Genomic DNA, 72089 nt, shown 5'->3' with positions numbered 1-72089 from the left:
GAGTGACCACCATCAAACGTTCATTTCTGAGGAAGAGGATGTGGAACAAAAATGGAAAAAATTCAGAAACATCGTCCAGTACGCCTTAGATAAGTTCGTACCGACTGAGGTCCAAAGCGAGGGGAAAGATCCACCGTGGTATAACAATCATGTACGAAAGGTACTACGGAAACAAAGAAAGCTTCATCATAGGTTTAAGAGTAGTCGAATCATAGCTGATAAGGAAAAGCTGAACGAAGCGAAAAAGAGCGTAAAGAGAGCAATGAGAGAAGCATTCAACGAATTCGAACATAAAACATTGGCAAACAATCTAAACAAGAACCCTAAAAAGTTTTGGTCATTTGTAAAATCGGTAAGCGGATCTAAATTCCCTATTCAGTCACTCGTTGACCACGATGGCACCGAAACAGAGGACGACCGAAGAAAGGCAGAAATACTGAATTCAGTGTTCCGAAACTGTTTCACTGCGGAAAATCGTAACGGTCCCTGACTTCAGCCGTCGCACGGACGCCAAAATGGAAAATATTGAAATAAACGATATCGGAATTGAAAAACAACTGCTTTCACTTAGTAGCGGAAAAGCATACGGACCAGACGAGATACCCTTAAGATTCTACAGTGATTATGCTAAAGAACTTGCCCCCTTTCTATCAGCAATTTATCACAGATCGCTGGAAGGACGTAAAGTACCTAGCGACTGGAAGAAAGCGCAGGTCGTTCCCATTTTCAAGAAGGGTCATAAATCAGATGCGAATAATTATAGGCCTATTTCGCTTACGTCAATCTGTTGTAGAATAATGGAACATGTTTTGTGTTCTCGTATTATGACGTTCTTAGATAATACAAATCTCCTTCATCATAACCAACATGGATTCCGCAAACAGAGATCATGTGAAACTCAGCTCGCCCTATTTGCCCAAGAAATTCACAGTGCCGTAGACACTGGCGAGCAGATTGATGCCGTATTCCTGGACTTCAGGAAGGCATTTGATACGGTTCCGCACTTACGTTTAGTGAAAAAAATACGAGCTTACGGAATATCGGACCAGGTTTGTGATTGGATTCAGGATTTCCTAGAAGAAAGAACACAACATGTCATTCTTAACGGTTCAAAATCTGCAGATGTAGAGGTAATTTCGGGAGTACCGCAGGGAAGCGTGATAGGACCTTTATTGTTTACAATATACATAAATGACTTAGTTGACAACATCGGTAGCTCCGTGAGGCTATTTGCAGATGACACGGTTGTCTACAAGAAAGTAGCAACATCAGAAGACTCGTACGTACTCCAGGAGGACCTGCAGAGGATTAATGCATGGTGCGACAGCTGGCAGCTTTCCCTAAACGTAGATAAATGTAATATAATGCGCATACATAGGGACAGAAATCCATTCCAGTACGATTATGCCATAGGTGGTAAATCACTGGAAGCGGTAACGACCGTAAAATACTTAGGAGTTACTATCCGGAGCGATCTGAAGTGGAATGATCACATAAAACAAATAGTGGGAAAAGCAGGCGCCAGGTTGAGATTCATAGGAAGAATTCTAAGAAAATGTGACTCATCGACGAAAGAAGTAGCTTACAAAACGCTTGTTCGTCCGATTCTTGAGTATTGCTCATCAGTATGGGACCCTTACCAGGTTGGATTAATAGAAGAGATAGACATGATCCAGCGAAAAGCAGCGCGATTCGTCATGGGGACATTTAGTCAGCGCGAGAGCGTTACGGAGATGCTGAACAAGCTCCAGTGGCGGACACTTCAAGAAAGGCGTTACGCAATACGGAGAGGTTTATTATCGAAATTACGAGAGAGCACATTCCGGGAAGAGATGGGCAACATATTACTACCGCCCACATATATCTCGCGTAATGATCACAACGAAAAGATCCGAGAAATTAGAGCAAATACGGAGACTTACAAGCAGTCGTTCTTCCCACGCACCATTCGTGAATGGAACAGGGAAGGGGGGATCAGATAGTGGTACAATAAGTACCCTCCGCCACACACCGTAAGGTGGCTCGCGGAGTATAGATGTAGATGTAGATAATCGAGAACGATGTCACTTAAGTGGGCTCATTTCTTTATCACAAGACAAAGCATCCATTCTAACCAGATATCCGCGTTCTCACAGCAACAAGTGGAAGAACCAGAGTGTATCGCTTTGCTCACTTATCATTTAGGGAGAGACGGGTAATATACAATATGTACATGGGCCAAGAGAGAATAATAAGAGTTGACGACCAAAATCAAATTGCTCGGATTGAACAGGGTGTAATACAGGGATGTAGTGTTTCCCCCTACTGTTCAATCTGTACATCGAAGAAGCAATTATGGAAATAAAGAAAGGTTCAGTAGTGGAATTAAAATTCAAGGTGAAAGGATATCAATGATACGATTCGCGGATGAGATTGCTATCCTAAGTGAAAGTGAAGAAAAATTACATGATATGCTGAATGGAATGAACAAGAGTGTATAATACGGGTTGAGAGTAAATCGAAGAAAGACGAAAGTAATGAGAAATAACAGAAATGAGAACAGCGAGAAACTTGATACCAAGACTGATGGTCACGAAATAGATGAAGTTGAAGAATTCTATCTATGCAGCAAAATAATCAATGACGGACGGAGAGAGAAGGACATCAGAAGTGGACTAGCACTGGCAAAAAGGGCGTTCCTGGCCAAGAGAAGTTCACTGATATCAAACATAGCCCTTAATTTGAGGAAGACATTTCTGAGAATGTACGTCTGGAGCACAGCATTGTATGGTAACGAAACATGGACTGTGCGAAAATCGGAACAGAAGAGAATCAAAGCATTTGAGATGTGATGCTAGAGGCAAATGTTGAAAATTAGGTGGACTGATAAGGTAGAGAAAGGGACGGTTCTACGCAGAATCTGAGAGGAAAGGGACAGGATGATCGGACATCTGTCAAGACATGACGATATGACTTCCATGGTACCAGCGGGACCTGTAGTGGGCAGAAACTGTAAAGGAAGACACAGACTGGAATACATAAAGCAAATAATTGAGGGAGTAGGCTGCAAGTGCTACTCCAAGACGAGGAGGTTGGCGCAGGAGAGGATTTCGTGGCGGGCCGCATCAAACCAGTCAGAAGACTGCTGACCTAAAAAAAAACGAGTCTGCCTGCCAAACCTATTGGCTGGCTCACCTCATGGTTTAGGCTACTTGCGTAAGTCTTGATTCACCCACTTCTCACCCAAAGATAAATTACTCTAGCAGAAGGCTAAGTAATATGGTTCTTTGAGACAAACAAGTACTTATCAATACGTGCATGAATACTTGGCATGAAAGGTGCCTAATAGGAGACGACCCTAGTGGTTATTCATAACAATGTCATTATTAACTATTATTTCACACACGTTGTAAGTTCTGCTGCATTCACCAGTTAGTCAACACCTTTATCAATACAATGAATACTGTACCTTCGCTAAAGACTAATGAACGATTAGTGTGTGAGCTTTTAACCACACATTTTATTGTAATGTCTTTGTGTAGAAGGTTTCACAGCCAAACTTTGTTGTCTTCATATACAGTTCTCCTCGGTATTTGTGTCTGGCACACTCGCTTTCCCACAAATCGACTTTCTGATTGGACTTGACCATCAGTTCAAGTAGCGTACTTGATGGAAAACGTTACTACATGAGTCTCAAAATTGAGCCCATTGAAAGTTGTAACCTACTGCGACGAGCAAGTTTAGGCATAAAGATGGGGTGGTCAATTTAGTTCACAGTAGCTAAGGCTGTTGAATAAGAAATGGAAAAGTATTCTTTTTCAGAATGATCAGCTATTTCGTGGACTAATCGGTTCAATAGTAAAAAATGGTGAGTAGACAAGGACTAAAATATAAAATAAGCCTCACAATTAGTGAGAAAAATGTCAAGATGGGAGAATGAAGTATTCGGGCTTTATATGGCACAGAGAATTTATTTCGCACAGACGGCTCAAAGCGCCTCCATTATGAAGGACAGTAATCTCAAAAATATTTTTGGTACTTGCATTTAGTCTTAAAGACGATCTGTGAAGCTCCATCGCCATTATGGTGGTTTACCCGAATGCAGAGATGTAGTTCTGTGCAGATATAATTAGCGATCTGTTTCTTTCTCCAGTATATTTATAAATTCAACAGAATGTTTGAAAACTTGATATAATGAAATAATTGGAAATAATCATCAGAAACTTAAATCCTCTATTATTAAATAGGAGTCTGGGCTAAGGAACTTGGTGAGCCGGCCGTTGTGGCCGAGCGGTTCTAGGCGCTCCAGTCCGGAACCGCACTGCTGCTACGATCGCAGGTTCGAATCCTGCCTGGATGTGTTAGTTAGGTTTAAGTAGTTCTAAGGCTAGGGTACTGATGACCTCAGATGTTAAGTCCCATAGTGCATAGAACCATTTGAATCATTTGAACTTGGTGAAAACGAAATACCATGAACTTAGAACTTGTGAAAGGATGACAGTTGGTACATGCAAAATACTTTGGTAGCGCGAAAATGAAGTAATTACCTAAAATTCCCTTTGCCAAGGCTTGAATGCAAGATCCTTGGAGTACATTCAGTATTTAAGAAACTGAATACATCATATCTGGTACAACCCTGTACCTCTGGGTGTAAACACGTGTGGGGAATATTCTGGAGAAGAAAAGAGAGAAATAATTGCTGAGGCTCGGACCCAAGACTGTGGACTAATAAGAACCTGTTTTTGTCAGGTATTGAACCAACTGTTATCTTATGAATATTTGAGAAAATAATGCTTCTTGTACTTGGTTCATGGTTTCTGATATGGAAACACATGTGGAGGAATTGCGATAGAAAATTTTTAAACACATGCAATCTCTGGGAAATGCTGCTTTTAGTTGCTTGTGGATGTATTTTGGTATCAGGGAGCAAACCTACATCACAGCGTTTTGTACCCTTAGGCAACAACGTTTTCATTTTCAAATTGTACAAGAGCACTAATACATTCAGTGAAGTCACACAAAATTTTCAGTGCTTCAGACGCAAACTTCTGCTCGAATACCTTTATCTACTGTAGTCATCTTAGAAAAACAGCATATATGTGCAGCTGAAACGCCAAATTATTTTTCTTGAAATTGCTTTTAAATTTCTGTTTTCCTCCATGAAATATAATACAGTCATGAACTTTTCAGACCACACTCTTTAATATAATTACTTTTAGTGATAATGTTGTTGTTGTTGTTGTGGTCTTCAGTCCTGAGACTGGTTTGATGCAGCTCTCCATGCTACTCTATCCTGTGCAAGCTTTTTCATCTCCCAGTACCTACTGCAACCTACATCCTTCCGAATCTGCTTAGTGTATTCATCTCTTGGTCTCCCTCTACGATTTTTACCCTCCACGCTGCCCTCCAATACTAAATTGGTGATCCCTTGATGCCTCAGAACATGTCCTACCAACCGATCCCTTCTTCTGGTCAAGTTGTGCCACAAACTTCTCTTCTCCCCAATCCTATTCAAAACTTCCTCATTAGTTATGTGATCTACCCATCTAATCTTCAGCATTCTTCTGTAGCACCACATTTCAAAAGCTTCTATTCTCTTCTTGTCCAAACTAGTTATCGTCCATGTTTCACTTCCATACATGGCTACACTCCATACGAATACTTTCAGAAATGACTTCCTGACACTTAAATCAATACTGGATGTTAACAAATTTCTCTTCTTCAGAAACGCTTTCCTTGCCATTGCCAGCCTACATTTTATATCCTCTCTACTTCGACCATCATCAATTATTTTGCTCCCCAAATAGCAAAACTCCTTCACTACTTTAAGTGCCTCATTTCCTAATCTAATTCCCTCAGCATCACCCGACTTAATTAGACTACATTCCATTATCCTTGTTTTGCTTTTGTTGATGTTCATCTTATATCCTCCTTTCAAGACACTGTCCATTCCATTCAACTGCTCTTCCAAGTCCTTTGCTGTCTCTGACAGAATTACAATGTCATCGGCGAACCTCAAAGTTTTTATTTCTTCTCCATGAATTTTAATACCTACTCCGAATTTTTCTTTTGTTTCCTTTACTGCTTGCTCAATATACAGATTGAACAACATCGGGGAGAGGCTACAACCCTGTCTTACTCCCTTCCCAACCACTGCTTCCCTTTCATGTCCCTCGACTCTTATAACTGCCATCTGGTTTCTGTACAAATTGTAAATAGCCTTTCGCTCCCTGTATTTTACCCCTGTCACCTTTAGAATTTGAAAGAGAGTATTCCAGTCAACGTTGTCAAAAGCTTTCTCTAAGTCTACAAATGCTAGAAACGTAGGTTTGCCTTTCCTTAATCTTTCTTCTAAGATAAGTCGTAAGGTCAGTATTGCCTCACGTATTCCAGTGTTTCTACGGAATCCAAACTGATCTTCCCCGAGGTTGGCTTCTACTAGTTTTTCCATTCGTCTGTAAAGAATTCGTGTTAGTATTTTGCAGCTGTGACTTATTAAGCTGATAGTTCGGTAATTTTCACATCTGTCAACACCTGCTTTCTTTGGGATTGGAATTATTATATTCTTCTTGAAGTCTGAGGGTATTTCGCCTGTTTCATACATCTTGCTCACCAGATGGTAGAGTTTTGTCCACTGGCTCTCCCACGGCCGCCAGTAGTTCCAATGGAATATTGTCTACTCCGGCGGCCTTGTTTCGACTCAGGTCTTTCAGTGCTCTGTCAAACTCTACACGCAGTATCATATCTCCCATTTCATCTTCATCTACATCCTCTTCCATTTCCATAATATTGTCGTCAAGTACATCGCCCTTACATAATAACAAATATAAAACACACTGATAAACCAAAGCATCATGACCAACTGAATAATAGTGCTTATCCAGGTGTGGAACGTAATGCAGCAGCTGCTCTGCGTGGCATGAATTCAACAACTACGTGGTCGATTACGTATATACGTGGTACCAAGTATGAATGGACAGGCAACGAAGTTCCCGTAATTATGGGTCGGTGGCTTATGGGGATGGAGCCGGCACCCGATAGCGTCACAGATATGATCCGTCGGGTTCTGATCAGCCGAAGTTGGTAACGAAGACATCAACGTGAATTCATTTTCGTGCTTCTCTAACCACTGTAGCACGATTTTGGGCTTATGGTACAGACAGTTATCCTGTTGGAAGACACTATCGCCGTGGGGAAGAAATGAAGCTCGGAGGGACGCACGTGGCGCACCCAAATGTTCACGTAACAGACCGGTCATTGTGCCTTCTATTACTACCAGATCCCATGAAACCTAAGTGAATGTCCCTCCACAGCATAAAACTGTCCCCAACGGCCTGCCTCCATGGTGCGGTGCATGTCTCGAGGAGCCGTTTGGCTGTCGATTTGTAGTAAGAAAGGTGATCCTGGCAAGGTGACACGTTCCATTTCCACGGTCGAGTCTCGACCGTCCCTGGACACTGCTATCTTAATTGATGATGTCAACGATTCAGTATGGGAACATGTAGGTGTCTGCTGGAGAGCCCCACATTCGTCAACGTGCTCTGAACAGTGTGCTCCGAAATACAACTTTTCCGTCAGTCCTGCCACAGATCGTCCCCTCTCCTGCTATACAGAGTGGGAGATGGTTCAAATGGCTCTGAGCGCTATACGACTTAACTTCTGAGGTCATCAGTCGCCAAGAACGTAGAACTAATGAAACATAACTAACCTAAGGACATCACACACATCCATGCCCGAGGCAGGATCCGAACCTGCCTCGGGCATGGATGTTTGTGATGTCCTTAGGTTAGTTAGGTTTAAGTAGTTCTAAGTTCTAGGGGACTGATGACCTCAGAAGTTAAGTCCCACAGTGCTCAGAGCCATTTGAACCATTTTTTTTGTAGCGCCTACAACAGCACGGCCACTCCGGCCGGCAGATTGGGAGACCCTTCGATGAAGCGTGGACGTCCGACATCTTGTCTACCAGTTGTTTCACTATTCAACTGCTTTCCATAAATGCTCTTTTCCAGGCGCCTCCCCATAATAATCTGCGTCGGTTGTATAAGAGAGATTTCCCATTTTCGGACGGTATTGTCGTTACAGAGGCTCCTTATTCGACTCTGCTGCCTCATATACTATGTTTACAGCGTCACGTGTCCACAGTCGCGCCATGAGCACTGATAATGTTTTGGCTCTTACGTACAGGGTGTCCCAAAAAAAAAAGAACCGACAGGCTTTAGGGACTACACAAAAAGGAAAAAAAGTCTAGTAAAGATGGACTCTAAAATGCATACCTTAAGAGCTGCGAGAACTTGTTCATCTTCAGTACATTCACCTCTAAGCATTATCATGTATGTCACATTATAGCTGTAGCACAGTTCACGCCGGCCGGTGTGGCCGTGCGGTTAAAGGCGCTTCAGTCTGGAACCGCGTGACCGCTACGGTCGCAGGTTCGAATCCTGCTTCGGGCATGGATGTGATGTCCTTAGGTTAGTTAGGTTTAAGTAGTTCTAAGTTCTAGGGGACTGATGACCACAGAAGTTAAGTCCCATAGTGCTCAGAGCCAATTGAACCACAGTTCACAATAAACGTTCGAATGAGCCACCGTCAACTTCACCGCATTTGTGCATCCTTGGGAGAACATGTGTTGTTTGTGAGACCGCCTCTTCACGTGTCCTAATGACAGTAGCTGCGTCCATGTTGCGACCAAGCCGTTCACCTCACGTATTCATCTTTCGTTTGTATACCTCAGACTTCAAACAATGTTCACATATGTGTGAAATCTTATGGGACGTAACTGCTAAGGTCATGAGTCCCTAAGCTTACACACTACTTAACCTAAATTATCCTAACAACAAACACACACACACACACACACACCCATGCCCGAAGGAGGACTCGAACCTCCACCGGGACCAGCAGCACAGACCATGACTGCAGCGCTCGGCTAATCCCACGAGGCCCTCAGACTTCGTCCAACCCCATAAACAAAACTCTAATGGTGTAAAGTTTGGCGATTTTGGTGGCCAGTTAATTTTACTGCCACGACTAAACCAGTGATATGAGTAAGTGCGGTCACATGTCTGGTAAAATGTGGAGGGACTCTGTCATGATGGAAATACAGTGCAATCCACGTGGCCAAAGGAACGTTCTCAAGGTGTTCAACAAACGAACTGTCGGAAAAAGCAAGTAATTCTAACGTCATTCTCTCTTTTGAAATGACTAGACCTATCAACACATTCTGATCATGCTGCACTAGCGAATGGTAGAAAAATGAACTTGGACGGTGGTCCCTACTCTAGCATAGGGCTATTTCTGCGACCATCGACGATTATTACATGTATTTTTGTCTTTAATTCCGCGTAAATGTGGTTTCATCAGTGAACATTAACTTTCTGTCTCTTTTTTCTTTTTTTGCTCGTCAGTCTTCTGACTGGTTTGATGCAGCCCTCCACGAATTTCTCCTCTGTGCCGACCCCTTCATCTCAGAATAGCATTTTCAACCTACATGCTCCATTATTTGCTGGATGAATTCCCATCTCTGTCTTCCTCTACAGTTTTTACTCTCTACAGCTTCCTCTAGCACCATGGAAGTCATTCCCTGCTGTCTTAACAGTTGTCCTACCATCATATCCCTTCTTCTTGTCAGTTTTTTCCATATATTCCTTTCCTCGTCGATTTTCCGAAGGAACACTCCACTCTTTACTTATCAATCCATCTATTTTCAACATTCTTCTGTGGCACTACATCTCAAATGCTTCGATTATCCTCTGTTCCGGTTCTCCCACAGTCCACGTTTCTCTAGCATACAATGCTGTGCACCTAATGTGCAGTCTGAGAAATTTCTTCCTCAAATTAAGGTCTACTTAGGTCTAATTAGACTTCTCTTGGCTAGAAATGCCGTTTTTCCCGGAGCTAATCTGCTTTTTGTGTCCTCCTTTCTCCGTCCGTCATAAGTTATTTTGCTGCCTATGTAGCAGAATTCCTTAACTCCAGATGAAGTGATCACTAATCCTGATATTAAGTTTCTCGTTGCTCTCTGTTCTGCTACTTATCATTATTTTCGTCTTTCTTCGATTTACTCTCAGTCGGTATCCTGTACTCATTACACTGTCAATTCCATTCAGTAATCCTGTAATTTCTTCTTCACTTTCACTGAGGATAGCAATATCATCAGCGAATCTTATCATTGATATCCTTTAACCTTCGATTTCAATCCCACCCTTGAACCTTTCTTCCATTTCCATCATTGCTTTTTCGATGTATAGACTGAACAATAGGGGCGAAAGACCCTTTTCAGTCCGAGTAATTCGTTCTTGGTCTTCCATTCATATTATTACCTTTTGGCTCTTAAACGTATTCTACATTACCCGCCTTTCCTTGCATCTTAAGCTAATTGTCTTAGAATTTAGAAATTTTTGGACCATTTGACATCTTCTAACACTTTTTCTAGTCGACAAATCCTATGAACGTGTCTGCATTTTTCCTTAGTCTTGTTTCCATTATCAATTGCAGTCTCAGAACTGCCTCTCTGGTGCCTTTATCTTCTGGTCATCTAACACATCCTCAATTTTCTATTCCAATATTCTATATATTATTCTTGTCAGCAACTTGGATGCATGAGATTTTAAACTGACTGTGCGATAATTCTCGCTTTTGTCGACTCTTGCAATCTTCTGAATTGTGTGGATATGTTTCCGAAAATCAGATGGCACGTCGCCAGACTCATACATTCTACACACCACACTCTTCTGATTCTAATGTTGCATGCCCTATCTCTTCTGAATCGACTTTGTTTCTTTTTCTATCACATTCCCACTCATAGAGGCTTCAATGACTCTTTCCACATATCCGCTCTCTCCTCTGCAATTAACAGTAGAATTCCAGTTTCACTGTTTATGTTACCACCCTTGCATTTAATTTCACCGAAGGCTGTTTTGATTTTTCTATATGCTTAGTCATTCCATCTGACAATCATTTCTTTTTCGATTTCTTTACATTTTTCAAGTAGCCATTCTCCTTAGCTTCCCTGAACTACCTCTTTATGTCGTTCCTAAGTGACTTGTATTTCTATGTTTCTGAATTTCCCTAAACATTTTTGTAATTCCTTCTTTCATCGATCAGCTGAAGCATTTCTTCTATAACCTACTGTTTGTTCGCAGCTACTTTCTGTGGACCTGTATTTTTCTTTCTTATGATCTGAGTCTATATCTGCATCTGGGTACGCGTTATAATCCAATATCTGATTTCGGAATCTCTGCCTGATCGTCATATAATCAAACTCAAATATTCCCGTAATTCCCGGCCTTTTCCTCATCTTGTGATTCTCGACAAGTGTATTTGATATTATTAGATGAAACTTATTTCAGAACTAAATTTGTCGCTCTCCTCTCTCATTCCTAGTACCAAGCCCATAATCTCCCGTAACGTTTTCTTCTACTTCTTCCCGTACAACCGCATACTAGTCCCCCATGACTTTTATCTCCCTTTACGAACTGAATAACCCGTTCAATATCCTCATATACTCGTACTTTCCCTATCACTTCATCTTCGTCTTGCGACGTCGGCGTGTATACCTGAACTATCGTTCGTTTGCTGTCGATTCTGATGAGAACAACCCTTTCACTGAAGTGTTCAGAGCAACTCACTCTCTACCCTACCTTCCCATTCGTAACGAATCCTACTCCCGTTATGCCATTTTCTGCTGCTGTTGATATTACCCTACACTCTTATGATGAATATAAGACATTGTCTTGTTTCTATTCCACTTCAGTGACCCCCTGTACCTAGATTGAGCCTTTGCGTTTGCCTTTTCAGAATTTCAAGCTTCTCTAAGACGTTCAACATTCTGACATTCTACGCTACGACTCTTACAACGTTATCCTTTCGTTGATTATTCAATCTTTTTCTGATGGTCACTTCCTTCTTGACAGTCCCCTCCTGGATGTCCGAATGGAGGACTATTCCGGAATCTTTTGCCAATGGGAGAGATCATCATGACACATTTTTCAACTACAGGCCGCATGCCTTGTCGGTACACATTATGTGTCTTTAATGCCGTGGTTTCCATTGCCTTCTTCCGTCTTTAGGGACAGATCCCCACCTCAAGGGGAAGAAAGAGCCCTGTACCTCTGTCCTCTCCTCCGTACTCTTAGACAGGCTGTTGGTTGAATGAAGGTGACTTCTTATGCAGGAAGTCCTTGACCACCTTTGCTGACGATTTATATTCCAAATTTAAGCAGTGGCGGAGTCTGAACGCGGCACCGTAAGGGCTTTCATTACTAATCAGCGATGCTAACCCCTTTTTTATGGAACATGACAGAGAAAGATAAACTTTATTTAAATAAGTAAAATACGAACACAAATGGGGTAAACTGACCGTTCCTTGTAAGCAGATTGGCGGTAGGTATGATGGGATATGACTATGTGTAAGTTAACCCAGCTCGATGGCAAGACGGATGCGTGCGGGCATTGATCAAGGACACGAGACCTCGCCACAATGTCTCCAACGCGACCAACCAATCGGAAGTCGACAAGAAGAGACAGTCGCGGAAGCAGATAATTTTAACCATGAAATATCATGGTGTGACACAGTAGTGGTAGGTAGGGGAAACAGGAATGGAAAACCAGGTCAGTGCGGTATCAGGTGCTGCAACCTCCGGGAGCTTGAAATAATGTGAGGGGATGTTAGTAGTGCACCTCGACAACAGTTGAGCAAACAACATCAGGTATATTCGAACTGAGTGGGGGACCTGCAACAGCCCATGGAGCTAACTGGCTAAACAGGCGTTTTAGCGTGAACTTGGTTTAACTACCGCATGCTAATTCTTTAGGGTAGTCCAAAGATTTATCCCAGTCTCCATAAATGTAGGCGACGGCCCAACCTTTGAGGCAGACTATTGCATTTTCCGTCTCAGCGTCCAGATTTCAGGAATACCGGCGCAGGCCATGCGAGGGACATCATCGTATCTTCGTCCGCCGAGTGACAGTTGGACCCTAAAGGAGTGTCCATTAAACCGATCGCACGTAAACGCTGTTTAGTGGTGAATTTCGCAGGCGACGTAATACCAATCACTCGGACTGATGTAGGAGGTACGGCTGACGAAGGCTGCACCAAACCGCTATCGACCTCGCTAATGGATACTTGATCTTAACGTTGTTGCAAGGTATGCCACGCATTAATTGAATGTAGAAGCCCTTTGGAGTTTGAGGGAGCGTACATGGGGGTCCAGCACGAAAAAGACAGACTGATAAACAAATAGAGGCGGCGTACACGGGCGTCCAGCACGAAAAAGACAGACTGATAAACAAATAGAGGCGGAACATGTACCGACACCGGTGGGGAGATGGAGGCCAGCGTCTGAATGTCCACGAGTTGTCACGTAAGTCCCCTGCGCTCGACCACAGTTTGAATACGATGTGCACATATAAGGTCACCGCATAATATGGGGCGCTGGTGAGTCCAAGTCCCCCAGCTGAGTGTGTATTTAACCTATAAGGAAGTAACACAACGTGGCCTGCAGAATACGACCTACCACCAGTGACGTCGGAAGGATCTGAGATAAGTGCTCCAGCTTGGAAACTACGTGTACATTAGATAGAGCAATCACATCTCGGCATTCACCATTGGCGTCTGGGCATCGATGGATCCACATGGCTTCGTTCGTTCTATGGATCTTTACTCGGAAGGAGCCGACGGCATCGGATCGCCAAAATACGTGCAAGTATCTTGTAGCTGGCATTGGGTAAGGTTAAGTGGAAGTAATGGGCAACTGTATTCGCTTGCGATGCCGCAGGAACTGGGACTACAGTGTATTCGACAAATGGCGGCGGAACCATTGCGGCAGTCGTCAACAGGTTATGATACATCGCAGTCAATCTTGGCGCCACAAATTCCTGGAAGGATAAGTAAAATTCCATATTGAGACCTCCAAACCAAGCGACATGTTTGGAGCATCCTTCGCTGTCGCATCCTTGACGTCACTCACCAAAATGGTTCAAATGGCTCTGAGCAGACAGGATTCGAACCTGTGACCGTAGGGGTCGCGCGGTTCCAGACTGAAGCGCCTAGAACCGCTCAGCCACACCGGCCGGCCACTCACCACAGATAGTGCGAGTGATGTGGAGCAAAACTGTCTCCGAATCATGAACTTCATGTTGCTTGTACTGGTAGATGTAGCGAAAGTGTTCCACAAAGTCAATCACGATACCATATCACAGGACTGGCGCACTCCACCCACCACGCCATCGTCGCCGTATATGCCAGACGTTGGCATTCGCAGCTCTCCAAAACTCCGCTACACTCCGCTGACAGTTAGGATTTGTAAAGTATGGTGTTTAATTTCCACCGCTCACGACGGCACCACACCAGCTGCCTTGAGAGGAGGATTGTGCTGACGTATGCACAGTGATGCGAGACCGTCAGGGACCAGTATTCTGCAACTTGGATAGAACTGACGAGACCAGGCGATTCGTAGAATGGCCTGTTTGATATGTGTAGCCGTGTAGATCGCCATGTTCAATCTCCTGTGTGTCTCAGAGGGAAATATCGCGGATGATAACGCACAGTTCCTGGCAGGGGCTGCAAAACGCAACTGTAGTCGCCTTCAAGTAGACACTGTTCGTAGGGCCAAGAAAGAGAGGAGTCCTTTCTATGGCCACAACCGCACAGGTTCTGACCTTCAAGTAGACACTGTTCGTAGGGCCAAGAAAGAGAGAAGTCCTTTCTATGGCCAGAACCAGATTTGCAATGTGGGTGTCCATCACGGTAAGTACCATACCCGTCACGGATGGTAGGCACATGACGTCCTCAGCTGACAAGCCGTCACGAACATATGCGGCTACTCTGCTTCAGAGATCGTCGTCGGGAGAGGCGTAACAGGAGTAACCAGCCACAACCGGCCGGGCGGCCAAATGCACCTTCTGAAGCAGCACGATGCCAGTATCGGAAGCCCAAATCATTCCCCGCAGAAGTTCGAGCTTCATCCGTGTACAAATTTTGTTGATGTTAAAATTGTAGCCACTCGGTAAGTCTAAAAGCTGTGGCCCGCACCGTGGGGGAGTCCCTCCGTAGGCAACAGAAGGGGGCCAGCGCCGCTCGTCGGGTATCCCTGGAATCCACTGCTGCTCCCAAGCATTTATTGCTCCATCGCGTGTGCCGGAGACAGAACAGCCGAGCCGCCAGTGGGGCGAAGCTTTTCCGGATCGTCCGTCTCCGCTGGCATCGCACTTGTGAGAGCTAGTCCGTCAGCCAAAGTAACATCATAGCCTTCTTCAGCTTGAGAAATCACCAAAGTGTCACAAGGGCAGTCGGTCACTGAATCACAGATGGGGGGGGGGGGGGGGCAGGCATCCCCGTCAGAGGTCCTGCGCCGCCGCTGCATACGCTTCTTTGGTGACCGTTGCTTGAGCACGTGACCTACAGTGTCGGAAGACGGGAGGGATACCTGACGTTCCGGCACAAAAGCGTCGTAGAAATGGTGAGTGTTGAAAGCGCGATCGAAGCGTCCTGTACGGCGTCGGCAGGCGTCGATGTGGTACGTTGAGGGAGCGACGCAAGCGCCTCCGTTCCGTGCGAGGCCACAGATGGGCGTGTCACTTCCGACAGTGGCTCTGTTGGTCGCCGACCGGTGGGCGACGAAGTGGGGGCCGCCGCGTAGGTGACAGGCGGTACCGTTGGTGTAGTCTCTCTCAGCGCCTGAGCGGGCGGCAGTTGAATAACGCGCCGCTGCAGGTATTCCGAACGGAGAGAACTCCCCTTGCCACACCCAGAGCAGGTCTTGAGTTGATCGTCGTATGTAACGATCGCGCGACGCCCTCTGATGTTCAAATAGGACGACACTTGACAACGTAGATCAATCGTGATCTGACGCACCCCGTTTAAAACGGCGTACGTACTGAACTGAACGGCGTACGTACTGAACTGCACCCAACGTTCTGCCACGCCGTAGGGCCGGAATCCCGCCATGACTTCCTCCGCCAGCAGCTCGAAAGGCAGCTCAAACACGGGTATGTTACGAACGCCCAAGCTCGCAATCGCCACCGTGCCCGCGCCGACGTTCCCGATGGTGTGACAAAATGTGAGGCCATGTTAAGCAGATTTCGAGGTCTTGTCATAGGCCGCATTGTCAATGAGTTTGACATACGCGACCTACTAAGAATGGAAAGATGTATTCCCAGTATTTCGATGGTGGTTACTTTGCCTCATCACGGAGGAAGCGTTCCACTTCCAGCGCTTTTGTTCGTGTATATTCACTGTCAAAGGTAAGTCGAAGTTTTGCTATCCTGAAGCGGTTGTCCATGTTCTTGCTCACAAGCAAGTGGAGTCGAAGTTCGCAAAGTAAACAAGGCAGACTGCACGCGTCGCAGCAGAGAACGCAACAACCATCCGCTCTGTTCGGCTTCTAAGGCGAGACTGACCCTGGAACCACGGGTGCATGTATTAATAGAAGCAAAAGACCATTGGCAGTTAACCAGTGACAAAATTCGTGAGGCATTGTCGTCAATTGAGGTAACTGCGGACACACTGTATGTGAAACGGCTACAAGCATTCCCCATGCACTATTACGTATACTCGTGTTCGTTGGACACTGATAGGCCCACGTGTAGAAAATCACCATATGGTGGAAGTAGGGCTGCGCTGCACCATTTCAACAATGTGCTGCTGTTCCTGCACAGATTGTTGACCTACACGCTCAGAAGTAAAAACAGGAACTTGGAAGAATATCTGTTTTTCCACGCAATTTTCTGAAAACACTCGTAATCATTCTATGATCAGGACTTCGACTGTCGAAAAGTGTCAATGACAATTTTCATCTGCAGCAGGGGCACTACCGTCGCAGAAGTCGAACATACACCATTCCTGCATATTTTAATAATAATTAACTGATCATGTCAACCGTTAAGGCAATAACGAACAGAGATGTATATAACCAGACCAAGTAACAGCTTACATTGCCCACACTGAAATTTACATAAAAAAACATATTGCGATTCCTTCAACTCAAATTTCCCAGAGCAGCCCCTGCATCACACACAAAAACACACGCGCACACATACCGAACAAATGAATATAAAACTGCAAACATATGGCGCTGCAGTCCGGAACCGCGGGCCCGCTACGGTCGCAGGTTCGAATCCTGCCTCGGGCGTGGGTGTGTGTGATGTCCTTAGGTTAGTTAGGTTTAAGTAGTTCTAAGTTCTAGGGGAATTATGACCTAAGATGTTGAGTCCCATAGTGCTCAGAGCCATTTTGAACCATATATCAAAATGCAAACAAAAGACGAACGAAAAACACACAACGACAATTGGCCACACTGTATACAATAAACATACAAAAACAACGCACAGCGGAAGTAAGAGGTGTTCATTTCAGATCAAAACACCAAAATTCGGACATTCTGGTGTACGCAGGCCGATACATATGGAATAACAAGATCAGAAACTGTAAGCAGAACCGATTATCTATTTAACTGCACAAAATCTTGTTTGTTACCTAACAGAGGGAGAACGACAAAAAACTGTAATGTACTAACATATCTGTAATCATTGTCTAGCGCAATTATTACATACAAAAATATTTGTAAAACAGGCGAGTGAAGATGCTTCGTAAATAAAAAGATGCATTTAATCACACAGACGGACTACATATCCAAGAATATTAAGCAACTAGGGAACGACGGAAAACATAAAAAATGGCAGAACTTTATTTGTTTACGTTTTGCGCTATGAACGAAACTTTAATATTGCTCTAGGGTCTATTTACAGTTTTACGCTTGTTTATCAATAGCGTCAGTGGTGAATTATTGATGCTGTGTGAATGCAGATCGAAGTTCTTGGAAGAGGAAAATTAACTTTTAATATATAAATACCAAATAATGACGACATTTTTTTTTTTTTGAGTCATCAGTCTTCTGACTGGTTTGATGCGGCCCGCCACGAACTTCTCTCGTGTGCCAACCCTCATCTCAGAGTAGCACTTGAAGCCTACGTCCTTAATTATTTGCTGGACGTATTCCAAATTCTGTCTTCATCACAGTTTTTGCCCTCTATAGCTCCATCTAGTACCATGGAAGCCATTCCTTGATGTCTTAAAGGATGTCCTGTAATCCTGTCCCTTCTGCTTGTCAGTATTTTCCACATATTCATTTCCTCTCCGATTCTGTACGGAACGTCCTCATTCCTTGCCTTATCAGTCCACCTAACTTTCAACATTCGTCTGCAGCACCACATCTCAAATGCTTCGCTTCTCTTCTGTTCCGGTTTTCCCACAGTCCATGTTTCGCTACCATACAATTCTGAGCTCCAAACGTACATTCTCAGTTATTTCTTCCTCAGATTATGGCCTATTTTTGATACTAGTAGACTTCTACTAGCCATGAATGCCCTTCTTGCCAGTGCTAGTATGCTTTAGTTGTCCTCCTTGCTCCGTCCGTCATTGGTTATTTTGCTGCCTAAGTAGTAGAATCCCGTAACTCCATCTATTTTGTGACCATCAGTCCTGGTGTTAAGTTCCTCGCTGTTCTCGTTTCTGCTGCTTCTCATTACTTTCATCTTTCTTCGATTTACTCTAAATCTATATTGTATACTCATTGGACCGTTTATTCCATTCAGCAGATCATGTAGTTGTTCTTCACTGGACAATATGGCCATATATTTACAAGTGTTAGATAATTTCAGTAGCGTGAGAGTGCCCCACTCAGGCAGTCCGTTGAATGTAAATGCATTATGCAGATGATATTTTTATACGCTAGTTTTAATTAGTACCTCCGGATTGTACTGCTCTCCAAATTATTATGGATATCTAGCAGAAATCACAAAATGAAACTGAAGTACTGGCACCTATGACGTGGGGAATGGGTATTTCTGATTTATATATATTTTAGTTATTCTTAAAATGAACGAAGATTATATACATAGTACCAGGAAGCAAAAATAGAAAAATTTAGCCTTTTAAAATGTTTCAGAGTAAGTTAAATCGCTAATTTTCTGCAACTCATAGTCAAAATTCAGTATTTTTTGTGACACATTTATTTTGTCTTTCTAGGAAGTCATTTTGCAATGCGACCGCGCTATATTTAATATAATAAAGAGACTCTGGAGGACGATGAAACGTACTACTCGTCCTGAATAGTACCTGTAGTTATACCAACATTTGACCTGACTCCTGTCTCAAACTATCGAAAGGCCCTTGAATTTATCGCTTCAAAGCTTTAAACCAAGCTCATTAGAGTTATTGTTTGCCAATTATTAAGATGCCCACGAAGAAGCCCTCAGAATTTTTGGACGGGGTCTATCTGTACTAGCGACATAATGAGATTTAAAATATGCAGAGCGCATATGAGTGAACCGTATGTCATAGCTGCAAGTACTCGATACTCCTAGTCATGCACCATTCTCGCTATCTAGCGCTGCTGGATTATCGACATCTCGTATTCCCCGTGGATTCTTGCACTTCGAGTTCTCTGAGGAACAAATTGGAATTCACAGTTCTGTTTATCGTACATTTTTGCAATGGAATGCCAATTGCTGGCACGTGTAATTGTAGGAGTGCTGTTACTTTCACTTGCACTGCTAACTTTAATCAGAGGAATGTCCTGACTTACCTTTCGGAACGCCTGAGATAGCGCAACGTTTATTTCTACAGCAGCCGAGCCTAATTAACTATCACTGCTGACGTTTTTTGACTAAATATCTCTTACATCCTTTCATTACCTTCTATTGTCATTTATACTGCCAAGAAACGGTCACACTATTGTTGCTTTTCTTGTAATCATACACATATACTTTTTTCTTTGCATAAAGTTTCATCTTCCAGTGTTGGAGACAACATCAGAGTCGTTGCGTAATTGTAAGTGGCAGTCAGGCCTATTAAACAAAATAAACCTACTCATCGTAGGCGCCGAACTGAATACAATATCTATGCACTGAGCAGAGAATTCTAGCACAAATGTTGAAATGAAACGTTGTAACGAAATAACATTTTCACACACGCCGCTTGTCAACATGAGAAAGTGGCAATGGGAAGAAAAAAACTCGGATTTTGTGAAAATCATATAGTGAAATTTGAGAGCTGGTAGAACATATACCATGTTTAAAGCTGTAATATTGGTAATTTTCGCCTCACAAACCTTAGTATACGCTCAATAGTAAACGCATGATGACCTGAAGGTATCAAACAGTTGTAATGTAAAAGAAATGAACCGTCGCCTATCAGTGGCAGAATCTATTATTCTTTATCTTTGCCGCTCCTGCGTGGCGGCGGCTCTATGTACACGTATCGATTGATGATATAAAAAGAGTTCTCTTGTTTCAAGACAAGTGAGGCCTTGAGCGCTTCACGTTTTACTGCTTCTATTCCAAGAAAGGCGGAAGCGGACTTGCTGCGTTCCGCAATCTTTTTTTCAAAATTTGTGGGAAATATTCTGTAAATGTGCTAATTGTCTTCTCAATCAGAGAACATATATGTTTGTGTAATTAATTACGAGCAGGCACCATCAAGGGGACATTAATCTCAAGTATTACCTGTTATGTGCAAGGCTTTTGTTAATACGCACCAGCTATTGTAACTGTAATAAAAAAGGCACGTAGCATTAAAAACGTGTTATAAAGTGTGCTTACTTAGACAAATTATCCTTAAGTATCTCCATTTCCTCATTACTTGAATGTCAATCATTTTGTATCAGTTTTTCTACAAAACTTACGATCACGCTGATGGACCGAACGCAACACTGAGGCAGGAGGAGCATTATCATTTTCCTATCATTTCTGGCTCACTCCTTTTTAATTGCGTAGTGTTGTTTTTCTTTTAACGTCAGTAAATCGTTTGGTCCCTTAGTGTCGATCTGGGTATGACTGCATCGCGGTCATGAAAATGCGCGAAAATGATAATGTTGCTTCCTACCAGTCTCAAATAAATTAATCTACTGCTCTATGTCCATAGAATGTCAGGTACTTAAAAAAATATTTATCAGGTGAAATAATAATTACAGTGACTTTTACGATAAGACAATACAATCAGTCTCTGATTCCGTTGCCAAGTCACACACAAAATTTCATTATATCTTCAACACTACATTTTCATGACACTGCAAAGCAGGTACACTTCACTGAAATAGGTTAGGATCATATCACATAACTGTATTGCAATGTTCTGCCCACTGAACGGCCGGCCGGAGTGGCCGTGCGGTTCTAGGCGCTACAGTCTGGAACCGAGCGGCCGCTACGGTCGCAGGTTCGAATCCAGCCTCGGGCATGGATGTGTGTGATGTCCTTAGGATAGTTAGGTTTAATTACTTCTAAGTTCTAGGCGACTGATGACCTCAGAAGTTAAGTCGCATAGTGCTCAGAGCCATTTGAACCATTTTTTTGAACCCACTGAACGAGCGATATCCTTTCCTGCAGTAGTAGCAGTAGTAGTATTGGTAGGAGAACAAGATGTGAACTATCAATGGAAGAACAGACGTCGATTGTACAACATAACATACGGGTAATGTACATTTCGTGTATCTATTAACATTGTTACCACAATACTTAGTTTGTTACAAAATGGATTACTATGGCTCTTTAACGTAGGATATGCGGGAGCGTTTAATAGGCCTATATTGTTTTGCTTGTCCCTTCTTGTTGCACGTTTCTACCAATTAGTTCCTAAACAACCAAGAAACGTCGAAGATTATATGAGAAACTTAGGTTCTTATTTCAGTAGAAGTTTCGGCAGGAGAGAGTCATTTAAAGAATTTCATACGGTTTTTCGTACTGAAATACACAGTATTTATGACCTTGTGCAACTCGATGGTTGTCTCTCAAGTCATGTGTGGATGAGGTACTGGAACAGCATAACGAACTTAATGCCCACCTGAGAAATTTTGTCGTGGAAAATCCATCTTCATCCACATAACATATGCTTTCAGTTATGGATAACTCATTTACAGTGACACCTTTGGAATCCATGTCGTACGTTTCCGACACACTTACAGATTTCAATTATTTTTTTCCAGAGTGAAGTCCCTTTCCTTCGTAACGTCAGGAGTAGAAAAAATGCTTAGCGATCTGTGTTCTAATTTTATCAATTCTGATGTTATTAAGACAACTATAATTTTGCTGTTAGATCATACAAATCCAAGGTATTTCGTTGGATTAGTTACGATGTACTTGGGTATCGCTGCACGGGAAACATTTGATGGACTCAAAGCCAGACTGAAGCAGAGCTATAAGACAAATTGTTTACAAAAAAGTTGCTTGAATTTCTGCGTAGAGCTTGTATCACAGATCAAAATACGATCTGTCTTCTCAGATCCCATTTTTGAAACAACTTCTACAGTGGAACCTGACGTAGCCCAATCCTACACTGTTAAATCCTTGCTCCTTGTCGTAAAGAGGTTTCCTGTTCTTCAAAAATTAATTAATTGTAGGCAACTTGATCCTGAATGTAAAAATAATTCTATGCTGAAGCTGATACTTGGATTAGACGTATCTAAAGCTGCTACTGCATATTGGAAGAACGTTTTTGATAAAAAATCTGCAGGCAAAACTCCAAATATCCAATATTTACAATAAGCAATCTTCCTTCTGTTTCTTCCTTTTTCCAACGCCTCGGTGGAACGAGTGTTTAGTACCCTTAAGAACTTGGGAACGGCTCATAGGAAGAGACAGAGATCTGAAACAGTAGTAATACTGATGGCTACAAAAGAGGAGATAGAAGGCGAAGGAGGATGTGTTTCCTTCGAACCGATGAGAAAAATGATGAGAAGCAGTGCACGTTATCGCTCAGAGGCAGTAAACTCGGATTAGAAAAGTAAAATAATGAATTTTTAATTTTTCATGTAATTTATGGTCATTTTTCTTGTATGTAATTATTTCTGCAACTATTTTTGAAACGGAGGGTATTTTATGGTAAAAGCGGGTAATTTGACGCTTTTGGTTGGGTACTTTAATTGATAAGCATTAGCTACACTGGTTAGAATTTTGTCAGTTGAATTCATCGGAATTATGTCGTGAAGTGATCTGGTATTTTCATTAGAAGTACACTCAGGTGAGTACATTTGACACCTGCCATATATTTTGGTCAGTCGCTAGCAATGAAGACAGAATTGTGACCATTCTCAGTAAAACCGAGTTAACCCAGACCTCAGTATAATTCTTGTCCACGAGATTTCAATGAATTAAAATGAATCATTTTAATAGAATTTTTAAAATGAAATGGATGACTTGAGTAACCGTTTCTTTTTGTGGATGCAGTCCAGAAGCGACATGGTGCAGACAACATGAATTGCACTCTAACGTAAGAAAAACCAAATCTTTAGGGTCACCTCGCTTAGTATGAAGTATCGTTGCAACCCCACTTCTCTCTTCACACTATACACTCAAACGTTTATAAAAATCTGTACACAGTGGCTTACACAGTCACTTGCTATAAGAAACGACAATTTTCTGTTACTGTAATATTTAATAATTTGCGCTATTGAATTATTGGAAACCAGTGGATAGATGTTAAATTAGTCAAAAAATGTCATAGCACAAGAAACAGTAAAAGACAAATTTATTGTTTTTCCTTGTTTCGTCTTTTTCACACAGGTAAATGTAGGAAAATTTTTCTTTAAGTTGTGTAGCTCTATACCTCTTAAACTGGAACAAAGTGAAATACTCTCTGCGGTTATTCCATAGCACAAAAACGTTTATGTGGTCATTCATTACTGTTTCACTTCGTGAAACATGAATATTTTCGATTTCCTTTTTTGAATACCTTATGGTCATAAATTGCGTTCTCTTAATACAGTTAGGGGAAATCGAAACAAAACAGTTACAATAATTTATGACATTATGAGTGGGTTATCGGAAGGGAGGGCTCTGAAGCCATCTTCTCCATATTTATCTCCACCAGCGAACCTTCAAGTAAGTTATAAGGCTACATACTTTCATCTGCATATTACGACGGAAGTCGTAATGGCTCGATCACGGATGGTCACATAATGGCATGTGCAATAAATGGGTCTGGCGTTGTCCATTAGAAGCCTGCGTCTGTATTAAACAGAGTAAATCGCTTGCCATAGGCAGCCACTGACCGCGGTCAGCCGGGTAATGAACTCCCGAGACCCTTTCGAAGAAGAGGGGGCAGTGAAATAGGACGACCTCGGGTGGGAAATAAAACGAGCTGACCGCCACTTGTCAGCATCGAGGTCTGTGGGGCAGAAGAGAATTAGTTGGTGAACGAGCGCCGGTGTATCAGATAGGGCAGTGTCGTGCTCATAATTCAAAGCTTCCCTCACTCACTTCACAATAAAAACTAGGATGCTAAATCACTTATGCATACGCAGCGGCGGGCGGGCGAACCATATTTTCGTGTCTCTCCAACACCTGCGCCGCATTTTTTTTTCTTAAAAATAAAAGGACAATTAGTTAGCTGCCCTTCATGTACAATGATAAGCCGATCAACGTTTCGTGACTGAACCAATATAAATATTTATGTCTTAATGTGAAAGCGTCTTGTCCAGTATATGGCACAAGGACAGAGTGACAGGCTCTCGTCGCATATATGAATTATGATCTTGAGCTGGAACAAGCGAGCAAGTACGACTGAAAGAAGCTGTTGTCTGCTTCGCAATTGAAATGAAATAGAAAGACACCACTGAAGGAGATGTAACAATACTTTGTTGCAAAGAAAAAGTGCAAATGACCCTGTAGCCTAAAAGAATGGTCTACGGTTCCGAGGACATGGGTATACTTATCTAAATTCTCACTAGGGCTGATTGAAATAATTCTCACTGCCACGTAGTCCCAAGCAAAGTTTCGGGCTACACCTCGAAAGATTCTGTATAGCAAAAAGACAAAATTATCGAAAGTGACATTCTTTCCGCAGTATAACTCAACTCAATCCTGTACAAAATTTTCATGCAATAGAACATGAATCTGGACAAGAGGAACATCCAGAATTGCGTATGCTTTGGACACAAAATGTTGTGTCATACTCCATTGTCTGTCATTCGTCAATGACGTCATGCTTTTTGAAAAGTATGTCCAAACAGAGTTGAAACAGAATGAAATGTTGTTAAGAGTATCTCATTCAAAACAGAATTAGTAAATGGACTCTAATAGGAAGACTGAGACATTTCATTCCACTGCTGGAAGGGCTTAAATATCAAAATACATAGGTTATATTCTTACTCCAATGTCGACGGAAAGGAAGATCTGACGAAAATATTAAAGCAGTTCGAAGGCCCTTAAGCTGTATACTACACATACAGGCCCCCATTTTTCCACTTGAAGCACTAAAGTGTAGTCGTTCAAACTGCAACTCATACGCACTGCTAACATTGGCCGATGTAGATCTGTCACTTTCGAGAAAATAAATAGAATTCGTTTTAAAGATATTAAGTACGTAGATAGTTTCGAAATGATTTGCCTTCAAATGGAAACGCATTACACTGTTGCATTAGAAGCGCCGTTTTGCTGTAGAAGAGGGTTTTCTTCCACATCTACTCGAAGAGACCTTAATCTTGACGGAAAACGTTGCAGACCTAAAGGATATCAAAATGTCTGCGCATAATGTAGACAGATGGAGAAATTCGAAGGACTTACAACCTGTAAAATCACTCTATGCAACACAAAATTAAAGGCATAAGCAATAATGAATAAAAAACGCAACGTGCGCATATCTGTACAAATAAATAAAAATTAAAACACATTGCCCAACACTTCTGAAGTGAATGTGGCTATATTTCTGGAAATGCAGTAATTAATTGTCGTAAAGATTACTGGTTTATCGAATTACAAATTTTTTGAGACGTAGCGAGAATTTACAAATTGTCATCAGTTAATTAAAGGTCACAGGACTGTCCCAGTTATGTATTAAGCACTGTAGGGGATCATACAGTGTAAAATACCATGCAGCCCATGAGTTTTCAGTGTTCCGAACACTGATGCTTGTGTATTAATCAATCGCAGACCAAAGCTTTCGACGTTAACTCTGTAGATATAAATCCAACATTTCAGATAGTTACAGTTATAGTTATGTCATGTTCCGGAGATCATTTTCCCGGATATTTTATCGAAATGATGTGGAACAAGTCAGATTACAAAATATATACACACACATGAGTAGTGCTAATATTAATGTTACTGAAACTTTTAGTTCTACACATGCAACTAGATTTAGAGGTACTTTTTTTAGCATTTCTGAAACAGAAACTTGTCCATGGAGTAGAAGGAGTTGTCCAAAAGAAAGTATTTTAAGCTAGATTTAAAACTTGATCTGCTACCTGCCGGACACTTTATGTTGTTGGGCAAACGATCAAAGATTTTTTTTTTTTTTTTTTTTTTTGCTGAATAATGTACTCCTTTTTGAGCAACTGACAGCTTCAATAACGGATAGGAAAGGTCATTTTTCCCTCCAGTGTTGTATGCATGAACATCACTGATCTTCGCGAATTGAGATGAATTATTTGTAACGAATTTCATTAGCAAATATATGTACTCTGATGGTGCAGTTAAAATACCTAACTCCTTGAAAAGGTGCCTACATGACGTCCTTGGGTGAACGCAACTAATTATTCTCACTGCTCTCTTTTGTGCAATCAATACTTTATGTGTAAGTGGTGAGTTACCCCAGAAAACTATTCCATAAGACATTATTGAGTGGAAATATGCAAAGTACGTCAGGAGGCTGATCTGTTTATCACCGAGACTAGCGATTATACGAAGAGCGAAAGAAGCTGAACTTAGTTGTTTGAGAAGCTCAGTAATATGCTTCTTCCAAAAAAATGGTTCAAATGGCTCTGAGCACTATGGGACTTAACTGCTGAGGTCATCAGCCCCTAGAACTTAGAACTACTTAAACCTAACTAACCTAAGGACATCACGACATCCATGCCCGAGGCAGGATTCGAACCTGCGACCATAGCAGTCGCGCAGTTCCAAACTGTAGCGCCTAGAACCGCTGGGCCATGCTTCTTCCAGCTCAAGTTGTCATCAATGTGAAAACCCAAAAATTTGGAGAAATCTACCCTGTTAATTGAGCCCTGTTCATATTGCGTATTTCAATCTGTCTGGAAAAATTCCCTGTGCCAGCGAAGCATTACATACATCGCTAAGGACTCCACTTATTAAATTAGATCCATACTTCAAAATTCTGTTAGAGACTTCATCAACACCACATGAACTCTTGTTTTTCAGTATATTTATAATTCCCTTAATTTCAATGGGGGGGTGTTGGTGTTATCTCTAAAGGCCTCAAGTCCTGGAGAATGACATTTTTAACTTTTTTTTTTTTTTTTTGCTTCTTCAGCTGAACTCTTTAACCCTATTTTTGCTGCTGCATTCAGAAAGTGATTGTTAAAAATACTTGCAACTTGTGAATTATCACTCACAACATCATCATTTAGCTTTATTGCTATGGTATACTGTGCACTGTCAGGCTACCCCGTCTCCCGTTTGACAATGATCCATATAGTTTTAATCTTATTATCCACATCATTAATTTCTGTCAGATTACATAAGCTTCTCGACTTGTTAATGACTTTCCTTAAAATATTACAGTATCTTTTGTAGTAAGCAAGTAACGTCGGTTCCTGATTTATTCTGGCCTGTCAGAAAACACAAGTTTCTTAATAAAGACTGCACATAGCTTCTATCTTCAAGCCAGTGATTGGCATAAAATGTCGTTGACATTGTGTTTGCTCTGAATACATTCTCACGAGGGCTGGAAACTTACGTACTAGACAAATTTCAGTTACCCTTATCTCAATACATATATATATATATATATATATATATATATATATATATATATATATATATATATATTATAAAAGTGGATGTACGTATGTATGTTTGTGTATGTTCCACATCTTCTACTAAAGCACTGGACCGATTTCAATCAGACTTGGTACAGATATCCCTTATTCTCAGGCAACAATCTCTGTGGGAGTAAGAACACCGTACTACCCCATTTCAGGAGATATGGCGTCATAAACACTGAGATCCGCTAAAAACTGTCACATTTCTAATTTATTACTTCTTTTCTACTAACTCTATTCGGAACACATATTGTAGACAGCATAAACACAAGCCGCTGAATTTATCTACAAAAGTGTGTCATTGTATGACGCATATATGATGATATGTGACGTCATAAACACTGAGATACTTGAAGAACGTCCGCATCATGCATGAAGTTTTAACACACTTATTCTTTACTACTAAAGCACTCCTACAGTCGAGTCAACATAAGGACATTCCTGACACCTGGCGCCACTTAGACTACAGCCGTCTATATAGCTGTGAAGGAGCGTTGCCATAGAGACATTTACAAAATCGCCTTGTAGATTCGCGATGCAGCTGCGCCCAAATCACAGAAACTGTCTGGGATCATGTTTCTCACTTTGGATACTGTATTTATACATTCGTATATATGCATATGTCTTTGTACTACTGTTTCATAATTTAAGGTGTTTTCACGAATACACGAAACAGAAATTTTTTCGATACTTCACTAAAAACATAGTTCATTTTTTTGTTTTCGTTTCTAATTGGATGCTGGCCAAGCGAGTACCCGTACAATGTCGGGTCTCTCAGTCGGTAAAAAATAATTCTCTTCACAACAGCAGATAGAAATAGTAGGCCGAAATATAAAGACCATCTCTCGTAACACGCAACAAACGTTTATGAGTACTCGACACAACACTCATTGTCTTAAATCATATCCAGGTAGCATGATTTCTCCATTCTATCATCGCACGAACCCCAAAATCACAAGCGTTGGAATAAGTCATCGCCAGATGCAAAATCAGCTATAATCGTTCATCAGAAGACAGGCAGCTGCACTTGTATGGTAAATGTGGATTATATGAAATCAATCGCTCCTCTCCAAAAATCAGTCTATAGCAGAAACATGAAGCAACGAAACCTCCCAAGCAATTGGTCATTCTCACATGCAAGTAGCAAATTTAGGTCTATATCGCTGACATCATTCGTAGAAATATGGAATTTTTGTCCGTAGATTTTAAGACGTTTTCCGCAACCGAAAATATCATCTACAGGAATCGACGTACCTTCTGGAAACAGTGTTATTGTGAAACTACTCAATCAGTTCGCCCACGAGAAGCAGAAGACAGTAGACAACGGCGCCCAGGTTAATGCCATCGTCCTTGGCTTCCAGCAGTCATTCCTTACAATTTCGATCTATAGTGTAATAATGCACAGTGCACGAACTCACCGAATGTAGGACCAGCTTTGTCACTGAACCTGCCTCCGTTACTATTATAGCTGACGCACACTGAGGTGCACGGCTCGGAGGATCCGGTTAGAATAATGGTAGTATGTGAAATGTCACCACTAATATCTGGCCGGCAAGAGCGCCAATGTCCTAGATTAACAAGAGGAGCTTACGCTTTCGAAAATTCTGTTGGGGATGACACTTCGCAGGTTAGTAATATAAGTCAAGGGTTGTGTTGTTATGGTCTTCACTCCGAAGACTGGTTTGATGCAGCTTTCCATGTTGCTCTATCCTGTGCAAGCCTCTTCGTCTCCGAGTAGCTACTGTAACCTACATCCTTCTGAATCTGCTTACTGTATTCATCTCCCTTTACGATTTTTGCCCTCCACGGTTCCCTCCAATACTAAACTGGTGATCCCTTGATGTCTCACAACGTGTCCTACCAATCGCACCCTTCTTCCAGTCAAGTTGTGCCAAAAATTTCTCTTCAATTCTATTTAGTTCCTTCTTACGTGGTCTAGCCATCTAATCTTCAACATTCTTCTCTAGCACATTTCAAAAGCTTGTTTTCTCTTCTTGTTTAAACGCTTTATCGTCCATGTTTCACATCCGTGTATGGCTACACTCCATACAAATACTTTCAGAAAAGACTTCCTGATATTCGATGTTAACAAATCTCTCTTCTTCAGAAAAGCTTTCCTTGCCATCGCCAGTCTACATTTCATATCCTCTTCACTTCGACCAGCATCAATTATTTTGCTCGCAAGCAGCAAAATTCATCTACTGCTTTAAGTCTCTCGTTTCCTACTCTAATTTCTCACCATCACCTGATTTGATTCGACTACATTCCATTAGCGTCGTTTTGCTTTTGTTGATGTTCATCTTATATCCTCCTTTCAAGGCACTGTCCATTCCGTTCAAATGCTCCTCCAGTTCCTTTGCTGCCTCTGACAGAGTTACAATGTTATCGGCAAACCTCAAGGGCCACGCGGGGTATCCGCGCGGTCCAGGGCGCCTTGAACGGTTCGTGCGGCTCCCCTCGTCGGAAGTTCTAGTCCTCCCTCGGACATGGTTGTGTGTGTTGTCCTTAGCGTAAGTTATTTTAAGTTAGATTAAGTAGTGTGTGAGCCTAGGGACCAATGATCTCAGCAGTTTGGTACCACAGGAACTTACCACAAAAAACCTGAGGGTTTTTATTTCTTCTCACTGGATTTTAACTCCTAGTCCAAATTTTTCTTTTGTTTCGTTTAATGCTTGCTCAATATACAGATTGTATTACATCGGGGATAGACTACATATCTGTCTCACTCCTTCTCAACCACTGCTTCCAGTTCGCTCCCCCGCTCTTGTAACTCCCATCTGGTTTCTATTCAAATTGTAAATAGTCTTTCGCTCACTGTATTTTGTCCCTACCACCTTCAGAATTTGAAAAAGGGTATTCCAGTCAACAGTGTCAAAAGCTTTGTCTATTAGGTTTACTTTTCCTTAATCTCCCTGAGGTCGTCTTCTACCAGCTTTTCCATTCGCCTCTAAACAATTCGTGTTAGTTTCTATGCAACGGCGACTTATTAAACTTAGGTCGGGAATTTTCACACCTGACGCCACCTGCTTTCTTTGGAATTGGAGTTACTATATTCCTCTTGAGGTCTGAGGGTATTTTGCCTGTCTCATACATCTTGCTCACCAGGTGGAAGCGTTTTGTTATGGCTGGCTCTCCCAAGGCTATCAGTAGTTCTAATAGAATGTAGTCTACTCCCGGTGCCTTGTTTCGACTTAGGCCTTTCAGTGCTCTGTCGATGCTTCTAAAAAAAAAAAAAACCATTGAAATGGCTCTAAGCACTATGGGACTTAACATCTGTGGTCATCAGTCCCGTAGACTTAGAACTACTTAAACCTAACTAACCTAGGGACATCACACCCATCCATGCCCGAGGCAGGATTCGAACCTGCGACCGTAGCAGCGGCGCGGTTCCGGACTGAAGCACAGCGGCCGGTATCGAATTCTTCACGGAGTATGATATCTCCCATCTTATCTTCATCTATGGGCTCTTCCATTTCCACAATATTGCCCTCAAGTACATCACCATTGCACAGACCATCTATATACTCCTCCCACCTTTCTGCTTTCCCGTCTCTGCTCAGGACTGGTTTTCCATCTGAGCTCTTGATGTTCATACAGGTCTATTTAATTTTCCTGTAGGCGGCATCTACCCTACCCCTAATGATATATGCTTGCACATTCTAACATTTGTCCTCTATCCATACCCAGTTAGCCATATTGCACTTTCTGTCGGTCTCATTTTTGAGACGTTTGTATTCCTTTTCGCCTGCAGCTAAATTCAATATCTCTTCTGTTACCGAAGGATTTCTACTAGCCCTCGTCTTTTATCTACTAAATCCTCTGCTGCCTTCACTATTTCATTTTTCAAAGCTACTCTTCTTCTTCTACTGTATTCCTTTTCCGTGTTCTTCTCCATTGTTCCCTAATCCTCTCTCTGAAACTCTCTGCAAACTCTGGTTCTTCCAGTTTATCTGGGTCCCATCTCCTTAAATTCCTATCTTTTTGTAGTTTCTTCAATTTTAATCTACAGTTCATAAACAACGAATTGTGGCCAGAATCCACATCTGCCCCTGGAAATGTCTTACAATTTAAAACCTGGTTCCTAAATCTGTCTTACCACTGTATAATCTATCTGAAACCTTCCAGTGTCTGCAGGCCTCTTCCACATATACAACATTCTTTCATGATTTTTAAACCAAGTGTTAGCTATGACTGAGTTATGCTCTGTGCAAAATTCTACCAGGCGGCTTCCTCTTTCATTCCTTACCCCCATTCCATATTCACCTACTGCTTGTCCTTCTCTTCCTTTTTCCTACCGAAATCCAGTCCCCCATGGCTATTAAATTTTCGTCTCCCTTAACTACCTGAATAATTTCTTTTATCGCATCATTTCATCAATCTCTCCATCGTCTGCGGAGCTTGTACCACTGTGGTATGCGTGAGCGTCGTGTCTATCTTGGCTACAATAATGCGTTCACTATACTGTTCTTGGTGGCTTATCCGCTTTCCTATCTTTTTTATTCATTATTAAACCTTCTCCTGCATTAACCATGTTTGATTTTGTATTTATAACCCTGAATTCACCTGACCAGAAGTCTTGTTCCTCCTGCCACCGAACTTCACTATTTCCCACTATATCTAACTTTAACCTATCCATATCCCTCTTTAAATTTTCTAACCTACCTGCACGATTAAGGGATCTAACATTCCATGCTCCGATCCGTAGAACGCCAGTTTTCTTTCTCCTGGTAACAACGTCCTCCTGAGTAGTCCCCGGAGATCCGAATGGGGGACTATTTTACCTCCGGAATATTTTACCCAGGAGGACGCCATCATCATATAACCATTCAGCAAAGCTGCCTGCCCTTGGGAAAAATTACAGCTGTAGTTTCCCCTTGCTTTCAGCCGTTCGCAGTACCAGCACAGCAAGGCCATTTTGGTTGATGTTCAGTTAGTCATCCAGACTGTTGCCCCTGCAACTACTGAAAAGGCTGCTGCCCCACTTCAGGAACCACACGTTTGTCTGGCCTCTCAACAGATACCCCTCCGTAGTGGTTGCACTTGCGGTACAGCTCTATCTGAATCTCTGAGGCATGCAAGCACTAGCAAGAAGATTACGAGAAAAAGAGCTCTAAAATTTTACACGCAGCCCATACACCAATCAATTCATACGCTATCACAGCACAAAGAAATGATTGCGTCTGTAGTGGACGACTCACTTCCACGTTGGCAATCAAGATCTGATCCTATCCCGGGTAATTTTTTGTTTTAAAAATTATAACAGCTTTTAAAACAAAACAATCATGTGTCCAAGAATTGATTGTTCGGTAGTTATCAAACTGATTGTCTCGTTTTTTATTTATTCTTCCCATTGGGGTAAATATTCGTTCATTTTTAACCAGATGCATCTTTTTTTGGGGATGTTTGTAGTTTCCACGTGCGTGATCACTTGCGATGTTAACATCTTTAATTTTGTAATCCAAAGAAAGATGACCTATTTCTCATATTTTTTTCTTCTGGTTATATTCATCTGATGAGCTATTGTCTTCGAATTTTTCAAAAGGTTCCTCGTCACAGTTTTCATTTTCATTAGCAAGTTCATCATCAGTCACTAGTATTTTTTCAACCAGCATGTCCGTAGTACGTTCGTAAATTTCTTCAATCATCAACACTGCCTCACGAGAAGTTGGCGTCGAAGATTCCGATGTAACCTAATTATTTTCAGTAAGCAAGCTTTGGTAGTACACGACTGCATCGAAATTTCAATACATAATGAGTCTTGAGTGTTATCATTTGGAGCTTCTGATACTTTTCCGATGTCTTCATTAGCTGACATTTTTAATTCACAATATTTTAAAAATTCTCATAATATGTCGTAGTACAGAACGTTCCAGCTTCTGGGAAATTCAAGAATGAGCTGGCACGTTAGTTCGAGTTTCTAGAGGAATACTGGTGGATACTATATCGTACTGCAGGTAAGGACCATCCTTCGATTAGTTCTGTGAGGGTGTTTACACTTCAATGACCATCTGCCTATCTGTATGTACAATAGGGCAACAGCTATACTCCACCTTTCCACGTAGAAACCGCTTCCTCAAATGTACAATGAATATTTTTAACTTCTCTACAACATAACATCGTCAGATTTGTGATAACATTTTAATGACAGTAGTCTCTAAGACTTAAATTTACCTTCATTAAAATGCATTTCAAGTCATTCAACTTTTTAAGAAGAAAATATTAATTGTACTTCACATTTGATGTTAGTTTGCTGTAACAGTTACTTCATGTGTAAAATAAAATTATATATGATTTAATTGATAACATTTTAGGTGCCTAACTTTATTTTAAATTGTTATGATATATGAAACAATTAAAAAAATTAAGTAAAAAGTTACCCGACGTTTTCATCGAACTTGCATCGCTCACTTAGCAAGTGTGTCCACTACAGGTGTCCTGCCATAGCGTATAAATTGACCAACCAGTATATGAGCTACGCCTAAGACGTTAGCGTCTTTTTTTCTCGGAATCTTCTGGCTAGCGCGCTTCATAACTTTTATGGATAGAGGCACCCTTGAGGTATACTACTAATCTGAATTTCCGAGACCTTAGAAAGCCCCCTTGGCAGCGTCTCACGGTGTGTGAGTATATGACGCCACTGGTGGTGATAGCCTGCCGGATGGGGACAAACACGGGGGCCACTGTTTTTGCTATACGGCAGAAGTGTCCCCCTCTCTCTTCTCCCAACACAATACACACACATCCATTATAGTCACCAACTCTAACAGATACCCTAAACTATAATTGCGAAAGGACCAATAGGTGTCCTGTAGACTGCACCCAGTGAAATTTGCGCCCAGAGAAGGTACGCTAATACACTCGTCTTAGCTTCGCAACTTGGGTGAGAGGTAGTAACACGGAGGGCTCCCATGTGACGTTTTATGTCATAATAAAAACTGGTGAACAGTACTGTAGATGTTCCAACAAGAACCGCAACGTCAAAATTTTTAATTATTCTTTCCATCTGCTGCAATCACAGTATTTTTACTAATTATCGGATCTCTAGAAACTACAGTAGAAAACATAAAAAATAAATTACAAACACGGAATTTAAAAATGAAATAAATATGGTCCTTGTCTGTTGATTATGATATGACATTCGTAATCTACATAAATGCACTGTGCGCGCATCATCTACGAGGTCCTTTTCTTTTAAAAAAATTTAAAATGTTTTGCTACACCTTCCAGGAACTCCTCTACGTAGTCGCCCCTCCGACATTTGTCGTAGCGTGGTACCAACTTTCCAATACCTTCTTCATAGAACGCAGCCACCTGTGATTTACGCCAATTCCCTACCCTGGTCTGCAGTCCGTTGTCCATGCCAAAACGGTGCCCTCATAGCCACCGGTTTGTGCGGGTGAAGAGATCGAAATCAGAGGGAGCCAAGTGCGGGCTGTGAGGTGGGTGATCGAACACTTCCCACCGAAAACTCTGAAGGATCATCTTCGTTGGCCCTACAGTGTGAAACTGAGAATTGTCACAAAGAAGGAAGACGCATCACAGTCACGTTATGTAGGCTGCATGAAAACAGGCGAAATCCCTCAGCAGGACCTCACACTGGTGAGATACACTACATGGTCTCCCTTTCAAACCTCCCATATGTCAGAGGCTCAGCAAAAAAATAAAAAAAACTACAGTAAATATGATCAAGAAAACGCACCGTATGTTACATCATTTCAAAGAATTTATTTAATAATCATCAGTATTGATCCGTGTGCGGCTCGTGTTCATGCCGTTTATTGCTTGTCATCTTGTGTTTACAGTACTGCCGCCTTGTTTGTTATTCGATTTACTGGCGTCACTAAGTTGGTGTCTTGCTTGCCCGTGAGTGGCAGCAGCAGCGCTTATAGATAAAAACACTGTCTTATCATCTTTGTAGCGACCGCTAGTATTTCCGAATCGTCGTGCGCCGGGAGTTGAGTCGAGATGAAGCAGCAGTGAGGTCCGGACAGCCATGACTCGCCCGATCGTTGCCGACACACATGACTTGAGTGGGGACGACCTTGGTTGGTTGTTCGGTCGGTCGTCTCATAGAACGACCGCTTCTGGGTTCTCTGTGTGTGTCGACTTGTGATTCGTCCTTGTTGTTCCTCAGTGACTGGTTTAGTATCGTTCGAGTTGCTTGTGGGAGTGTTTCTGCGACAGTGTAGCTTGTGGCATTGACTGACAAATTATTGTAACGCTCTCTGCGTGTTGGATGCAGTCGGTAGGTTGGGACAGAGCAGCGAGGAAGTCTCCGTGGCGCAAGGTCAGACTGGGATCGCTGGCGGCGTGCACGCGCGGTTGATTGTGAGGCGCTAGCTGCGAGAGCTATAAAGTTTGTTGACCACTGAACCTGGACACTGAAGTTAGTTAACCTGTTATGAAACCTCAACTGTTGTGACAGCTCTTCGTTCATTGCCGGTTGTTGCTTCCTGGGCCGTTGCAGCTAACAGCAACGTATGGTGTGTTGAAGTCGGCGAAATTTTGCAGCCGTCTTCCTGAATGGTCTTTAACTATTAAATTGATTGTTACTTATCAATGAAGTGCTCCAGCAGTATTTTCTGCCTTGTGGCCGTTAATGTCCCAGTTACCTGCCCTGGTCGTTAGCGTAGTTTGCCGCCAGTGTGTTTTTCCTCACCATGTTGATGCTGTCCAGCACGACATGTCGTTCGAAATCCTTTTAGTTGTTTGTTCATATTTTTTTGTTAGAGTGGTTATTGTGACTTGGCTGTTTTAGATGCCAATTTTGAAGACGTAGTGCTGCTGGTATCTTCGTCTTTGGCTGATACTTTCCGTTGTCGTGTCGTTGGTCAGGTGGAAGGGAATTGATTAGGTTGTTGGTCGGTCTTTCAGGTGTCCCTGGGTCGGGTTGCCATCCGATTATTTAAACTTAGTTTTGGTTGCCTGTCTCACCTCACCTTACGTTACAGCTGCCTACTCAGGCCGACCATTGGAATACTTCTGAGCACCACTGTTCTGTTGGTTTTAGATTGTGATTTTCATTTTAGTCTGAAGTACTGTGCGAGGCCTTCAGCCGTCTATTCATTTACTTGTTTTAATTTTAAGATAAGGACTTTAGCCTTGTTAAATTAAAATTTGAAGATTCATTTGTTAAAAAGAATTTTTTCAAAAGAATTTTTTCTTGCTATCCAGGACCTAAGCCCTGAGTTGTTCAATGTCTTGAGTGTGGTCTTCAGCCGAGTATTTACGTGAAATATTTTTTTTAGTGTGGCCTTCAGCCGCGTATATTCTTTTAAGCAATTTTTTATAACTTCTGTTCAGGTCTTCAGCCGTTCTTGTTTTGGTGTGGTTTTCGGCCTTCAGCTCAGGAAGTGTCTCAAGTTGTCTTAACTAGGCCTCCAGCCACATTGTTTTATTTTGATCCTTTTAAGGCAATGTGTAATTAAGTGGTTCTTAGGAAAATAAAAGTTTGTGTGTTTTTGTGAAACTAACAGTAACTGATTACAGCCCCCTCCACAACCATAACCTCATCCGCTCTATCCTGCGAAACCAGATTTCAAGTATACCTCTACATTTGAACCATTTGAAGCACGGAGAATAACGAGTCTGCAATCAGTTTCTTGCCACGTTCCTCCGTAAACGATCTGTTACAGCCGCATCAGTGATGCGACTCCATAGTATAAGAATATCGTCCACTCTGGTCACACACAAAGAGTCCTTCACGAATATCCATTAGAAGAAATCAGGCGGCGTAATGTCGGGGAAATGTAGTGTCCGGGGAATAAGTCCTCCGCGTCCGATCCAACGATTGGAAATTTGCGAACAGCCTTCGACCATCTGGTTGAAAGATGGTGTTCTGTTGCAAGCCTTATGTCTGAGAGTATACAAACTGCTCCAAAAGGTCAAGATATACTGACCCATTCACTGTGTTCTCTGAGAAGAAGAACTGTCCATCAATTTGTCGTGCACTAGTCCATTTCAGACGTTCAGTTTAGAGCAGCCACGAATATGTCAATATAGTGAGCGGGTGTTGCGAGCCCCAAATCCGATAATCATGCAGATTAACCGTTGCTGATACAGGAAAGGTGGCATCATCTGAAAATGAATGTCTTTCCAGGAAACTTCCAGAAACTGACGATATCATCCCTTAACTGTTTTCGCATCAGGTGAACCTCATCCATACAATATACAATAACTTCATTTCCACAGTAATCAACGGTTTTGTTGCTGCGAACCACACTACTGCTTGCGCCGACTGCTATGGAGCCGCTATTTTCAGTTCATGCGATCGTCCTGCACTCTAGCGACACTAGTTGACTCTTCTGACATGGGAATATAAGTTCTTTGAGATGCTTTACACTTACTGCAATTTTATTATCACATCTACTGTAATTTTTTTTCCTGGGCCTTTGAAATCAGGGAGGTTTCAAATGATCTTGCTGAGGACTGGGTCAACAGCCTGTAACCCTACTACTGCTACTATAATTTAATATGCTTTTGCCTAAATAACAGAAAAAACTTTTTGTTTGTCACGTATACTATACCCCAACAGAACAAATAGTTCTATTACGGGAAAAGCTAGGTATAACCCTCTTACTAAATTTAGTTTAGTTTCCATATAAAGTACACTATAGGAAGGTAGTCCTGTTAATAGGAAAATCTAATCAACAGAGTTACCCTTTTTACAGGATTTGACCGTGTGATGTGACTAGTTGATAAGTATACCAGACTATTCAGTTCTTTCTCTATGATTTCACCCAGAAGTTAAATAGAAACGCAGTATGACTATTATTATACTGAAGCTAGGACAATTCAGTTCCAAGTTCATTTAGTGGATTCTAACAAGCACTAATGGCCTCGAGCCTATCCAGGCAATGAAACACTGAAGTATTGAAGAAGGAGAAGTATGAGGTTTTGCCTATTTTTTCCTACTGTTTAATTTGGTTCTCCAAATTAATATTACTCCATGAAAACAATGTTAGTGCAGACACCAGTATTTCTTTTTGACTACTGCACCCTTATACATTACGTTTTTAAAAAGAGAAAAAGCCCAGTAGATAATTTCAGGGAAGCTAAAAAATTTGGTCAGGGGGGACGTATAGAAAATCATTTTCTATAATAAACAAACTGGAATACTAAAATATTTAGATATTAAAGCACACACTTTTTATACTGATCATTTCACCTCAAGAAAACATCTTTTTTACTGAAAGTTACTTTCAAAAGCTATTATTCTTTGAAGTAACTCTGTATAGCCATTTACCAGATTCTAGTAACTTGGCTACACTCTGATTGAATTTTACGTAAGCAAACTCTTACTATAACATTTTGCAGTTGTTAAGAAAACACAAAAACAATTTAAACTGTGCCTATTTATATTAACTTGGCGCTTCATAAGTCTGTAAAATAGGATACTCTGGTTCATGAAACACCAGGAAGGAACCACATGTAGGTGTATGATTAGGATGAAATAACAGTCTGAAACACTTTCTTTAAAGTTCAAGAGTGATATTTAAAACACAGTTTAAATTGTTGGTTCACTCTGTACAAAACTAAATTTACTATAAATGTCTTATCTGGTATTATGGCGGCTACACTACCCACTGTGCGGCCTGCAAGTCTCTTGCTGTATGGGCTCAATTTCTCTTCATGGCGTTGGTCAAATCTACATACAATGGCCCAACAACTCGCAGGTATGCCGTAAGCCATTTGCAGTCTCCATTTTGCGCGAATTTGCAAGCAAAGCTTCTCCTGCTCCATTAAGGTGTTGCCTCAATCACTGCTGCCTACAGACTGTGTGTCTTATTACCAGCGCTTGCTCTAGGTAGCGCGCCAATTCGCCCTTGCCACCTTTTCCACTCCCCAAAGCCGCTTTCGTTCGAAACAAAAACACTCTGACTTCTGCATAACATCTGTTTCTTCTATTGTAGCTAAGCGTGACCATTTCCTAAATTGTCAAATTTACATTAACATGAACAATTTATACACGCAAATATTTTTAAATATGAAACGTCATCAGATAATTATTTACATAATAAACAATTTACATACTATTTTACTTCCATTACTCACATACAATACGAAGAACCTCAACCTTCAGTATAACACACTTCACATATAGAGAAAATTTAGTACCAATCTGTGAAAATTTTTTGAAGCAAAAAAATTATAAAAAATTTAAATGAACCATTAGCAAATATTGTTGTAGGCGTTCGTAATATTTTTGAGTGCAGTCATCCCGCTTTAGGCTGTTAAAATATTATGTATTGAGGCTACAATTTCGACACTTGGTGACTGTCAAGCATTCCGAATGCAGTGACTAAATAAAATACACGCATTTATAAATTTGACAAACGTTGAAAAATGAACATCATAAAGATATTTACTAGAGATGTTGACACCCACTGAATAAAATAAAGCTAAGACACGATGGAACATAACTGCCAGCAGTGTGCAAGCAAATGCTTGTCGTGGTGACAATTTATTCTCTGTTCCATTCACCATGCAAGCACACGTTAAGTCCGACCATACTTCATACCGCCGAACACAATAAACCTTACACGCAATCTGGGGTTTATAAAATTGACTGTGGAGAATGCAATAACTTTTATATAGGACAAACTGATAAAAGTTTCAACATTCGTTTCAGAGAACACCGTAACACCAGTGATAACTGCAGATCGCCTTTTGAGAACCGTATTCAGGCAACTAAACACAAGTTAGACAACACTGAAAAAACTTTAGAAATTCTCCATAGACTCGGCAAAGGTGGAGATACTTAGAAAAGATCGAAATTTATAGGGCATTTATAGATCAGCCATAACAAAAATAGGAGATTCCGAGACTGTTTCAGGAACATCTTATAAACTGAAGTTTTCTGAAATGGTTTGATTTAGCCCTATTAATCCTGGCAAATATTCTAGACCATGCTACGCTTATTACGTATTAGCATCTGTTACCTTGCGCCTTTTTTTGAGTGTATGGACAGCTGCTTTCGTCTATACCTGAGATTCTAGAGCCTCTTCTACACTTGTATTTAATGGGTATTGTTCTATTGTGATTTGATTGTTACTTCGTCTTTTAACCTACTATTAATTTACAATCTCAGTGTCATGTGTTGATTCCATTTGTATTTAACACATATTCCTGTCGTTTTTCTCCTTTCTGTGCACACGTTTTTCAATCTTATCAACTCCATACACTAGCATCTTTGCACTCTAAGGCTCATGCTCTTTGTATGTTTGCAACTTTGGTGATATTGTGATCCATCCAGCAGACCTGCTACACGATATTATGACATAAGTGTTTATCATATCTGCTATTACTTCACCAGTATTCTAACATGTGGTCGAATGGTGTAGGGAATAGCAAATACGAGTGTCACTCCAAAAGAAATGCACACTATTTTTGTAATAATACAGTTTTCATTCTACATGTGTGAAAGTTTTACAGTGTGTAGATACATCCTTCCCGCTTGTTTTCAGATTTAGTTCAACCTGTTCCCGTGAGTGGCGCCGTCACAGTATGTCTTCAAGATGGTTGCTACACTTGACGTTCGTCAGAAGCAACGTGCTGTCATAGAATTGCTGTGCTGTGAAAACACGACAGTTGGAAACATCCACAAGAGGTTAAAAAAGGTTTATGGAGATGCTGCTGTCGATCGCATTACAGTTAGTCGGTGGGCAAGCAGGTTACGTGATGAAAGCGAAGACGGCAATATTGAGGATTGTGCTCGCAGCAGCAGGCCTCGTACTGCACACACTCCAGACAACGTGCAGAGAGTTAACGCATTGGTGACTGCTGACAGACGTATCACAGTGAACAAATTGCCACGCTACGTTGGGATAGGGGAAGGAAGTGTTTGCAGAATACTGAAAGTGTTGACTTTAAAAAACGTTTGTGCCAGGTGGTTTCCCAGGATGTTGACAGTGGCTCATAAAGAAATAAGAAATACGGTATGCAGCGAACTTTTGGAACAGCACAAGAATGGTGGAGATGAATTTCTTGGAAGAATTGTGACAGGTGATGAAACATGGCTCCATCATTTTTCACCAGAGACGAAGAGGCGATCAATGGAGTGGCATCATGCAAATTCACCCAAGAAAAACAAATTCGAAACCACACCTTCCGCTGGAAAAGTTATGGCTACGGTGTTTTTCGATTCCGAAGGACTCTTGCTTGTGAACATCATGCCAAGTGGAACCACCATAAATTCTGATGCATATGTGACGACACTGAAGAAACTTTGAGCTCGACTGAGTCGTGTTCGACCACATCGGCAAAATCAGGATGGTTCGCTGTTGCACGACAATGCACGGCCACATGTCAGTTAAAAAACCATGGAAGCGATCACAAAACTCGGATGGACAACACTGAAACACCCACCTAACAGTCCTGACCTGGCTCCATGTGACTATCATCTCTTTGGAAAACTGAAAGACTCTCTTCGTGGAGCAAGGTTTGAGGATGATGACTCCCTTCTGCACGCTGCCAAACAGTGGCTCCAACAGGTTGGTCCAGAATTTTGCCATGCCGGTATATAGTCACTGGTTCCAAGATGACGTAAGGCAGTTGAGAGGGATGGAAATTACGCGAAGAAATGAAAATATTGTTCCTAAAGGATGTATCTACACACTGTAAAACTTTCAAACATGTAGAATAAAAGATGGATTTTTAAAAAAAATAGTGTGCATTTCTTTTGGAGTGACCTTCCTAAGTTTATACCGCCACATGCGTTTTCTATTATACCGCTAGGAACTTTGTTCCAGCGTCTCACAGTTTTATGTTATTGAATGGTTTACAACATCCGACGTAAGTAGCTTTAGAATGTTCAGTGTTCAAAGTTTGTGAAATTTTTAATTACCTGTATTTTATTTATTGAATGCTTTGAGAATGTTTTACAGTGACCACGAGTCGAAATTGAAGCCGCAAAATATAATATTTTAACAACCTAAAGCGGAACGACTACATTCAAAAATTTTACAGGGGCTGTGGACCCAGTCCTCGCCAAAATCGCTTGGAACGTCCCTCGTTTCCAAGACCAAGGGAAAAAAAACTACAATGATATAACAAAATTGCAGTAGATGCTAGAGCATGTCAAATGATTTGTATTACCTTGTCAGACATGCCAACTATTGTCGCCACATTGCAGGAAAATGACATGAAGTGAAAATATGTCACGAAACTTCTTGACAGATTAGAAGTGTATGCCGGACCGAGACTCGAACTTGGGACCTTTACTTTTCGCAGGCATGTGTTCTACCGATTCAGTTACCCAAGGACGGTTCTTATTCTTATACATTACGTCACACGTAAGTTGACTCAGTACATTGTGTCGTGCCTGTTTCCGTAATTGAATCTGATGTTGATAATTTCGAAAAGCGTCATTACAACTAGTGTCACAAAAATACCTGTGGCTATTTTGCTATCATAATAGCTATTCTCATACTCTGAACTTAGGATTAACAAGCAACCGGGTGCACGTAATCAGTAGGTACATTGACCTATGTTTCGACATCTACTAGGGGTGTCTTCATCAGAACGAAACGTTGCTAAATCGTAAAATTACATTGCTAAAAAGTAATAGTCATAATTTGGAGTCGCTATGCTGAAGGCAAAAGTGACTAGCTGCTCACACGTGGCAAAGGCTAGAATGCTTTACAAGGGCTATTCGGAAAGTAAGGAACGATAGGTCACGAAATGGAAACCACAGTGAAAATCAAAACTGTTTTATTTGCAACAGTTAGCTACAACTTCCAGTTACTTATCTCCATAGTCGCCGATACGACTTAGACGTTTGTCGTAGCGTTGTACCAACTTTCCAACACACTCGTTATAGAAGGCAGCCGCCAGTGCTTTCCGACAATTCTCTACGCTGGCCTACAGCTCGTTGTCTGTGCCAAAATGTTGTCTTCATAGCCAGCGGATCACGTGAGCAGATGTGAAACAGGCTGTATTGTGGGTAGTCAAACATCTGCAATTAAAAACGATGCAGAGGCATCTTCATTGCCACTGCAGAATGCAGCTGAGAATTGTCTTGAAGAAGAAAACGCAGTACAGTTGTGTACTGTTGGCTTCGTAGCTTCAGGCGAAATTTCTCACCAGGCCCCCGTAGTTTGCGGGAGACGCCATTGTTCTAGGTATCTTTATGTGCTCCCTGTGTGCTCAGAACTAAAAAGAACGACGTAACGCGATCGACCAGCATACTAGAGACTGCCTAACAAAACTGTGCAAAATTTCATCGGATTTTCGCTGTGGTTTCCATTTCGAGACAGATCGTTCCTTACTTTCCGAATAACCCTCGTATTTTACTTTTGATTTGAGCACAGCTGCTCCAGACTCTGACTATTGCTTTTTATCAACGTAATTTTTCAATTTAGCAACATTTCATTCTGGTGAAGCCAACCCTAGTAGGTGTCGAAACCTGGGTCAATGTACCTACCGTTTATGTGCAACCGGCTGGCTGTTTAATCTTATGCTGAAACTAGAATACGGTTGCTGCGTAATAGCCATGTTCACTGTAATAGTCCCTTACTCCTATCTAGTATCGACGTGGGCGCAAACCCCATTCGCAGTTTTACACCGCAAATGCAATTCTTAGCTGTGCCGTGGTAGCTGTGCGGTCTGCCACTGCTGCTCTACAATACGACGATCCCGGCGAGCGGCTGTGCTGCGTGGACGGCCAGAACCTCGTCTACGGGTGTGAGCGTGTTCACGTGACCACTGATGCCAACATCGCTGGACAACTGATGCAGCACGTCAAACTTTTGTGGCAATTCTCCGAAAGGTCCATCCCGCCACTCGGAACGTTACGATTTGACTCCTTTCAAACTCGCTCAGTTGGCTGTAGAAAGCAAGAATTCCTCTCTGTAACATGGCTGTCTGCTTGTTTCACACATTTACGCCACACTGACGCTTCTGGCTGTGAGCATTCCCCATTAAAGAGTAGACACGGATGGCGCACTGGTGACTATGCCACTACGCTATCTGTTGGCAGACGACGTTGAAACCATTATGAGTTCATCTACTATCCCCAACGTAGCATAAGCCGTCATCGGATCAAAGTTGACATTTTTTTTTTCAGTAGTGTGTTTTGCACCCAAATTCCATATCGTAAATTTCCAGCTCTACGTGGCTCTCAGTTACAATAGGTCTGCATCTCGTGTCATACTCCTATCCCTTACAGCATGCGCCACAGTACGGCTATGCGGCATGCCTCCTCACGTCCCATTCTGTGACCACCGCCTTAATTGGAGATAAATCTAGCGGTGTCGCAGCGGAGGCCCCCCTATCGGTAGGAGCAAGTTGCGACGTCGCCGCCGGGCCGGCGCGCCGATGAGGAATCCACGTGCAATTACCGAGATTTGTTACCCTCGTTAAAGGCGGGAAAGCGGGGTAGCAGCCGGCGTCGGCCGCGCCCCTAAATCTCCGGGGCGCTATCTGCGGCCCCGGCACGAAATTAATCCGTCGACACCGTTTCCGGAGCCGCGGGTCCTGACCACCCCGACGACGTGGCCGTCGCGTGGCCGAAGAATGCCCGCTTAATTGGTCTGAGGCCGCTGCGGCCAGCTCGCGACAGAACTGGTCCGTCCCGTCGCGCCGTGATTTACGGACGGACGTGAATCTCGCCGCTGCCAGATTAATACGCGGCGTCGCGCGCGTACGTGTGCGGCGTGCAGTGGTCGGTAGCGGCGCCGCGGCCGCAGGCTAAAGAGTTCATTAAGGACGGGACGGTAGCGCGGGCAGAAATAAACGAGCGCTCCGCTACCGGTCGTCGGCCGTCTTTGAAGCTCAGCCGGGCAGAACCGTGGCGTTCAGCGAGATCTTATCTCCTTCGCCGCTTCCGAGGAAAAGATATACAGAGTCTGAGACAAAGTCGACGGCCGCTTGAATTTCACAACAGACCACCGAGGCTGTGTAATGGATATTCTCGGTTCTAACAAAGATACCTAATTTAAGGTAGTCATCGCGAAATTTATTTATTCTGTTTAACAAATACATCGTGATTTGTTATTCAAATTAGGAAAGTCATTTGGCTAAAATAGTGCTTCTGTAGTACAGTACGTTAGTAAATATGCGAGTCTGAATGAAAACCAGCGCGGCAGTTCGTTTCCTGTTCCTGAAAATGTCACGATAAAATTATAACAAGCGTTTTTTTTTTTTTTTTTTTTTTTTTTTTTTTTTTTTTTTTTTTTTTTTTTTTTTTTTGTTACATCAGTCTCCTGATTGGTTTGATGTGGCTGAACCGTGAATTTACTTTCAAACCTTTTTCTTAATATTTACTTTTTTACTAGCGATTCATCAAGAACATTAACACATTTGATCACACTATGTGAGCGTGGAAGTAGTTGCCAGTGGGTAACTGATGAAAACAAATCAAATTTCTTTCAACAAATTGAAATTTTATTCCTAAAAACCTCTTTTTTTCAAACAAATTTAAAATTATAATCAGAAAGCACCCTCTAAATATCAAGTTACAGTTTATTCAGAGGCAGAAAGAACCAATTTTTGACAGTATGAGTTTTCGGGCTGAGAACCTTGCGGTTCCCTTTTAACACGGCCGTAGTCACGACCGCTCACAACAACCTCTGAAAGACTAGACTGGTGCAAATCTGCAACACACCAGATTACTTTAAATTAAAAATTTTAACAACTCACACCAGCACATAAACTATGCACCACCTCGGAAGGATGGAAATGGTACAAAACAAGAACATTAAAAGATTAACTTGCCACAGAAGGTGCAACTTTATTTTAATAAAAATTTAAAAAAACTCTCACGGTGGAAGAGTGGCAACTTTATACACTAAAATAAGCATTTAAATAAAAACCCATGAAAAGCAGTCTTACATAAATTTACAAGTTGACCAAACATGCTCTACATTACACATATACCGCCTCTCAAGACGATAGGCAAGATAGAAACATATTTCAGGAATTCGGCCGTAACACTTCAAGCAATAAATTCGTTAACACCGAATCCGACAAACATGACAGAGGCAGCTATTAACGTACGGCAGACCGACAGACAGACAAACACTAACTGCCTAACAAATGCAGACGGGAGGCAGACGAGCAAGCTGGGGACGAGAGACTGACTAAGAAAACAAGTAGAATTTAACAAGTAAATGAAACAACATATCGCCAATCACTTAAATTCTAATAAGCTGCGATTTCTGGCGAAGACCTGTCACAGTACCCCCCCCCCCCCCCCCCCCACGGATTCCCAAACCGTCCGCTGCCAGCCGCTTCAACTGACGCAGGAAGGCGCGCCGATCTCCAGTCTCACGGCGTCGCAGCTCGCGCCGGCCAGACCAATGTCGTGGGTTGTCTCCTGTTGCTCTCGTGTCGGCCACGAAGCCACTACCCCTCGCTATACGGCGCGACCCACTGGACTGACGTGGCGACCTCACATGCGCCGACGCTCAAGACGGACAAGTCGTCTTGTGTCCCAGTGCGCGACCGACCAACCGATCGATCCAACCGCCAATGACCATTGCCTGAACAAACTCGAGCAGACTGGCGGCCTACCACATACTAGCACTCCGGACGACAGACAGACACTGACTGCCCCACACTGACCTGGCTCACGAACTGACCGGACTCGCCGCCTAGCGATCTCATAGCGCCCCTTAAATGCACGTGAACAGGCTACCTTTCCCCTTTCCCACCAGAGGGAGACACCAAAGCTGCGATTGCCACAGCGGCGCCAACGCCAGAAACGGAGGGCGACTGCTTCACACAATGCGCTGCGGCGCTCTCTTCAAAACAGCAATTTTTAGCACGGCTCAGTGGCCAGCCACGAATTCCTCTCCTCTGCCAACCTCTTCATCTCAAAGTAGCACTTGCTACCTACGTCCTCAGTTATCTGCTGAATGTCTTCCTCTACAGTTTTTTCCCTCCACAGCTACCACTAGTACCATGGAATTTATTCCCTGATGTCCTTGCAGATATTCTATCATCCTGTCCCTTCTACTTGTCAGCGTTTACCACACATCCCTTTCCTCTCCGATTCTACGCAGAACCGTCTCGTTCCTTACCTTACCAGTCCACCGAATTTTCAACATTCGTCTCTAGCACCAGATCTCAAATGCTTCGATTCTCTTCTGATCCGGTTTTCCTACAGTCCATGTTTCCCTACCATACAATGCCGTGCTCCTAACGTACATTCTCAGAAATGTTTTCCTCAAATTAACGTCTATGTTTGATACTAGTAGACTTCTCTTGGCCAGAAATGCCATTTTTGCCAATGCTAGTCTGCTTTTGATGTCCTACTTGCTCCGTCCGTTTTTGATTATTTTTCTGCCTAGTTAGTGGAATTCCTTAATCTGTTTCGTGACCATCAATCCCAATGTTAAGTTTCTCGCTGTTCTTATTTCGCCGACCGCTGGTGGCCGAGCGGTTGTAGACCCAGGTTTAAATAACAATTAGAAAACGGTTACAGGGCCACGCAGACATCTATCTACTCATTCATCCTGAAATTGGGGTCAGAGAATGTTATTCCCTAACTTGAATATAATATTGTGGTCTTGAGGATTCTCTGCCCCTTGGAAAAATTACTACCCCTGCCCAGTTTTACACATGGCTACATTCATTCCTTGACAGAGCATTGATTACAGATGCTCTCACATTCACCCAAAAAGAAACTATTACTAGGTTACATTTTGATAGTTACTTGTGCTTCTTATTTATCTAAGATGTGTAAATCTGTCCCTTAAATGTAAAGATATAAATGTCAACACAACCAAACAACATATGAGTGTCATAAAACAAGTGAAACTTTGCACCAAATGCCAAAATAATACATGAGTCCGTTAACAAAAATAAAACTTTATAACAAAACGTAGAGAAAACATGTAAATGTGTAAGATAGAAACAATAAGGCACATATCAGACATGTAAAGATAAATAAAAGGAACATACATAAAGCAACAATCAGAACAAAGCTACCTGCCGTCTTTCTCAAAGCTCTTTAGGGAGCCCAAAATATTTTTTATAAATTTACAATTGTCACACGAAAACACTGCACTACACACGTCAGACTAGCAGTTGGATGTGGCAGCTATGTGGGATGAGTTTCCCAAGGTGGGTTACAGCTTTTTTTCCTTGGCATGTACAGTACAGGCAGCCCCGCCATGTGGCAGGACCTCGTTTGTCTCTGGCATCAATCATTGGCGTCTCGTTTACTGACCGTCTTGGATGACGTGGTGGTTGGCAATGCGTGGTCGCTGTCGAAGAAGCTCATGGGAAGACCCGTGCGGCATTGGGACACCAGGTTTGAGGTGAATCACCTCCAGCCGTCGCCGTCGAGCGTGTCTCCAGACACGTAATACCTTCATTCAGCGGACCTCAAGTGCGTCCTGCTGGCTCCGGTCTCGGGCTTCCAATCATTGGGAGGTTCCCTCGGGACCTTGTAGTGGCACCAGGAGTGAAAGTGCTCCGTTGTCGCCCATGCCGGGCCCCTGTTGACAGCTGGAGGCCCGAAGGGGCTCGCCCACTTCGGGCCCTTATTCACACAGCCGATGACATCATGTCTACCAGCTGCCCGCCGGTCGCGTAAGTTGGTCACCTCCTGCAGTTTCTGCCATCCACGCAGGACTCACATGTGGCCTTGACCGTCCAGCGCGTGTGCCGGCTCTTTTGCCCAGCCCCTTCAGCCGATGCTGCTGCTCCGCAGGTCAGCAACCTCTCCAAAACGCCTCACACATCCCCATCAACCCAGCCGCAAATAGTCTGCACAATCCATCCAAGGAGATTCAGTGCCGTGTTTTTACAAATGTGTTTACAACATAAATACAATGAATTACAATGAAAGATTACTCCCAGAATAAAAGGGTTGACAATACCTAGTATATACTCCTATTCTATTACATAAATAATTTGATATTATTACAGTGATAATTTTAAATGATTAAATTTCTTTATAATCTTAAGTAGTGGTGAGGTGTTGTACTGTATGATAGTGTAGTGTTAACTTCCCATAATCTTTAATGCACGAAAAATATTAATCCGGCTTACACTCCACATTCACTTCAGTCATACTCATTCCATCTAAGTCTACTACTTATTCATACTACCCAATTACTGCTAAAGATATACAAATTATATACTCTCGTTCTTGTGGATGTTAAGGTGGCACTAATGCTGGTGTATGGTGTGAATCTGGATGAGAACCGATATCACCAATCTACTCGCTGTTCATTCCTAAAACAATTGCTGCAAAATTCTCTTTCTTTTCTTTTGCTGATACTGACACAAATTTTTTTCAGGTGTGTGTACAAGATTTTCCGCCCCAGCATCTGAAACAACATAGAGCACAAGATATTAACGACAATTGACTACCAAGATACACATCTTCCGTTCTTCTCTTTCTCACGAATTGATGTGTGCCTCACTCACTCTGCCTAAAGATACCAATGTGACTTGCACACTCCGCGCTCACGCCACACAGTACAAACTATCGCCCAAGATCAACCACTCAGGTGCTCGCGAACTTACTCGCGAAAGCCCACACGAATATCATCGCACAATAGTGCAGAAACCACATGCAAAAGCCACAAGCGAAAAAAATCACAGTTATCCACAACCACATTAGACACGACAGTTTATCTGTGTAACCACACTCTAATAAAATATCCAATTCGCGAGAAACATCGCACCAACGGCGGCAGACAAAACACACCACAAATACATCTCGCCACTGGCGATAACAATAAACAGCCCCCAGCAAAGACACATTGCACTGGGTAGTAGCCACAAACCACTAACCACAAACACACAAGAAAGTCTACACGCATTTAGCGTGGACATTACACGACCATCCCCCAAAATACCTCCAAGAATCTCGCAGACAAATCTCAACGACGCCCCTCTCACACACAATACTATGAATTATATGCCATATCGTTCAGAGGCGTGTACTGTGATGCATGTGCCCGCCCGATTGGCCGTGCGGTCTAATGCACGACTTTCTTGGCAGGAAAGAGCGCCCGGCGGATCTGTGTCACGGTCTGGTGTACCGGCCAGTCTGTGGATGGTTTTGAGGCGGTTTTCCATCTGCCTCGGTGAATGCGGGCTGGTTTCCCTTATTCCACCTCAATTGCACTATGTCGGCGATTGCTGGGCAAACAAGTTCTCCACGTACACGTACACCACCTTTACTCTACCACGTAAACATAGGGGTTACACTCGTCTGGTATGAGACGTTCCCTAGGGGGTCCACTGGGAGCCGAACCGCACGATAACCCCGAGTTCGGTGTGGGGCGGCGGAGGGGTGGACTGCGGTAGTCGTCGTGGGGTTCTGGACCACTGTGGCTGTGGTGGGGACGGAGCCTCTCTGTCGTTTCTAGGTCCCCAGTTAACATACAATACAACACAATACTGTGATGCATACACAAAGAATAGAAGAAATATGCTAGTAGCTGATCTCTAAGATGTTCCGAGAAAAATTCCATCCGCAATACTCGTGCTCTTTTTGTACTCGTACATTGTTGTTGTGACACCTGTGCAAACTGCAAAGCTGCTAAGATAACATATTACTCACGCGAAATAGGACACAAATAAACAACGAAGTTTCCATCGTGAAATCGGCACACCTCTACTCTCAACAACTGTGACTGATTCAGCTCTGGGCTTACCAACTGTACATGTTACGAAGAAATACTTGTACATTGAAATTTTAACAATGCCAACTCTTACACCTAGCAGTAATGGGAGAAGTTTCTATGCTAATTACCATGGTGAATCACAAAACATCTAAAGAAATGATTATTATCTTTAAAATTATTATGACTAAACAAACTTATGCTACAATGCTTATGTTCGGCTGTTACCGACCATCGAAGTATCTATGGCTTGTTCAGAAGGTCAGTGGCGTTGGTTAGCATTTCCTCACACCCCTTGACCTGGCTTTGGTCCCTGGATCTCAATTTCCTCGATCGGAGCTCCGTTTCCGTTTCCTCCGTTGTTCAATTGCGCCCATCCTCTGTTGTTAATGAAACAGGAGCCATGGCTTTGCCATCCATTGGATTGTGGTCCGTAGCCTTCATTCCTCCTTCCATTCCAGCCTCTGTTGCGCAGTACATAATTATTGCGGTTCCCATTCCAGTCTCTTCGTTTTTCAACTTCGAAATTTCCCGACTGTGAATGGTTTCCGTAGGGCGCTCCATTCCGTACATTTCCGTTCCTATTATTGTATTGGTTATATTGTGGACACAACATATGGCCTGCGACGTATCTGTCAGACTTTCCTCTGTGTTCTCTGATGCTCTCTGCTCGGAATGCGTACTCTAATTCGTAAAGTGTATTACGGAAAGTACTGAGCTCCGTATTACACCTGCCAGCTAGTACTTGTTGATATGCTGACGGAAGTTTGGTGTAGCAATGACGAATGATTTCACCGGTAGAGCACGGTACATCAAGATATTGGTTCTTGTCAATCGTTGCATCAAGGAACTTGACAGGGCTTTTGTACCCTGAACTCTCGAAATCTTTCCCAACAATCATCTCATATTTTATGCGCTCTTGCGTCTGCTTGGACCAGTAGATATTTAGGAAGCTGTCCTTGAACTCCTGGTAACTTCTACATGTTGCTGATATTCCGCACATTTTCTCCGCAACTGACCCTTAAAAGTGTCCGCCGCAAATAAAGTTCAACTTGTATTTTAATGGCCAATTTGGTGATAAAGAAATGTCAAATTGTGATATGCAAGTCCGTGGGTGAGTAAAATTACCCTCATCTCGGAAAATTTCGAATTTGCGGGCTTGTAGGAAGTGTTGAAAATCAAATGGCGTTTCATCGACAACTTCCGTCCTTCGGAAAATATCTGACCTATGGATGTCTTCGTTCGACGTCCCCTCATTTGTGGTCCCTCCTCGGCTTCGAGAAAATGTGACGTTCATATCATCATATCCACTGATTGCCACTAACGGTATACAGTTATCCGTCTCAAGTGAATTTACTTCAGGTGCTGTTGCGTTCCCGCTTGGCCGCATTTGTTGTTTCCTTAGCGCCTCCTCCAATTTCTTCTCTATGCGCGTGTTGATCACTTCCTGTTGCGCTTTGAATGAAAGGAGAGTACGGACCTCTTCAGTTCAAATGGTTCAAATGGCTCTGAGCACTATGGGACTTAACATCTATGGTCATCAGTCCCCTAGAACTTAGAACTACTTAAACCTAACTAACCTAAGGACATTACACAACACCCAGTCATCACGAGGCAGAGAAAATCCCTGACCCCGCCGGGAATCGAACCCGGGAACTCGGGCGCGGGAAGCGAGAACGCTACCGCACGACCACGAGCTGCGGACGGACCTCTTCAGTCTCCCTCACTGAAGTTGCAGTTGTTACCTCCAAACCTGTTCCTAATTTGCGCAGCTCAGATTCTAATTTGTCCATGGCCGCTGTCGCATGAAAATCCGTGGCTTCACGTATTTTTGTTTCGATGTGCTGCTCCGTATGATTTTGTCGCTTTTCTACGCTTTCGACCTTCTTGTTCAAATTGATCACCGCCTCTCATCCTTGCAATCCTATCCACTTACTCGCCTTCGATGCTGCAGCTGCTACTCGTCGTGCGAAATTTGCAACTGTCTTGGCACTCTCTGCCGTCTTCTTAGCATCATGTGCAATCTTTAAACCTTTCATTGCCTTGATGTTTACTTTCCGTAGGTCTTCCTGGAGTTTATTTGCCCATGACTTGTGTTCCTCTCGCATCTGATTTACCTGACCACCGATATTTTTTATGTCCGTCCTCGTCTCGTTAATTTTCTCCTCCATTCTTTTCAGTTTATCAAGTTTCTTCTCCATTCCCATTAAAAATGCCTCTACATTAAAGCCCTCTTCGTTTCCCATCGTATCGTGATCATTCAAACTCATACACGAATTCTTCGGTGTTGTGTCCGCATCATTGCGTTCTGATACCGCCTTGTCTTCCTTGTCTGGATTTCTAATAACCACATCAGCCTCGATGTGTTGTGGTACGCTCATATATTCTACCACATGCGATCTGACATTGTCTGTCCCCTCAAGAAAAGACATATCGCTTTCGTCTCCCTGATTTCCTTGTTGTGCGACCTCGTTGTTGCTAATTCTGTTCAACAACACCACCTCCCTACGTTCAAACTGTGCCTCAACCATTGCATTGCGCTCTTCCTACTGTGCCTCAACCATTTCATTGCGCTCTTCCTTCAAGACGTATGCTTTATTTTCTCCCTTCCAGTGTACTTGTCTAGCCCTGCTTCTCGTTATCATTCATATTCGCAATTAACAACAACTTTACTTATTCGTACAACACGTGGACAACCTATTATCTAACTCACAAGATATACACAGTACAACACAAAGACAGTGGAACATGAGATTGAGAATAAAAACAATCAAATACAAAGCAAATACAATAGTAAACACCGGAAAAATAATTCGACAACGCCGTTAGCAACGACGGGAAATCGGTCGACAAATGACACAGAAGTCGCTGACACAAATGTACTATAAATAAAACAAGTAAACACATAAAGAACACAATCAGAGCATTAAATATCTACAGCATACTAATGAACCATATTTTTCTTAATAACGGGCACCTGATCGACAAGTACGCAAACTGACAGCATCACGGTGTGCCAAGGACCGAGATCCTGGCAGCGGTTCGCCAAATGAAAGATGATTATTGTTAATGAAGTAGAAGATCAACGCAGTGGACACCAAGTGAAAAACCTACTCCTTATGTTTCAGATCTAGACTGCCATAAAAATGCGAAGGAACTGTTAATCAGAACTCAGGGAGAAGTTGTAGTCTAATTCACAATCGATGTATTGATCTTAAATATGACAAGACAACAAAATTATTAAAGAAACATCATACAAACAATCATAGCGTGTAGGCTTTCACGGCCGGCGTCTTCAGTAATTAAAACTTCCGGGCTAAGAGGCCGTGGTCCAAAAGTAGAAATACTTCTCCCTGACATATTTCCGACTGATACAGTAGCTTTGTTTAGACATTGTCTTTCCACGACTTATTTTCAGTATAATAATGAGTTCTATGAACAAATTAATGGAGTGACAATGGGTAGCCGTTGCTAATATTTTTATGGAATTTTTTGAACAGCAAGCACTGCAGTCAGCCAGAAAAAGGCCTTTGAAGTGGTATCGGTATGTGGACGACACTTTTGTCATATGGAATCACGGTGAAGAAGAACTGAACCGTTTTTTGAAGCATTTGAATAGCATCAATTCAAAAATACAATTCACTTTGGTGACAGAAAGTAATGGACAGATAAATTTTTTGGACGTCTCAGTAATTAAACGAGCTGATGAGTCTCTGGGTCACAAAGTCTACAGAAAAGATACCCATACCGATCGTTATCTTCATAAGCATTCAAACCATCATCCCAGGCAGAAGAGAGGTATTATCAAGACATTGGTGGACAGGGCTAATAAAATTTGTGAGCCAGCTTATTTGCAAGAGGAACTAAACCACTTGCGAACCGCATTCCAGAAAAATGGGTACGCTGGCAAGGAGATAGATAGAGCACTCCATCCCAGAAGAAAAATGTCCGAAAACGTGCAACAACAACAACCATCGGTGGGGAAAGTTTTTCTTCCATTCATCCACAATATTACGGACCGTATCGGGAAAGCGCTGGCCAAGTTCAGAGTTGAAACAATCTTCAGACCCACCAAGAAGATTAGTGAATGCTTAAGATCGGCGAAAGATGCACGACACCCTCTAGCTACTCCTGGTGTCTATAAGATTCCGTGTAGTTGTGGGAAGATTTACATTGGAACCACAAAAAGAAGTATCAACACTCGCCTAACTGAACATAAAAGGAACTGTCGACTGGGACACACGGACAAATCGGCTGTAGCGGGACATGTTTTTGAAACGGGTGACCATGAAATAAAATTTAGTGAGACGAGCGTGCTAGCTAAGACATCGCATTATTATGCACGTATGTATAGAGAGGCTGTAGAGATTTTTAAACACCACAATAATTTTAACAGGAAAGAAGAAGGCTTGAAGCTAGATAAGATATGGCGATCGACTCTGTACGAAAGATGTGACAATCGATTACCTTCGATCGAGAGTAATGACGCCAGCCAGAGATAGTTTTACTGTTGACAACACGTGACGAGTGGTGGCGCACTCTACGCGCTCTATATAAACAGGACCTCCACAGCCTAGCAGCCAGTCGTAGACTCACCTCAGATGATGTTGCCCGCAGCTGGCAACGAAACGTCAGGGAGAAGTATTTCTACTTTTGGACCACGGCCTCTTAGCCCGGAAGTTTTAATTACTGATCATACAAACAAATTTTTTATTTAACATGGGATCTGTGGTGGACAAAGTGATCTGCTGGGGATCGACACACGACACTAACCAGAACATTACTCGCTCTATCTCACTTCATACACATGAATCCAGATTAAGGCATCAAACTACGCCACCACCAAGCATCTATATTCTACCACACAAAAAAAAAAGAAAAATACGGTTCGAAAGAACAGGATGCTGATAAATGCTGATAAAAGCTGTGAGGCTGTCCATGGAATCCTGCGAACGCTGCCGGCCACAGCCAAGTCGCGGAGCTAAATGCTGTCGCTCTAGTATTAAGAGAGTTACGCTGGCATCATTTGACCATCATCGCAGCACTGTGTCGGCGGCATATGAGGCTGCACGGCCAGCCCCACTACTCAGGGTATGAAGATCGAAGGTCTACGGCTGGCCGCACCCATCGGACGAAGGCACTCATTTGCGTCTGCTCAATTTCGGTGCGTCAGTATAGAGTTTTACTGAAATCCGGCTGGCGTGCTGTGACACCCTCACGTTCGACGGACTCCGTCGCCCGCCAATCGATGTCGAAATGCCTGGGTGGGAGAGCAGCTCGCCATCCTGACATACCGAGGCAACATTCCCCAGACTCTCAACGATGAACTGTAGAAGCGGCTCGTTACATGTGCAGTCAACGAGTCGGCGCCGTCGTACGCAGTTCTCGGATCAATTTTCCAAGTTCAGTATTTGTACTTCATCAATTGTGATTGCATTTGCAGTCGTTCTGCCAATAAGCACAAATTTTTACCTATCCAGTCGCTCTCTGCAACGGTTTAGCCTTCCCCCCAAAACAGGGGATGGGGGAGGCACACAAAGGGAGACTTAATTAGTACTACCTCTCTTAATTTGGCTAAGGACCACCCGCAACCCATTTCCAGTTTCTTCATTACGGAGACGAAGTGTGACCTGAATTGGTACCTGCAACATCTCAGACGCGCCGACGAAGCGGTGGTGACAGTTTTCTGGGCGCCTTACTCTCAGAGTCTCTACCTCCAAAATTTCTCGAGAATACTATATTCCTGACCTGTATATTCCCCAGGTGTCGGCCCTGGTAATACCACGCTGTTTCCCTTTTTACGGGCACTCTATTTCACTTTTCTGGACGACTTAATCGCAGAGTCTCTACCTCCAAACTTTCTCAAGAATACTACACTCCTGGAAACTGAAATAAGAACACCGTGAATTCATTGTCCCAGGAAGGGGAAACTTTATTGACACATTCCTGGGGTCAGATACATCACATGATCACACTGACAGAACCACAGGCACATAGACACAGGCAACAGAGCATGCACAATGTCGGCACTAGTACAGTGTATATCCACCTTTCGCAGCAATGCAGGCTGCTATTCTCCAATGGAGACGATCGTAGAGCCGGCCGCGGTGGCTATGCGGTTCTAGGCGCTCCAGTCCGGAGCCGCGCTGCTGCTACGGTCGCAGGTTCGAATCCTGCTTCGGGCATGGGTGTGTGTGATGTCCTTAGGTTAGTTAGGTTTAAGTAGTTTTAAGTTCTAGGGGACTGATGACCACAGCAGTTGAGTCCCATAGTGCTCAGAGCCATTTGAACCATTTTGAACGATCGTAGAGATGCTGGATGTAGTCCTGTGGAACGGCTTGCCATGCCATTTCCACCTGGCGCCTCAGTTGGACCAGCGTTCGTGCTGGACGTGCAGACCGCGAGAGACGACGCTTCATCCAGTCCCAAACATGCTCAATGGGGGACAGATCCGGAGATCTTGCTGGCCAGGGTAGTTGACTTACACCTTCCAGAGCACGTTGGGTGGCAGGGGATACATGCGGACGTGCATTGTCCTGTTGGAACAGCAAGTTCCCTTGCCGGTCTAGGAATGGTAGAACGATGGGTTCGATGACGGTTTGGATGTACCGTGCACTATTCAGTGTCCCCTCGACGATCACCAGTGGTGTACGGCCAGTGTAGGAGATCGCTCCCCACACCATGATGCCGGGTGTTGGCCCTGTGTGCCTCGGTCGTATGCAGTCCTGATTGTGGCGCTCACCTGCACGGCGCCAAACACGCATACGACCATCATTTGCACCAAGGCAGAAGCGACTCTCATCGCTGAAGACGACACGTCTCCATTCGTCCCTCCATTCACGCCTGTCGCGACACCACTGGAGGCGGGATGCACGATGTTGGGGCATGAGCGGAAGACGGCCTAACGGTGTGCGGGACCGTAGCCCAGTTTCATGGAGACGGTTGCGAATGGTCCTCGCCGATACCCCAGGAGCAACAGTGTCCCTAATTTGCTGGTAAGTGGCGGTGCGGTCCCCTACGGCACTGCGTAGGATACTACGGTCTTGGCGTGCATCCGTGCGTCGCTGCGGTCCGGTCCCAGGTCGACGGGCACGTGCACCTTCCGCCGACCACTGGCGACAACATCGATGTACTGTGGAGACCTCACGCCCCACGTGTTGAGCAATTCGGCGGTACGTCCACCCGGCCTCCCGCATGCCCACAATACGCCCTCGCTCAAAGTCCGTCAACTGCACATACGGTTCACGTCCACGCTGTCGCGGCATGCTACCAGTGTTAAAGACTGCGATGGAGGTCCGTATGCCACGGCAAACTGGCTGACACTGACGGCGGCGGTGCACAAATGCTGCGCAGCTAGCGCCATTCGACGGCCAACACCGCGGTTCCTGGTGTGTCCGCTGTGCCGTGCGTGTGATCATTGCTTGTACAGCCCTCTCGCAGTGTCCGGAGCAAGTATGGTGGGTCTGACACACCGGTGTCAATGTGTTCTTTTTTCCATTTCCAGGAGTGTATATCCCTGACCCGACTGTTCCCCAGATGTCGGCCCTGGTAATACCAGGTGGCTTCCCTTTTTATGGGCACTCTATTTATTCTGGCTCTAAGCCAATTATCCTTGATTAACTCAGGATTAATATCATTAGGCAACAAGTCATGTATGGACCGGATATTTGATAAAGGGGAATTAAGGGGATAGGCAAACATGAGAGAAGCAGACGATTGTGCCCCTCATGTCTGGCAGTACGAGGTGCATTCAAGTTCTAAGGCCTCCGATATTTTTTCTAATTAACTACTCACCCGAAACCGATGAAACTGGCGTTACTTCTCGACGTAATCGCCCTGCAGACGTACACGTTTTTCACAACGCTGACGCCATGATTCCATGGCAGCGGCGAAGGCTTCTTTGGGAGTCTGTTTTGACCACTGGAAAATCGCTGAGGCAATAGCAGCATGGCTGGTGAATGTGCAGCAACGGAGAGTGTCTTTCATTGTTGGAAAAAGCCAAAAGTCACTAGGAGCCAGGTCAGGTGAGTAGGGAGCATGAGGAGTCACTTCATAGTTGTTATCACGAAGAAACTGTTGCGTAACGTTAGCTCGATGTGTGGGTGTGTTGTCTTGGTGAAACAGCACATGCGCAGCCCTTCCCGGACGTTTTTGTTGCAGTGCAGGAAGGCATTTCGTAGTATGCACCTGTTACCATAGTGCCCTTTGGAACGCAATGGGTAAGGATTACGCCCTCGCTGTCCCAGAACATGGACACCATCATTTTTTCAGCACTGGCGGTTACCCGAAATTTTTTTGGTGGCGGTGAATCTGTGTGCTTCCATTGAGCTGACTGGCGCTTTGATTCTGGATTGAAAAATGGCATCCACGTCTCATCCATTGTCGCAACCGACGAAAAGAAAGTCCCATTCATGGTGTCGTTGCGGGTCAACATTGCTTGGCAAAATGCCACACAGGCAGCCATGTGGTCGTCCGTCAGCATTCGTGGCACCCACCTGGATGACAATTTTCGCATTTTCAGTTCGTCATGCAGGATTGTGTGCACAGAAATGCCAACTCTGGAGGCAATCTGTTCAACAGTCATTCGGTGGTCCCCCAAAACAATTCTCTCCACTTTCTCGATCATGTCGTCGGACCGGCTTGTGCGAGCTCGAGGTTGTTTCGGTTTGTTGTCAAACGATGTTCTGCCTTCATTAAACTGTCGCATCCACGAACGCACTTTCGACACATCCATAACTTCATCACCACATGTCTCCTTCAACTGTCGATGAATTTCAATTGGTTTCACACCACGCATATTCAGAAAACGAATGATTGCACGCTGTTCAAGTAAAGAAAACGTCGCCATTTTAAGTATTTAAAACAGTTCTCATTCTCGCTGCTGGCGGTAAAATTCCATCTGCCGTACGGTGCTGCCATCTCTGGGACGTATTGACAATGAATGCGGCCTCATTTTAAAACAATGTGCATGTTTCTATCTCTTTCCAGTCCCGAGAAAAAAAATCGGAGGCCTTAGAACTTCAATCCACCTCGTATTAAAGGCTATGTTCAACCGTGGTATAGAAAGATCCCAGTCAGTATGAGCCTCAGAGTAGAAAATAATCAGAGAGGTCTTTAAGTTATGATATAACCACTCCGATAATGAAGGTTGGGGGTAATAACGTGTTGTGGTGACGTGTTTAACCCTTGATCGGAAACAAAAGTCCCGAAACTCCCTCGAAGAGAAACAAGGGATATTACCACTGACAATGACCTTTGGAGGACCAAACCAAGAGAAAATCTTATTCGAATGCCTAATATTGTGAGCTGCATTTTAAACTTCTTGAGAATTATCTGACATCATGGCTTCTGTTGGGAGTTCGCTGAGATGAATGATTTTCCAAACATTTGTCCATATCTGTCGTGGATATATGAGGCACCTCTGACGTGCTAGAAGGTTATTTGTCGAAGTTCTGTAAATCTGTTATTACAATTGTTCACCTTTGTTACGACAGAAGGTAGTATAATCGAGACAAATCGATAGGAGATAGTGGGTTTTGTGGTTGCATTGAGAAGAACAATTTCATTGTATTATTCTGTAGCTGTAAGAATCGTGCATTGTTCCAAGAGGAAGAGGGCCCTCCCTAGCGTTTCCTGGTAGAAGAGCCATAAGCTTTCTGCCCAAAAAAATATCGCTACGATTGTAAAGGTTGTCTTGAAGATATAGATACATATGTAACATATCACTGCCCCTAAAATGCTCCTATAGCTGTCTGTGCAGGTGTAGGAATAAGGTTTGAGGTGTTACATTTTGGATGATATACAGATTTTGATGAATGTTACCCTCTGAACTCTGTTCATGTTTGCATGTAAGTCACATTGCGCTCTCTAGTACAAAAAAAGACGATGACCAGCGAAGGGATTATCCGAATGGGACGGAAATTGGTAGATATGATGTACATGTACTGAAAAACAAATAATTACAATTTCAGAAAAATCGGATGATTTATTCAGGAGAAGGAGTTCCACAAATTGAGCAAGTCAATAACGCATTGGTTCACCTCCGGCCCTTATTCAGCTTGATATGGACTGAGTTGCTGGATATCCTCCTCCTAAGGGAGTGACAAAATCTATCCAAATGGCGCTTTAGAACGTCAGAATCCCGAGCTGGTTGTGGAGGCCCTGCCCATAATTCTCCAAACGTTCAAAGAGATCAAGTCACCTTGGTGGCCAAGGTAGAGTTTCGCAGGCACCAAGGCAAGCAGAAGAAACTCTTGCCGTTTGCGGGCCAACATTACCTTGTAAAAATATATGCCCCGGATGGCTTGCCATGAGTGAAAACAAAACGGGGCTTAGAGCATCGTCAACGAACCGCTGTGCTGTAAGAGTGCCTTGGCTGATGACGACCAAAGGGATCCTGCTACGAACTGAAATGCCTTATCAGGCCATCACTCCTAGCTGTCAGGCCATACGGCAGGCGACTGTCAGATTAGTATCGCACCTCGCATGGGGCGCCTTGAAACATGTCTTCACTTCTTAACGGGGCTCAGTTCTAAACGGGACGCATTACTGAAGATAGTTCTGCTCCAGTGAATGAGACTGTAAACTAAACACGTGTCTGGAGATGCCCCGAACAGTGGTGGAATACCTACCTGACTGTCGCCCACCATACGGCTCGACAGCCAGGAGTTGAGATCTGGGGCGCCATTCCTTGTCATAGCAAGACCCCTTTGCTTGCAGTACATAGAAGGTTTTCTACGTCCCGTTTAGTGGCTACTCAGGCAAGCCATCCTGGGCCTACATTTCAGCAAAATAATGTTCGCCCGCATACGGCGAGAATTTCTGCTGCTCGTCTTCGCGCTTGCCAAACCCTACCTTGGGCAGCAAGGTTCTCGGATCCCTCCCGAATTGAGAACGCTTGGAGCGTCATGTCTGGATTCTGACAGTCTAACACGCCAATTGGACAGAATTTGACACGATATCCCTTAGGAGGACATTCAACAACTCTATCAATCAATACTAAGCGGTGTAATAGCTTGAACAAGGGCCAGAAGTGGGCCAACGCGTTATTGACTTGCTCAGTTTGTGAATATTTCTGAATTGTAATCACTTGTTTGCTTTGGTGCAATGGCAATCGGAGTACGATATTTATACTATAAGTTAGGAAACAGAGAACATCACTTAGCTGTCCAAACAATGACGAACGTGAAAAAATGAGAGACGAGTTGCTATAAAGCTTTTATTTTCACAAGTCCGTCTTGATCACATAGATTTCTTTACACTGTATGACCGGTTTCGGCTTATCACCATCTTCAGTTCTGTTGTAAATATAAATATTGTGTAAGGGTCCACGTTCAACTAATTAAGAGTAAATTGAAAGGTGGCTACACTGAGCCACAGCGCCAGAGATTGCGCCAAAGAGTTTTATTCCGCCGCCTCCACTGGCAGTGCTTGTCGAGATGTGGCAGTAGTCAGTGCTTGTTGAGAAGTAGTAGGAGTCAAGTCGTTGTTGAGATGTCGTCGTAGTGAGTGCTTGTGCAGATCTTGCTGAGAGGATATTGATAGCTGTGATATTTGTGGCCATGTTGTATGCAGTTGTTTGATGGGCTAGACAGCAGATGTTGTTCGAATGGAGATATTGTAATGATCAGAGTGCTTTTCGTCAGTATATATGAAGGTAAAAAAAATTCTCTTTTTTTTCATTATTTCAGTGTCTTAAATAATGCGTCATTACAGGTTCAGTCAACAAAGCATCTGGCTTGTGTTCTTGTATTAGAGTGTAATTCTGGTTTCCTTACGCAATTATAGTATTTCTATTTTTTTTAATTGCTTCAGTATAAATGGTGTTCAAAATATCTTGTCTTATTGACGAAGAACCGTGCTAGATGTGTACGTTGAATCACACTTCCACACACAGAACAGCTACGCTTGTGTTTTGTTGTTTCCTAGGTTTTATAGTTGCTGGGGACTTAATTAATTAATTGTGTTAACGGAAATATTCATTCATTCTTTGTTGTTGTTCTATGCAGTCAGATTGCGTACAAATACTAGTCAGGGCCAACCGTTTACGAGACTTCGTAATCGGACAGACAACTACTAAAAATTAAAAGTATTTGCATCATTTATATTTAATTAAGTCCCCATGCACGTGGCGACCGCTGCTGCGGATCGTCCCTTGGAAATCTTCTGATTGTAAAAATAGCAGACAGTAGTATTGTTGTAGTAATTTGTAGTTTAGTAATTGTAGTCTTTATTGCATGTGTAGATTTGGTAATTGTCATTCTTCTAATGGTATTTTTTTTTTTTTTGCAGAATTTAATTTTTGTTGTCTTGTCTACGGGTTTGACAATTTAGTGCAATTATTTCAATTGTTCGTTAACCGTGTTTGAGGAAAACATTTTGTGTGAATGGTATTGTTGGAGATAAGGAGTCATTGTGTGTAATTTTCGTACAGTGACGAGTTTTGTATGTTTTGTAAATGATAACGCGATCGATGAAAATGGCAAAAATGATGAATAGTGAGAATGACGAAATTGTTAACATGGCGAACTCGCCAACACAGGAGAACAGTGTGATGAATAATGAAGTTGAAAATAATTTAATATGTCGGGAAAAAAATCCGGAAACAGTTCAAAATTTTTCACAATCGAAAAATTTTCAGAATACATGGTTAACGACAGAAGATATGGATTAGTTGATGAGTGCAATATTAAATTTGGGATCTGAATTAAGAGCAATGATAACACGGTTAGGCTCACAAATAGGAACAAGTAAAACCGAGATGGAAATAATGGAAACACAGTTAGGCTCACGAACAGGGACATGTTTCAAAAACATGAAAGATGAATCAAAGAAAGAAATTGGAGAAGAAGTACAACCGATTTTGAATGCTCACAATAATAGTTTAATTTCAATAGAAATTAGACAAGATTAACAGGACAGAGAACAGGAAGAAAGAGATCGCATGATAGTATAAAAATTTTCAGAGCTAAATTTACAATGTGCACACGATAAGGAAGAAATACTTGAAAGAATCGAGGAATCCGTACCGGATGACAGAATAAATAACCTAACACAACAGTATGAACAGTTAACTACTAAATGTGACAATACCGAAACCCGAGTCGCCTCACTTACGGAAGACGTAAATAAACAGAAAGAAAAAATAGGTGACTCATCGGAAAGAATTGAGGAGATTTCAGATAAACTGACAAGTCTTAGTTTAAATGGGGACAGAGATTCGGATGATACAGCTCCATTAACATTTGCAGAAACCGAAGAGTACCAGAACATAAATAAGCATGTTGAAAAACAGGGAAAATTTAATGAACGCGTTAAAAGGGAATTTGAGGCATTAGGAAAGCAAGTCAAACAAATTGAAAGCGAAATTGCAGGAAAAGACAGTAGAAGAAATTTAGAATCACAGATAGCAGAGGGGTTTGAAGAAAGTAATTTATTTCATTTACGAGAAGCAACAAGAGAGCGCCAGGCGCGCGAACTTGACAATAATCGACATTCGGACTGGGACAGACGCGGTAGGTCTTTGTCGCCATGAGGAGAAAACTTTGACTATAAACACTTCTTAACTGTTCGGAAATTTAAGATCTTTCGCAATTCTAAGAATGACATACATCCATGTCCATGGTTAGATCAATTTACATACGCACTTCCACCAAATTGGCCACTAAGTCACAAACTGGAAATTACGTGCGGCTATTAAAGTCCTCAGGGGATTCACTACACTAAGTGAATATGTGCCGTAGCGTGCATAGGGCCCCGAGCTGTAGTGGTGCTATTTTCCTTTTAGTTTTCTGCACCGCTGCCTACTCTTTTACTATTCTTTTCATCTATCAAAACAACTCTTCGAATATCAATCTATCTAGAGAGTCGGTAAAGATTAACCGGATATGACGATTTTACCCAAAAGAGATTTTGGAAATTACCGTTTGGACTTACTGTACCTTCAGCAGCATTCATTCGTAGTTTAAACGAAATTTTACCTGTTTATCTTCGTGACAATATTACTTCATATGTTGACGATATTCTTATTGCGAAACGTTCTTGGAGTGAGTATAACAAAATTTTGGATTCATCGTTACGTATTTTTGCAAGAGTTGGCATTACAGTGAACTTGGAAAAATCTGAATTTGGTCGTTCTCAGGTGAAATTTCTTGGTCACATTATTTCTACAGAAGGTATTCTTCCTGATCCAGAGAAACTTGACGCTACTCGTAATTATGCTGTTCCTACCACAAAACGTGATGTTCGTAGTTTCCTTGGTGTCTGTAATTTTCTTAGACGCCGTGTTAGATTGGACAATTTGGCCACACCTCGTTTTTGAGAACTATCTGGAAAGTTCTTTTTAAACGAAAATCAGTTGGTAACTCTGTTTGGTTAGTTTGTATTCCTGATGAGTGGGTTAATAAACTGATTTGGTATACGCATTTCAGTTATGCACACTTTGGTCCGAGAAAATGCTTTCATAAATTACGAGAAAATTGCTACTTCAGTAATATGGAAAAACGTATTCGATCTGTTCTTGCCAAATGCAAATTATGTCAAAAGGCTGAGCCGCCAACTATTTCTCACAGAGCACCGTTGTTTCCTATCATTCCAGCGAAATTAAAGAAGATGGCTGCAGTCGATTTGTTCGGTCCAGTGGTTCGTTCTACTAATAGTTTTGCGTACATTTTGGTAGCAGTGGAATTGACAACAAAATATGTGTGTTTTACACCTTTACACAAAGCAACAGCTCGTTCAGTATCTAATGCTTTCATCAAACATTTTCTTAAAGAAGTGGATCATGTTGATAAGGTTATATCAGATAATGGATCACAGTTTCGCTCTAAAATTTGGGTTCGTACTCTACGGCGTCGTAAGATTAAACCAATTTTCATTTCACTTTTTCACCCTCAATCTAACGCTTCAGAGAGGTGGATGAAGGAAATCAATAAATTTTGTCGACTGTATTGTGATCAGAATCACAGAACTTGGGATCAGTATCTTCATATTTTTCAAAACATTCTGAATGAACTCCCTAATGATTCAACTTCTTTACCGCCTATACTGATATTAAAAAACAAAGCACCGACAAATCGCATTTCTGAAATCGTTCCTTTTCCGCCTTCACGGAAACTGCGGCATTCTGAAGTTGTCAACCTGGCTCTACAAAATATTGCGTCTGCGGCTGCTAGAAGAGAGAAATCAGCTAAACGTCCTGGTCGTTTAAAAACCTTGTCAGTTGGTCAAAAGGTGTTAATTAAGTCTCACCGTTTGTCTCACAAAGGAAAAGGCTTGGGTCGCAAATTTTTTCTGCTTTATAACGGTCCATATAGAGTTCGCAAAATTATTCATGATAACACTGTCGAAGTAGAAACTTTCAAAACTCGGCGCTCTACGGGAATACATCATATATCGAACGTTAAAATTTTTGTGGAATGACGTACTTTGAGAAACTAACAGCTACATGTAAACATGCAGAGAATACAAGGATACCGCGCTGTGTTTTGGCGGCGGCACATACTCAAAGCAACAGTCAAGTCTGCGCGCCGCACAAGGCAGTCGTTGACCGCAAACAATCACTTCCTACGTCACGCGCCTACAGCTGATCGAGCGCTCAGTGCGAATGCACTGACAGCCGTAAACAAATACACAGTCTAATTTCTCCGATTAAATTCAGTATAAAGCTATAGTGACTTGATAAATTATGTTATTAACGTTCAGTATTTTTCAGTATACGTTTGTATAAAATATTTAAGAACTTCAGGTAAATTCTGTGTCTGTCCGACGTTAAGAAGACTTGCTATCGAGAAAATTTCAGGAAGAATGTAATTTCCAAGAAGAAACTAATAAACTAAAAGGGTAACTGTTAATTGAGTTTATTTTTCAGCTAACATATTTCCACTTAGGTACGTACTTTAGACGTAATTTGCTGCTCGCGATTACGTGATTCAGACTTTGTGCTAAATTTCATGTTCTATGAATTTACTTGTGAAGCGACGTGCTTGCGTACATTAACTGATTTTGACAATGATTGATTAATGAACAGGGTTGTTACTTATATATATTATGCATCGCTTGGCTGCACTGCTTTTTCACTGATGTCATATTTTTTTATTATGTGCCTGCTGTGCTTATTTATTTAAATTATAATTGTCACCTGATTCATTGTGCTGATATGGTTATGTATGTAAGTTATACTTTGTGATTTATCTGCTTGCGCCTTCATGTTTACTTATTAAGATTACATACGAACATTTATTTGCTTATGCTGATGTGATGCTAATGACCTGTTTATTATGTAAGATATATATTTGCTGCTTTGCGTATGGATTGCATATTTACACATTTCTGTTTTGTTGTCATAACTACTCTTTAATTTGGTATATAGAAATGCTGATATACTGGGTACGAACATGGAGTTTAGGTCACACTATGGTATTAATTATAGATTGTTTGCTTGGTAGAGCCTCGTTGTAGGAATTGTGCTACATCCACTTGTTGACATTCTGTTCTCTACTGGTATATTTACCCGCTATTGCATGTTTTGCTTACGCTCAGTGCCTAATATTTTTAAGATAAGAAAATGAACTGCTATAATTCGACGAACGACATTAGTACAAGAAACTTCATAGAAGTCACATGAGCTGGAGGTTTTATGGAAGCTGTATAAATTTATGCTAATAGGAAGGAAGCTAACGACATGACATACCAACACTAGGGTTAGACCATTGACAGTTATTACACTGCATTCTTCGTGAGCAATTGAAATAGCAAGTGACACTTGACACAAAACATACTCCACATGTTTGCTTCTGCCATGATTCTTGAAATGGTGTACACACTGTGAAATATTATGATCATTCACACTCCGTAATCGGACTTAATTACTGAGAGTTATTCGAACTAAAGTCTGTTAGAGGTCATGTATGCATTTCTTTTGTTTAATGATGGACAAGGTAACCAAAATGTATTTATAATTCATAATGAGTAGAAGATATGGGTCAGATGGATTACACAGAGGTGGTGTGGGGACATTGTGTCTACGGATTGTATGGGATGATGAAGTTTGCACTAGGATTTTATCTGTACTTGTTCGAGGAGACTGACTAGAGGAAAGAGTTGTTACGGAAATGAAATGATATTGGTAATAAGGTTTATATGTATCGACGTATTGAAGAGGTATTATTGAGGTATTGAGATTATGTGAAATTAATGATTATTGGAGTTTTGGTGGACAAGAGGTAAGGTAAATGATATTGATGATAAGGTTTATCTACATCTACATCTACAGTTATACTCTGCAAGCCACCCAACGGTGTGTGGCGGAGGGCACTTTACGTGCCACTGACATTACCTCCCTTTCCTGTTCCAGTCGCGTATGATTCGCGGGAAGAACGACTGTCTGAAAGCCTCCGTGCACGCTCTAATCTCTCTAATTTTACATTCGTGATCTCCTCGGGAGGTATAAGTAGGGGAAGCAATATATTCGATACCTCATCCAGAAGCGCACCCTCTCGAAACCTGGCGAGCAATCTACACCGCGATGCAGAGCGCCTCTCTTGCAGAGTCTGCCACTTGAGTTTATTAAACATCTCCGTAACGCTATCACAGTTACCAAATAACCCTGTGACGAAACGCGCCGCTCTTCTTTGGATCTTCTCTATCTCCTCCGTCAAACCGATCTGGTACGGATCCCACACTGATGAGCAATACTCAAGTATAGGTCGAACAAGTGTTTTGTAAGCCACCTCCTTTGTTGATGGACTACATTTTCTAAGCACTCTCCCAATGAATCTCAACCTGGTACCCGCCTTACCAACAATTAATTTTATATGATCATTCCACTTCAAATCGTTCCACATGCATACTCCCAGATATTTTACAGAAGTAACTGCTACCAGTGTTTGTTCCGCTAATAAAGGATCCTTCTTTCTATGTATTCGCAATACATTACATTTGTCTATGTTAAGGGTCAGTTATATGTATCGACGTAAGAGGTATTATTGAAGTATTAAGATTATGTAATGATTATTGGAGTTTTGGTGGATAAGAGGTAAAGTAAGTGAGGAGCATGTTTTTTTGTTGGTCTATATGGAACAAGGAGAATGAGAATAGCAGACTAGAACACTCAAGTGGAAAGAAGATTGCCTACACACACACTTTGTTAAATCAATAAGCAGTATATACTTTTTTTTGGAGAGAGGAAGTATTTGCATATCTTGGCACACTGACAGTTGTTCAGCAATCGTACATTTTGATTTAGCTTGGCAAACATTGGTCTTGACATGATGACTATGACGTTGACTAACTATTATCGACTGTTATACATTGCTGCCACTAATACTTGATACACATGTTGAACAACAAATTTTGACAGAATTGCATTTACCCAGTTAACACTCTTCAATTACACAGTAGTACATAATGTGGATGAAAGATGAGTGAGTGTGTTTTGTGTGTTTTCCCTTCCTAATCCCAAATAATTGGTACCGACCTATCTCCTAAATATTATTTTACTTGTTTGTTGTGGCTTGCACTGACACCCATAAATATTATAGGTTTACTGATATTTGTGTATTTGTAATAGTAATATGACAATTATCTGATATCATTTGTGTGTTTATTATAATTTGTATGTTTAGTGTAAGAGCATTGAGAATAATTTTGTAAAAGCAATTGTGTGTGCATTCAAATTGTTGTTCACACCTGCACCTGTTCAACATTGATGTGTGGCACTTAGAAATGTTTAATTTCTGCTGATGAACTGTGTGATTAGTGATAGTGAATATTATGGACTGTTACTTGCACTTTTTCTACATGATTGGTGCCACTAGGACATGTTTAATTTCTACTGATAAACTCTGATGAACAGTGTGATTAGTGATAGTGAATATTATGGACTGCTGTCTGCACCTGTTCAACATTACTGGGTGTCACTAGTGGAACTGCTTATACTGAAATGATGTCACTTGTTGCTGTCTGCACCTGCTCAACATTGCTGGGTGCCACTGATGGACTGCTTCTACTGAGATAATGTCACTTGTTGGTGTCTGCACCTGTTCAACAATGCTGGGTGCCACTGATGGACTGCTTCTACTGAAATGATGTCACTTGTTGCTGTCTGCACCTGCTCAACATTGCTGGGTGCCACTGATGGAACTGCTTATACTGAAATGATGTCACTTGTTGCTGTCTGCACCTGCTCAACATTGCTGGGTGCCACTGATGGACTGCTTCTACTGAGATAATGTCACTTGTTGGTGTCTGCACCTGCTCAACATTGCTGGGTGCCACTGATGGACTGCTTCTACTGAAATGATGCTACTTGTTGGTGTCTGCACCTGTTCAACATTGCTGGGTGTCATTAATGGAACTGCTTCTACTGACATAATGTCACTTGTTGGTGTCTGCACCTGTTCAACATTGCTGGGTGCAAATGATGGAACTCCTTCTATTGAAATGATGTCACTTGTCGGTGTCTGCACCTACTCAACATTGCTGGGTGCCACTGTTGGAACTGTTTCTACTGAAATGATGTTACGTCTTGCTATTTGCACCTGTTGACCATTGCTGGGTGCTACTGCTGGAACTATCAACTACTTGTTTTTTGAATCATTGAAAGCATTTTATGTGAACATTTGTATAAACTGATTTTTTGTGTATTGTGTAAACTATTATGTAAAGTCACATGTATGAAAGAATTTATATTGCTTACTGTATTTTATATATTAGGTTATTGAAAGGTCAGTGCAAAGCCAAAATTTTATCTAATTATGTGATATTTACGTATTAATATTATCTTTTATTTTTGTCTGTGTTTTTGTGGAAGAATTTGGTGGTATTTTCACCACCAATGCTGGCAAAAATACCATCAAATTCTGGCCCATGGAGGAAGGGCATATGAAAAGTGGCTACACTGAGCCACAGCGCCAGAGATTGCGCCAAAGAGTTTTATTCCGCCGCCTCCACTGGCAGTGCTTGTCGAGATGTGGCAGTAGTCAGTGCTTGTTGAGAAGTAGTAGGAGTCAAGTCGTTGTTGAGATGTCGTCGTAGTGAGTGCTTGTGCAGATCTTGCTGAGAGGATATTGATAGCTGTGCTATTTGTGGCCATGTTGTATGCAGTTGTTTGATGGGCTAGACAGCAGATGTTGTTCGAATGGAGATATTGTAATGATCAGAGTGCTTTTCGTCAATATATATGAAGGTAAAAAAAATCCCTTTTTTCATTATTTCAGTGTCTTAAATAATGCGTCATTACAGGTTCAGTCAACAAAGCATCTGGCTTGTGTTCTTGTATTAGAGTGTAATTCTGGTTTCCTTACGCAATTATAGTATTTCTATTTTTTTTAATTGCTTCAGTATAAATGGTGTTCAAAATATCTTGTCTTATTGACGAAGAACCGTGCCAGATGTGTACGTTGAATCACACTTCCACACACAGAACAGCTACACTTGTGTTTTGTTGTTTCCTAGGTTTTATAGTTGCTGGGGACTTAATTAATTAATTGTGTTAACGGAAATTTTCTTTCATTCTTTGTTGTTGTTCTATGCAGTCAGATTGCGTACAAATACTAGTCAGGGCCAACCGTTTACGAGACTTCGTAATCGGACAGACAACTACTAAAAATTAAAAGTATTTGCATCATTTATATTTAATTAAGCCCCCATGCAAAATCTCACACAAGTCTTAGTGATGCATGAAATACAAAATATTTACAGTCACATATGACAGTCATACATACCGTTAAAATATTCTGATATAAATCATCGTCAA

This window comes from Schistocerca piceifrons, chromosome 1 (genome assembly GCF_021461385.2).
Source record: "Schistocerca piceifrons isolate TAMUIC-IGC-003096 chromosome 1, iqSchPice1.1, whole genome shotgun sequence".
Classification (NCBI taxonomy): domain Eukaryota; kingdom Metazoa; phylum Arthropoda; class Insecta; order Orthoptera; family Acrididae; genus Schistocerca; species Schistocerca piceifrons.
This window is presented reverse-complemented; position numbering follows the sequence as displayed.